This window comes from Rattus norvegicus, chromosome 2 (assembly GCF_021556685.1).
Source record: "Rattus norvegicus strain SHRSP/BbbUtx chromosome 2, alternate assembly SHRSP_T2T, whole genome shotgun sequence".
Lineage (NCBI taxonomy): Eukaryota > Metazoa > Chordata > Mammalia > Rodentia > Muridae > Rattus > Rattus norvegicus.
Genome location: NC_141535.1, coordinates 15,119,086 through 15,191,174, shown reverse-complemented (window position 1 = coordinate 15,191,174; position 72,089 = coordinate 15,119,086). Strand labels below are relative to the sequence as shown.

The 72,089-nt window shown below is 37.9% G+C and overlaps 2 long non-coding RNA genes across 2 annotated transcripts; one reads left to right on the top strand and one right to left on the bottom strand.

The window, feature by feature from the left end:
* Positions 1 to 12,941: 12,941 nt before the first annotated feature.
* On the bottom strand, positions 12,942 to 37,352 carry LOC147995963 (uncharacterized). Its single transcript, XR_015673610.1, has 4 exons — positions 37,195 to 37,352; positions 18,546 to 18,662; positions 18,379 to 18,475; positions 12,942 to 17,839 (listed from the first exon to the last, which is right to left on the bottom strand). It is a non-coding gene; the product is annotated as an uncharacterized LOC147995963 (long non-coding RNA).
* On the top strand, positions 37,227 to 41,687 carry LOC148006627 (uncharacterized). Its single transcript, XR_015673617.1, has 3 exons — positions 37,227 to 37,629; positions 37,759 to 37,812; positions 39,372 to 41,687. It is a non-coding gene; the product is annotated as an uncharacterized LOC148006627 (long non-coding RNA).
* Positions 41,688 to 72,089: the final 30,402 nt, after the last annotated feature.

The following is a 72,089-nucleotide window of genomic DNA, read 5'->3' as shown; positions in this document are numbered from 1 at the left end:
TAGAGCTCTCAGAGGACAGCCGTGCTAAGCTCCTGTCTGCCAGCACAACATGGCATCATTAATAGTGTCAAGGTTTGGTGCTTGTGCATGGACTGGATCCCAAGTTGGGCCATCTCTGGATGGCCTTTCCTTCAGTCTCTGCTTCATTTTTGTCCCTGCATTTCCTTTCGATAGGAACAATTCTGGGTAAAACAAAACAAAACAAAACAAAACAAAAACAAAAAAACCAAAAAAACAAAACACAAAACAAAAAAACAAAAAAACAAAAAAACAAAACACAAAACAAAAAAACACAAAAACCAAAAACTTGAAGATAGGTGAGTGGTCCCATGCCTCAAATGTGAGTCATGTCTATCTACAGAAGGTGATCTCGGTAGGTTCCATTTCCCCATTGTTGGGCTTTAGGCTAAGGTCATCCCCATTGGGTCCTGGAAGCCTCTTACATCCCTGGAGTCTGGGACTATCTAGAGGTTTCGCCCTCCTCCTACCCTGCACTGCTGCATGTTTCTATTCAATCTCACTGCCCTCTGAGCTTCTCTCTTGTCTCCACCCCCACCCCCTTTCTTTCCTCATCCCCTCTCCCACCCAAGTCCCTTCCTAACTCTGCCTCTCATCATTACTCCGTTCCACCTTCTAAGTGGGATTGAAATATCCACACGTCGGCCTTCCTTATTGTTGAACTTCATAGGTCTGTGAGTTGTATTGTGGGTATTCTGAACTTTTGGCTAATATTCACTTATAAGTGAGTATATACCATTCATGTCCTGTTGGATCTATGTTACCTTACTCAGAATGATAGTTTCTAGTTCCATCCATTTGCCTGCAAAATTCATGATGTCCTTGTTTTTAATAGCAGAGTAGTATTCCATTGTGTAAATGAACCACATTTTCTGTATGCAGTCTTCTGTTGAGTTGTTTCCAGCTTCTGGCTATTACGAATAAGGTTGCCATAAACATAGTGGAGCATATATCCTTGTGATACGGTGAAACATCTTTTGGGCATATGCCTAGGAGTGTTATAGCTAGGTTTTCAGGTAGAAGTATTTCCAATTTTCTGAGGAACTGCTAAATTGATTTCCAAAGTACCAGCTACAATCCACCAGCAGTCGTGGAATGTTCCTCTTTCACTGCATCCTCACCAGCATGTGCTGTTGCTTGAGTTTTGATCTTAGGCATTCTGATTGGTTTAAGGTTGAAACTCAGGTTCATTTTGGTTTGTATTTTCCTGATGAGGAAGGATGTCGAACATTTCTTTAAGTGCTTCTCAGCCATTTGAGATACCTCAGTTGCGAATTCTCTGTTTAGCTCTATACCCCATTTTTTAATTGGGTTATTTGGTTTTCTAGAGGCTAATTTCTTGAGTTCGCTGTATATTATGAATATTAGCCCTCTATCTGACAAAGGGTTAATGTATGCCTTTTCCCAATCTGTAAGTTGCCATTTTGCCCTATTATCACTGAGTTCATGGTTCTTTCCCATGTTCTCTTCTATTAGATTCAGTATATCTGGTTTTATGTGGTGGTCCTTGATCCACTTGGATTTAACTTTGTACCAGGTGATAATTACAGATGAATTTTCACTCTTCTACATGCATACTATCAGTTACACTAGGACCATTTGTTGAAGATGCTTTCTTTTCTCCACTGTACAGTTTTGACTTTACCTTAGGTCCCTGGGTTATGTAGTCTCAGATTCCCAGTCAACCGAAAAGTCTAGGGAATATCTCACAGATATACTTACAGGTTTGTCTCCTAGGCTTTCCTAGTTCTTGACGAAAGCCAGTATTTACCATCACACTGCTTATCCTGTTAGTGGGAATGACCAACATGCTGTGCTCCTCCACTGTGACCTTCTCTCATATAGTTACCACTGCAAAAAAAGACATTCATTGGCTGGTGTTTGAACACATCATATAGCATGTAAATTGCCTTCAATACAGGAAATTTAAAATTTGTCAAAGAACTCAAATCTAATTTTTTATTTCTTTGTTACACAGATCTACAATCTTGTTTTTTAATCATTAAATAATGTAAACACTTTAATATTATTGTTTGACTAAAATAAGACTGAAACATTTCAAGCACGCATGAGTTATTTTCTTGATGTTTATTGTAAGGACTGTTTCCTCTAGAACTCTTTTCCATGCCTTATAGATTATTATTCACTCTGAGGCTGACCTCTTTAAACAGCATGGCCCTCTTAAACTCTCACCTATGAATTTATAGCAAAATTCTTTAAAACTCAAACAAGAAGGAGAAAAGAAGATTAAAAAGGAACATTTTCTAAAAGCCACTGGAAACTTATGTAGCACCAAGGCATTCCTTGACCTCCAAAGGCACTCCATGGGATTTGAAGGGAGTGTAGGAAATTTATTTAGGATAATTCAGATAAGGGGACAAAAGTTGTGCAGCATCAATACAAAGCAAAGCAAAATGAAACTACAGCCAACCAAGCCTGGTCTGAGCTACCATGTCAGTGCTGCCGGAGTGAGCTAAGTCATGTCAATGTCATCTTCGGATAGACTCATTTGGCATGTCAGGAGACAAAACTACTTCCGGTTTCTTTCAATTCTGGACGATGGACTCAAGCAGACAGTCTGATTTTTTTCACACTGTTGGGGAAATACAACAATAACTAAAAGTCTCTATGGTTACTTCTATCTTTTTGAAAAGTGTTTACTCAATGTGTGAAATAATGAATTTCACTATATTTTCAGGTAAGCATGTATTATATATTAGTCATAACAACTCCTGTTTTAACTTGATTTCTATTGTTCTTATAAACACCACAACAAAAGAAACTTGAAGGAGAAATGATTTACTTAATTTATACATCCTGGTCACAGTTGGTCATTGAGGGCATTCAGGCAGGGACTCAAACAAGAGCAGAGGCAAGGAGCAGGGATGATATTAGTGGGTTGCTTCTTTTGGTTTGCTCAGATTGCTTTTCTATACAACCCAGACTCACCAGTCCAGAGTAGGCAGAGCCCTCTCATGTCAATCATTGAGAAAATGCCCTACAGATTTGCAACAAGACTATCTGCTGGAGGAATCTTCTCAGGAGATTCCGTCTTCCAGTGATATTTCAAGTTGACAAAAAACCAAGGGTCTTAGTTAGGGTTTTACTGCTTTGGACAGATACCATGACCAAGGCGACTCTTATGAGGACAACATTTAACTGGGAATGGCATATAGATTCAGGGTTTCAGTTCATTATCATCAAGACAGGAGTATAGCAGTGTTCAGGCAGGCATGGTACACGAGCTGAGTGTAATACATCTTCGTCTGAAGGACCCTAGGAGAAGACTAATTCTTTCACATAACTTCATAGCCTACACCCACAGTGACACACTTCCTCCAACAAGGCCACACTTCGTAATAGTACCACTTCCTGGGCCAAGCATACTCAACCCACCACAGTAAGCAAGCAAACAAATAAACAAAAATAAACTATATCAACAAATGATACTCACACCCTTATCAAATATCTTCTTTTCTTCTCCCTCTCCCTCTTCTCCTTTCTGTTGACTCTTTCCCTCTTTTCAAATATTTCCCCTCCAACATTCATGTATTTTTTTAATTTAAATATAGATGTTACAAATAAAAGGCAGTATGCTGCATTTGTCTCTCTAGATGATTTATTTTGGTTAACATCATTATCACTAGTTGCATTATTTTCCAGCAAGTTGCATAACTTAATTCTTATTTAAGAATGAATAAAATTTTGTATTGGTGTATCCTAACATCTTCCTAGTTTCTGGATCTAACTTTTGTTGTGCTAAGACTTAGAGAGTAAGCAACCAAATTCATTCTTGTTATCATTGAGGACAAATTCTCTTTCAGATGAAGTGAGGCAATAAAAGTGAATATCTTTAGAATAATAAGAACTAAGTATATTAAGGAACCTGTAAATCTGTGGTCTCAACCTTCCTACCATTACAACCACTTAACAGTTACTTATGTTATGCTGACTCCATCCATAGAATTATTCTTTGCCATGCTATAACTATAATTTTGCAATTGTTATGAATTTAAAATGGAAATAGTTATGTTTTCTTATGACCTGAGATGACATCTGTGAAAGGATTCTTCATCTCCCAAAGTAGTCACAAACGAAAGGTTGAGAGCTACTGCTGTAGTTGTAGAGGATGTTTTGGTTATGTGCCACAACTGAAAGACTACAGTACGTTCTTTGCAGCTGATTGTCTACTTATCTAACAAAGACACTGGAAATTTTATGATGGCATTATGATAGATGCTTACATTTCACCTGGAGAGCTCTTACCAACCTTGTCTCTGGAGACTAAGTAGTAGAGAGGGAAGGAATAATAGGAGATAATTAGACCAGAATAGATAGCCTGTTAAAGCAAGAGAGGGAAGAATTTTTTGATTTCTGTTAGCACAGACTTCAATTCAGACAGAAATCTTAATCCCTTTAGTTTAAAGAATCACCCACTCCCCTCTTCTCAGATTCCCAAACTGCTTTTTTTGGGGGGACTCTTCTCTAGTTTTAAAGCATTGCCTTATTTAAACATGTTTTATAATATATTTGTTCTCTGGGTCTCTCTCTCTGTCTCTGTATCTCTGTCTCTGTCTGTCTCTGTCTCTCTGTCTCTGTCTCTCTGTCTCTGTCTCTCTGCCTCTCTCTCTCTCTCTCTCTCTCTCTCTCTCTCTCTGTGCCTACCCCCTTATAACGTCCCCTCAGACACAACTTGCATTCCCAGTATTGCTGCAAGTTTTCTAAACTTTCTTTCAAGTGTTGATCTTTTGATTTTTAAAATAGCAATAGCAGCAACATTCATTCTTAATAGTTACTTAATGGGCAAGTTTAATTTTGCAGATCCTTCTAGTAAGTTCACATGTTTGTCTCTACCTAACAGGTGAGGCTTACTGCTCTCCAAAGAATCATTTCACAATGACATGTTTCTAAAACAGTAGACAGAAACAAACAAACAAAAGTCAATGCAGTTCTCTGAACTTGTTAATCTACAGCTTTATATAAAAATGTCCTCTTGTTTATACCACTGCAAACTCATTCTTACGTGTCTTTTTGCTCAAATGTCACATTTCCATAAAGTCTTTCCTGCAAAATCTCTCAGATGAGTTTATGTGGTCTCTACTTGGGTACGCAAATCACATGGCATACTCTCTTTATATAATAGCTCACATTTCACTAAACATAACACTGTCTTACAGTTTCAGGCATTAGAGGCCATTAACCTTGGTCCTATTTTTCTTGTCATCAGAAGCTGACACAGATCTTGTATTGCCATTGCCACGTATTATTAATGAATACATGAACATCTACCAACAGTTACTCCATTTTCCAATTAAAAAAATAAGCAAAAATAGTAAACATGAGTTTTAAGTGACCCAGTATTCCATAAAAGTTGTCTTCTTGGATACGAGAGAAGGTAGGAGGCTCAGTGAAAAAGGCACTGGGTTTCCAACACCTCCTCTTCTAAGTATCACCTGTCACTCAAATATTAGGAGTTGACAGAAAGCTTTATGCTAAGAAGTTTCTATTGCCAAAAATGTTCGAAAAATACCACAGATGATATGATTGTGTCCTCTCATTGAAAAGCAACAAATTAGGCATTTCTAGATGGATATAAAAATGCATTTAAAGAGTAAAAAAGTCGATGTCAAGGGCTGATTTGACTTTCACGTCAAGTTACAGCAAAGGGCTTATGATTTTTCACTAAATCCCCTTCTCTCTAAGGTGTTTCAGTGAGAACACTGAAACATCAGACTCAGATCTGAGGTTCTTTCTCTTCTCCAGCAGCTGGGTTTGTCGATTTCAGTACTTTCTGCACTACCTGTGGCTCTCACCTTCATCGTCAGTCCAATTAAAAAGGGTAGCTAGATATAACATGTATAAAAGCAGTGTCTAAGTTGTGAGGGACCAAGATGACAATTTCACCAATACTAATTCTTTTCATCCTGTACCATATTTCTTGGCTGCTGCTCAGTGAGCAGGCACCTGGAGTAGTAGTCACCAAAGACTATGAGCTGGAGTAGGATGCATCATCTCTTGGCCAAGATTCTGAAAGGTAGTTGTTATTTCTCTAAAAGGGAAATAAGTCTATATTTCTTTAATTTGTTTATTTAAAATAAAAACACAGTTGACTGTAGTGATGGAGTAATGAGATCAAAGAATCCCAGGCTCTCGAATCTATGTGAAAGCAAAACTGTTTACCCCCTAAGAACAATCTCTTTGGGTTATTCTGTGGGCAAGAAAAAAAATTATATGTCAGGCATTACATAGTTGCATAAAAATTCAGAGAAACTGTTTCATGCTTTGCTCTAATTAATTCAGTTACTTATATCCATGTGATACAGTTGTGTGCAAGTAATATCACATTCTCGTTAATAACCTCTCTCTCATCTGCTCCTTGTGGGCACAGGATACCATATAAAGCAAGCCACAGTCTGTAGCCTTGAGTGTTCTAACATCGTCTCATTTACATCGTTCAGTCATACTATGATAAAGTACCGATTCTTTTCATTAAGTTTAAAATTTATTAGAATTGAAGGTCATACTGTGGTAAGCAAAACTCTTACTTTGTAAGAATTAGAAAATAGACATGGCTTTCATAAATTATATAGAAGAAAGAGGCATTGCTCTTGGACGTCTCTAGTATATATATATATGATATAGATTTATAGATATACATATATGTATAGATATTTTATATACCCTGCTTTTGGTAGAAAAAAAGGAGAGAGTATACAAATATTCCAATTAGAAGTATGTGGGAAAATATTAATATAGAAACATGTAAGCTTGCTATTTATTTTATTTTGAATCCAAGGACACAGATGAGCACAGGTAGATGGGAATATTATGCGATATTTGAATTTTCAAATGGGGATCTAAATACTTTACATGAAGAAGATCCATAGTAGAGGTTAACTGATGGGTGCTATGAGCGGTGTAATTTTGATGGGCCGAGTCTGGACATTCATATCTATTATGAACATTGCTGCAATTATTTGGAAAACAAATGAAGAGATGTTGAATTAGGAAATTAACAACAGGAAGAGAATGAAAGTTTAGATGTGCAGAAGAACAAAAAATGAAGAAGAAAAAATTAGGACTGATACTTAGAGCGTGCTTACGTAGAAAAGAGTGAATGCTATGAGATTGAATGCCATGACTAGCTTATGCGATTGCTGTTGATTGAGGCAGGGCCTCTCCATGTAACTCATTGTCCTCTTACCTCAGAATCCTTAGTGTTGATGATGATGAGTTTGTTTAAACTCCTTGAGTTTCATTAGATTTATATCTAATAAAACTGACATGTTTCATGTCTTAAATCTATATTTAGGATGCAAGTAGAAGACACTTAAACAGGTCTTCCTATATGTCTGATAAGACTTTAGGACATTTGAAATATATTAGCTCAATAAATATTTAAGTAACAGTGAAGGAATTTCTAAATCATCTTTGCTTTCTTGGAGTTAATATGGTTTAAAAAGTCACACAACTATGAACATGGTAAAAACCAGAATTTAAATTCAGGTAGTCTGGCATTAAAATGTATATTTTTTAAAATTGGGATAGAACTTCTATTCTTCTAAACTCATAGTAGGGAGAAACTTTCAGAAAAAGAAAAATATGTACATTGTTGTGTTTAGGGACATTCATAACTATAATGACCCCATTCTTTAAGTGATTTTATCTCTTTTCAGTTGAGCTGCCCTCACCTTTGAAATATTCTTCACAAGTAAGCTTATACTCAGTGGGTAGCCATCGTCATGATCTGAATGGCTCCGGCCAGTGCCGTTGAAATGCAGTTGCCACTGCGATATTTCAGGGTGGTACCTTAAAGTTAATGTGTTGTACCATTATCACCTGAGTAGGTAAAGCTGTTACAAGAGTTAAGTTTTCGTGTATTCTGTCCCTCTGATCTTCTCTACCACATTTAAGTTCAAGAATGCCCCCATATTGTATTGATTCCTAGCTTCCACAATGTGATGAATGCATTCTTCTTTCTAAATTACACATTGTGTGACATTCTGTTATAGATGCACAAAATGAGCTAGATAGTAATTTTTCCATAAAGAAGTATTTTTAAAAATTTTTCAGAAACTTTTAAGAGACTGGAGAAAAGGGTGAGATCTGGTATGAGGGTATGTCACAGGAGAGGGGATTTCAAAGCATAACAACATGTTAGTGTTTCACAAAGAAAGCCAAAAGAGTTTGTCAGCTTGGGCTCTCACACACGGCCTTTTTCTTTATGGCTGGTCTGGAGCCAGAACAAATCCCCACAACTGACAGCTGTCAACTGTCACAGGTTACAGACTAAAGTGACAAAGTACTCAGAATAGTGGATAAAAATACTACAAAGTCAGGGAGACCAGGCAGATTCCTCATATCTAGATTCTGAGCATTTGGAGTAACTTCCACCTCAAACCAAATTTCAGAACAATTTTGGCTCCATAGTAATGCAAATAGCTTGACATAGCTCATTAGCCTTACTTTCTAGTTTAACTATACTGGTTGACCTTATCTCCCCTTTTGATGCTAATATAGAAGCATACTGTGGTTACATTTTAAATGTCAGTGTTTCTCCTAAATTTTTATGTTGAAATCTTAAGTCTGAATCTGTTGGTATTAAAAATTAAGGTCTGTTAATGATAGAAGGCTGTTTGCTGCTTTGCTTCCTAACGGGTGAGACAGCATCGAAGTTAACCCATACAAATGATGAACTTTTCCAGTCTGAGTCTGCTGGTGCCTTGATCTCAAATTCACCTTATCCAGAACAGTGAGAAATAAAAGTGTACTGGTTATAAATTACCCAGGCTATGGTAATTTGTCACTGAAGCATGAAGCATTAGAGGATCTAGACAAATGTATGTATGATTACAGTCCAAGTCTACCATCTTTTATTCATGCCCTAACACATTTACACTGAGAAATAATCAGCAAGTTACTTACATGTAACTGACATCCTGTATTTCAATATGAGGGTTGAACAGAGCGATGCCAATCTCCACTTTTCCTGATCAATCCTCATTTTTGATTATTTGATTCTATTACCAACAACTCATCCAAACATACATTCAAAAGATTTGTGGTTTATACCATGAACAATGTGATCAGTCTCTTATTAGAGAAACTATTAGGAATCTTGAGTCGCCAGTTTCCAGACTAGGATTCAACTTCATTTTTGTAATGAGGTATGGTTCATGACCTGAGGGGACTTAGAGATTTTCTGCTATATGGCAATAACTGCCTGGATACAAATAGCCTGTGACTTTTCATCTCACTTAATCATCATTTTCATATTGATTATTGGAAGAAAGAATATTTAACTAATTAAAGATACTTAGAAATATTTGAACAAATAATATGCTCTAATAAAATAAAATAGATTGTGGGCTTTTGCCCTAGGCTCTGATCTCCCCTCTCATTCTTCATGTAGAAAGTCTGAATTTATATAAGTGGTAATATATGAAGTTCAAGACTACATTTCTCAGAGTTATTTGCATCAAGATTTGCAGCACAACAAATTTCTGTTACAGAAATGTGATCAAATCAAGTGGGTCCTTCCAAAGAATCTTATCCTGAGGGGAAGAAGCATGCCTTTCATAGTTTGGAATGTACTAGAAAAAAAAATCAGAACAGGTGGAGGCATCATGATCCATAACATGACACAAGGAAGAGAAAAGGTTCCAAAGATTCCAGGTGACCCTGATACGCCCCCCACTTCATTCTGGAGTGTCTGGCTTTAGATAGCTTTTGCTAGTAAAGAAATATTTGCCCTATCTTGGTTGTATGACTGTTGTCTTGTTTTTGTTGACATGTAACAGTGTTTGCTTTTTGTTGATGCTGTTGTTGTTGTCTTTAATTCTGACACTCTTCATTCTTAACCAACTCAGAAAGAAAACATAAGGGTGAACATGACCCACAGTCTGCTTTGGATAACTAAGCCGTGTGCTGACCAAATCCCTAATTGTCTCAGTTAGGGTGAACAGACACCATGATCAAGGCAACGCTTATAAGGACAACATTTAATTGGAGCTGGCTCCCAGGTTCAGAGAATCAGTTATCAAGGTTCCCACACTGTTCAGGCAGGAGGACCTGAGAGTTCTACGTCTCATTCCAAAAGCAAACACAAGACTGACTTCCACGAAGCTAGGACAAAGTTCTTAAATCCAATGCCCAGAGTGACATACTTCCTACAACAAGAGCACACCTTGTATAGTGCCCTCCCTGGGTTAAACATATTCCAACCACCACACCGATATGTAAACGTGACTGAGCATATTCTTCACATCTAACCATCGTATCTAATATGATGTAAATACTATATAGATAGTTGCCTGTATTTTTCAGATAAAAAATCAATTTGTACAGATGCAGTCTTAAAAATACTTTAATCCATGGCTGGTTGACTACATATATATAGAGAGTAGACTGGAGAATTTAGAATGGAAAGCACTTAATGCTAGGAAATTAGGGACAGGAAGGGAAGGGGATAATTTCTTTCAAACTGTCTATAGAATTTTTCTATTAATAATTGGCCATTGAGAAAAATTCTGTTGTTCAAAATCTCAAATATAACTTCTATGTAGCAGGGGTGATACTCCATGTATGAACAGTGAAACACACAAAGTATGGTCAAATAATGCTTAGCTTTCTGAACTGACTCTGAAACAATAGGAACCCAAGTGCCAACACTCTAGCTTGGATGTCTGGACAACTTACTTTAAGGAAAGGCTTATTATAAAGTAGTGTGGTATCAATTGACTACAAAATGCTTTCACAACTTCCCAGAAGAGCTTTAGCTCGTTTCAGCACAATATGACCGGGTAAGACTACCCATTACAATATGCTAGCACATGCATTCATTATGTGCAGCGTCTAAGCCCATCAATGTTGATCTAAGCATTTTGAATTTTGATGAGTGGGGCTCCTAGATATATCTTAATCCAAAGTCTGAAGTTTGGGCTTTCAGGAATACATCATGGATACTTGGTTGTGTTACCTTTTGTAGAATCAGAGGGCTTACACTTGGGTATCTAAGGGCTTGCTAGGAGTGGGAGCAGATGGTAGTTTTTATATGTTCTTTTTATAAATGCATTTTGAGCAGGTTTTTTTGCATGAATATTTCATTTATGACAGGGTGCTGCTTAGTTATATAAAAAGTAAATACATAACGAGTGAGGTGTAAGTATAGCAGCAGTGTGTAGTGTTGAGGCTAATGGGTGGAAGGGTTTTAAAAATATGAAGGATTCCATTTTCAAAAGCATTTTGCAAAGTTTAAGAGATAAGGAGCTTGTTTTCTGCCTGCTTCTGTTTTCTACATCTCTCTCCTTGTTTTATTGCTTATCCAGGAAGAGAGAAGGGTTTGGATTCAAGAAGTCAAGCATCTGATTTCCAATTTTTATTATGAACAATATTTTTATTACTTGAGAAGGGAGAAGACGGTCCATGCAATGTAAAAATAGCAAGGATGAGTGCCACAAATAGCAACTTGAGCCTGGTAGACCTGGACGGAGGGACGCACAGCCACCAGCAGGAAAAACAGAGGCATGGAAAACAGCAGCTGTCATAAGCTAAAAGGAGGGTCCTTGATCTTCACAGGGGACAGGTGGCCAAGACATGCCACTCATCACTGTGTGACATGGTATAGTCACAATGTTCTAGGCTTTGGAAACTATTGCCAAACTTAATCAGCTTAGAAAAATGTTTAAGCTAACTTGAGAAAATGCATTAAATCCACTTCCCTATGGGACTGATTTATCCTAGGTCCATACTATATACTATCCAAGTAAAGGAGGTGCATTTTTTCAGATTCTTAACTGTATTTTAGTTCATTTAACAGTATACAAATAAACACATGAAGAAAGAAATGAATAATATATAGCTCGAGCTAGCATTTCAAATCTTGTATGATAGAAGTGCACATTCTGTAGTGATATTGTGTGTAGTGATAATTTAGTAAAACAAATGTCCCGATCATAAAAGGCAATTGAAATAATATTCACATCTGTGCTGATCTAGAGATAAGAGCTATAAGAAGCTAAGTATCACAAAGCAATGCTGTTCTCTAAATGTTTATGAAGATAAGATTTCCTCCCAATATTCACAAGTGACAACCCAGTCCAAAGTCTGTGACTATTTGATGATCAGCATGTACAGGTCTGGGCAAAGCATTTCCTTGACTGGACTTGTTGTTGTTGTTTCTTTGTTTGTTTTGCTCTCGTTTTTCCTTTTGTCTTGAGTTATTTTGTTGCTACTTCACTTTCATCACCAGCACTAGCAGCTAACCTTATTTGTAGGGATGTTTTTCCTTACAAAGAAAGTAGCTTTTATCATGTCATCAGAGTAACCATGTAGTAATTTGACCAGAAGCAAAAAATATAAACTTCTCTGAGAAGATATGTGGAGCAGCCATCTAGGCACACTCCAGCTAAGGGATCCTTGCAAAAGACTGGTTGCTGGCCACATGTAATTCAATTTCATGCCTCAGCAAAATTACAAATTGCTACATGTCATGAACCCCTGACTATTGCTTGAGAGTGGTCAAAGCAGCACATCCTCTTTCAGTGACATATTTCTTTGTATTTTCTAAAAGTGTCAAACTAGAACCACTTGCATAGAGTAGATTACTCTTTTAGGTTGGTTGGCGGTCTGATTGAGTGTTGGATTTGACCAGTGAGGAGGGGATAGCTGTTGGTTAGGCTGATGGAGCACCCCACATTGACTTGCACTTGGGCCCCCTCTAGTGCTTCTCTAAGAGGAAACTTCTCTAAGAGGGAAGTCTTAGTTGTGAATAGCATTAGACTAATCGGCGCTAAGTAGTGTTACAGCTGTTGTGAGGAGGGGAAAGGATTACACAGGACACAAATGTGGTCTGCATAGAAAGGATGGATGAAAATGTTAGAATTCCTTCTAAACTGTACTAACCTTCTGTTATTTTTTTTTTTGAGATTTCCAGGGAGTTGGCATAAGCAATGAGTGAGCCCACCAGCCAATTTCTCTGGAGGCTAGAGATTCATGTTGGTAAACCTTAGGGAAATACATGGGGATTATTTTGCTTTGGTCATAGATTTTGGGCTACATGTAGACCACTTTTGTTTTATTCGTGGAGTGATGGAAGATGTGTATACAATAGTTAAAATATGCCAATCCCATTATCTGAAAGAAAGACTTGTTTGTTGTTCTTGAATGAAACTGTAGGTTTAATTAACCATCTAATAATAACATTTTAAAATGTTTAAAAATTCTCGAATGTTTTAACAGAAGTCCTGACTTTTTCTTGATTTACTTGTAACATTTATAAAACAGAAACTGGATTAGATTGATATATATAATTTGTGTGGTCATTTAGCATTCTTTGAATTCTTAGCTGTGTAAGGATCAGTTTCAACAAAAGTCAAGGCAAAGTATCCCTCATCAGGAAGTCACAGATGTAAGAACAAGCACTGGGCACCTAGGGCTTTGGTGCCTTCTTTAGCTTCCTGACATAGACATTTCGTATTCAACTGTCTCTCCAATGCTTTAAACACAAATATGATTTGTTAGTGTAAATGAATAATCTAATCTAAAAGGAATGGCGACCTTCTTGGTGTCTAATCTTCCATAAAACTTTTCAAAACAATAATTGAATAAACAAAACAAATAATACAATGCTTTATTTTTAAGAGGTGATTTTTGCAACCTCAGAAGAAGAACAACAACAATATCAACCAACCAGAACCCCTGAAGCTCCCAGGGACTAAATCACCAACCAAAGAGCACACATGAGGGGACCCATGACTCTAGTTGGATATGTAGCATACAATGGCCTTATCAGTGGGAGGGGAGGCCCTTGGTTCTGTTGAGGCTCTATGACCAAGTGTAGGAGAATGTTATGGTAATGAGGCAGGAGTGACTGGTTGGGTGGAGAAGCACCCTCATAGAGGTAGGGGAAGGGGAAGGGAATAGGAGGTTTGTGGAGGGGAAACTGGGTAGGGGGATAACATTTGAAATGTCAATAAATAAAATAACCAGTAAAAAATAAAGACATATTCTAAATTTACATTTTTCCTGTAAAACTGGCCCATTCTCACATTTGTTTTGTTGTTTTACTAATCCATAAATTTGATGGACTACTGTAACTAGAAAAGTGAGGATTGAAGGAGCTGAAGGGGCTTGCAACCCCATAAGAACAACTATACCAACCAAACAGAACTCCCAGGGACTAAACCACTACCCAAAGACTACACATGGACAGACCCATGGCTCCAGCTGAATATGCAGCAGAGGATGGCCTTGTTGGGCACCAATGGAAGGAGAAGCCCTTGGTTCTGCCAAGGCTGGACTGCCAGTGCAGGGTAATGTTAGAGGGTGTGAAGAGAGAATAGTTCTGGAGGGGAAACACCCTCATAGACGAAGGGGAGGGGAATGGTATAGGGGGCTTATGGATAGGAAACTGGGAAAGGAAATAACATTTGAAATGTAAATGAAACATATCTAATGGAAAAAGAAAAGTATCATATTGAAATTTTCACTGATTCTCAGATTTGTGCCAAACCATGCAGACATTTGTTAATAAAATATATTAAAACTTTGTTATCATTTCCTGTCTTAATTCTCAACCAGCTCAGTGTTTGCTGCTTTCAAGCTTCCAACCTTAAGCCTTAAGACCTATTTTCATGGCTGATTTGCATGTTGCCTGAACTGCTTCATTATAAAGCACAAATAGAAAGTTTGAAGTTTCCTTACATTATGAAGATTATTAGAAATAACTAATATGACTAAATATCAATTACTGTGAATTTCAATAACTTGAGAGTTCAAAATCCGAGGTGACAGAATATTCTGGATGAGAGATTTAAGCGCAAGTGAGAATGGTGACCAGGACTCAGGCACAGGGCAGCAAGAACTGCAGGCTTGACTGAAAAGGGGCAGATGTGATGGTGGAGGAAAAAGGAAGTAAAATCAGGGTTAGGCAGTGAAGGAACTTGAAACTGAGGATGAAATGAGAGCTTTTGTGCTGTGGACTAACCAAAAGCTTAATGAAAACACTATGCTATACAATAGTAAACACACCATAATAGGTACATTTAAGTGTTTTTATGAGATAATCTCCTGGGGCACGTTTTTCTGATGGTGTTTGGACAGTGATTTCCAGTGCCACCTAAAACTACTGAACTCTCCTCATCAATTGTCACTATTTCAACATCGGCATGAATAATGCATGTGAGAAATAGCATAGGAAGAAGGATTCAGATTTGCAAAAGAGGAACAGCAGACGCTGGAAACCCTAATTGTGGTTATTGAGCAATGTTGTCTAGTCCATAGCTCAAGACTTTGACACTTACTGACTTTAACAGGGTTGTGCAATCCTTGGGCAGAGGCGTTTAGCTTGGCTGAAAAATGAATGCATTTTACCTGATAGTTTTCTCAAGAAAACGATGGCTCTCAATGTCTAAATTCATATTTTGACTGAAGTCCACCCTAGATGCCGCATCTTTCCCCTGGACAACTGAAGGCTTGTGGTTGGGGATAGTTAATAGGGGACTCAGGATTAGCCCAAAGTAGACTAAATTGTAAATGACTGAAAAGAAGCTCATTTGTGTCTATTTATTCATCCTTATTAATAGATTTGGGCACTTAGAAATGCCTCAAGGAAAGGCAGAGGTGCAGGTAAATAAGTCTGTGAATGATCCCATTAACCCTGGGGTATTCGAAAGACACAAAACTGTGGGAAATTAAGGCTGCTAAAATCGCAAGAAATCAGATTTTCTAAAATATATTTATAACTCTAACTTAAATTATTGCCTCTTGAACAGCAAATGTTTACTAGCAAGCATGAAGAGCATGTATAAGTACAATTAATTATTTGTTTTGATGTTGATTTAAAAAACTATCAAGAGAATTTTGTTTGCGTAGTTTTTAGTGAACTCCTACCTCATTTCAAACCACATAAATTGGAAGATCATCTTTCAACAAGGTTTATGTTATAATAACTGGTAAAGATCACCACAATCTGATCAATCTCATTCAATTATCTGAGCCTCACTTTTCATATCTATGAAATCAAAATGTTAGAATAAATAACACGAAAATGCTGTTCAGCGTCTTAAATGCTCTGATGTGATCACTCTGCCTTAAAAGTTAGATGCTTGAAGACTTTTAAAAAACAAAATAACAACAAAAAAACCCTTTCTTTTCTTGAGCCGTATTAGTGTGTTTCATGACTAAAATTAAAATACCTATAATTTACTAGAAGATTAGATAGTTATTTGTCTTCATCATTGTTTTCCTCAGTATTTTTCAAATGATGGTAGGTGCCATTACTTCTTTTTATAAAATAAAATACAAGTCATAGTTGCTGTAGCATAACACATTTGTTAAGTGTCTGTAGTTTAATTGTTATGGTGTCTCTATGACTTTTGTGTTTGAAAGTCATGCTCCATTACGGTCTCTCAGTCTCTATCTGAGCTCAGAAAATCTCAGAGCCTCCCAAGAACTCATGTTTCTGATCAATCAGTCCCACCTAACAACAGCACAGCAGCTCAACTACTAATGTGTACTTGGTGGGTCACTCGGCAATTAGAATTTGAATGCCGAGAAAGTGAAGAAGCCCCAAATCAATTGCTAGTGATTCTTCTAAATATCGGAAGAAACAGGGAAGATCTTGCAGTTCTTTTGAAAGCATATAAGTAAATTTGTGGATGATAATCTCTATATTCATTAAAGGAAATAACCCTAGCACTATATTGTATTTAATGTGCAGGAGGAGTAAGCTGCATGAACCAATAGCTAAGTCTTCTCTAACAAATAATCAAACATTTCAAGTTACATGTGTAGTTGAGAAAAAGGGATATTTTTGGCAATTTGCTGTACTAAGTTAAATTTCTTCTGATAATCATATGAGAATTAATTAATGAGAATTAATCTTACCTGATTGTTCAACTCAGGTAAAGTATTGCAAAATTTAGAGAATAAATACTGCCCTTATCATAACTGATTAAGTCCCCATGTTAATGCTAGTGTATAACTTTACAAGGAATCTCTGTACTGTAGAAGACAAAGCAAAAAGATTATGAACACATTCAATTTTTCCTTATGTAAACAACTCAGAACCATTTAAATGGCAATTGAAAGATTTTACTGACGACAGATTTATGCGTTTGCCATGTCGAGGAAGAAGAGAGGAAGCTTTCCAGAGGAAAGTGTGGCTTCAGAGATAAAAGTTAAGAGCTCACTCTACAGACAAGCCAAAGAGGAACTGACACAGGAGAAATGTGTTGAATGTTACCCGCGAACAGTGGAAGTTTTCTGAGTATTTTCAAATGCGTTAAAACAATGGAAGCCAATTTTTCAATGCCTAGGGGATATGCCATGACTAGGAAGTATCATTTTGAGATTGAGAGAAAGAAAAGCTCAATCAAATTGCAAAATATCATGGTTTCACTATTGCACAAAGTTTATTTCTATTTATAGAATGTCCACGTATCACGTATTTTCTTTTTCATTTAGGACACCGTCTTTCCTTATTGTTCACAGCTCTGAATGTCTCAGATGTCCAATGTGACTTACTTGAATTTGATAATGACCATCGTGGTGTCATGTGGCCTAGACTGTGCTGCCATACAAAGGCAGAAAAGTCAAGCCTATCTTTAACATCCTAGTTTTTCTTTGGTGTGGATAAACCGTAACCCAAAGTTACCATTGCAACTTTGAACATTGACAACTGCTGTCTTTTACATACACCACTGTAGGAGCAATGAGTTCATTCTTGCTTGGTTATCCCAATATTTTCATTCTTTTCTTGACAAAGACAAACTTTCCTCGAGCTGTCTATTGAGCTCATATTGGTCTTCTGATGGCAATTCTGTAAATGCAAAACAAATAACCTAGTGGCTATCATTGAGACTTGAGGGTACATTCTGCATATCAACTATGCTAAGCCTGAAGCCTCGTTCTTATCGGAGGTGGTATGCAGTGCTATAATTATTGAACCCCTTTCACCTTTAAGGATAAACCTTGCTTTCTACAGATAATGCTTTTGTGGAGATTCCTTGTAGATACCTAAAGTAATAGAGAGGTGTATTGCATGCTGTTCACAAAACAAGATTACTTTAAAACTCATCACACTATATTTCCTTTTATTTCTTTATAAAGAAGTATGCCATTTCTTTAACAACAATGTAAAAAGTGGTCATATTTTGTTTTGTGAAAAAGCCCTATGGGAACTTTCTTTTTATGATTTCTTTCAAGATTATGTTCTAAGCATACAGGCACATTCTGTATTTAATCTTGTTAAGCTTTTTTTCATGCTCATTCCATTTTCTCCCCTTGGGCTTTCTGTAGACTACACTTTTAGAGTCAATCCCTGCTATGGTTATCAGGTTGCTTGCTAGCTGTACTCACTTAAATCCAGGTGGAAACCAGCACACCAGTGGGTGACAATGTTTTGCTCCTGGTAATTGACTCAGCTCTTAGGCCTCTGACAACAGATGCCACTTTCCTGTAGGAAATGAACATGTAAGCACATGGATAAATGCTGCCATTTAAACATTTTAGGGCTATTTTCTTACCTAGTTGTTTGCTGCAGGTCCAGAATGGGAGTTCTGACCACTTACTAGCCAGAGAGCCCTTGCTCCTCCGCCTGTGTTAGTAGTTGTTTAACTCTGTGGTTCTGCTGTGTCTCTTTTCTATAACAAAAGGAGAGCTACTGTTTTTGTTGGTTTTTTGTTTGTTTTTGTCCAAATAATTTGTCAAGACAAAAGAAGGCAGATTCACTATTAAAATGGTTGGCCAGCACTTTTTCTGTATTTCAAGTTCTCGCTCTTGTATCAAGCTCAAATGTTGTAAAGTCATGACATTTAGTTAAGGCAGAAAATACAATTGAATCTTTTTTTTCCATCTTTATTAACTTGAGTATTTCTTATTTACATTTCGATTGTTATTCCCCTTCCCGGTTTCTGCGCCAACATCCCCCTAACCCCTCCTCCTCCCCTTCTTTATGGGCTTACCCTCCCCATCCTCCCCCCATTACCACCCTCCCCCCAACAATCCCGTTCACTGGGGGTTCAGTCTTGGCAGGACCCAGGGCTTCCCCTTCCACTGGTGCTCTTACTAGGATATTCATTGCTACATATGGGGTCAGAGTCCAGGGTCAGTCCATGCATAGTCTTTAGGTAGTGGCTTAGTCCCTGGAAGCTCTGGTTGCTTGGCATTGTTGTTCATATGGGGTCTTGAGCCCCTTCAAGCTCTTCCAGTCCTTTCTCTGATTCCTTCAACGGGGGTCCCGTTCTCAGATCAGTGGTTTGCTGCTGGCATTCGCCTATGTATTTGCTGTATTCTGGCTGTGTCTCTCATAAAGAGACGAGAGATTATTGAAAGAAGTGTGAAAGACTTAAGTGGAGAAATAAGGAAACAACTAAGTGGAGCTTCTACAGAATGAATTAGTGATATGCCCCACAGCGGGACATAACTGCTGTCCTAAATGAAGGGTAGAGCGGGGGATGGGGCGCATCAGCCAAGATGTCTTTGTTTTCCGGTAGTTCTCATCTTTCTCCAGTGTCCCCACCTGGTGAGCAGTCTTCACACAGGAGGACAAAGATATTCTTTGCTTATGGCTTTAGTTGGCTTTCCTTTAACCCCAGAGTTAACAGCAGCAACACAAATGAGAGAGTCGGTGTGCTTTAAAACAAAAACAAAGTAGTGTGCTCAAACTATTTTAAACGTAGGGTCTTTCCCTATCAGACAGCTCGATCAGATTTCTACACTAGTAAGCAACCTCAAATTACTACATTTATAACGCACGATTTTAATTATCCAAACTCCCACCCCTATTTTTTAAAGGAAAACATAAATCAGTTTTTAATAAAAAATAACCTATGAGAGACGAATACTTTAGAGATGGCTGGCAACAGCTTGTTGCTCCTCTACTCAAACTGCTAACTAACCCTTGCTCTTGTTTAGAATATTTAAAACCTATCTCAAATGTGTGGCAAGCCTCCCGCCTTCCTGCCCAAGGGTGGTAGGATCGCATGTATGGGACTCTTCCTGATACTTGAAGCCAGCATATTCGCACCTTAGCACAAGTTACCCAGATTTCCGGCTGTTTCTCTTCCCCTTCATCAACCATGTAAGAAATACTAGCTTGCAAAAACGCTTACTAGACACTAGCTATATGGGTGACAGGAATAAGTTGCCTTTTCTCATTGAGATTACAATTTAATACGGGTCAGTGTTAAACTATAACAAGCAGACGTGTAAACAAGATTTTAATATATTAAATATAAAGCAATTGGGTGTGTATTTGTAGCATCTATAGAGATGCCAGTGGCCATCTTTCATTTAATGTGCATTTAAAATTTTAAAATGAAAGGTAAATAGAGCTACACTCCAGCAGACTTGAGATGACTTTCCACAGACTATCTGACATGCCTTTTAAAAGTAACGACAATCTGCTTTCTCTGAAAATTTCTCCACTTACTCAAGTGGAATCTGTGTCCTTCACGGCACTTGTTCACATCCTGCATTTTCCTTTAGCACTGTGTGGTATTCATCTTCCTATCCCCTCCTCCTGCTACTTCCTCTTAGCACTTTCTGCTCAAAAATGCCCCATTTTGAGCCATTGCCTAATGGAAATCTATTAAGATCAGGCAGCACCATAGATCTCCATGGATCACTTGGCTAAGGGTTCACGCCTCCCTCCTCGGATTTTTGTACTTATTTCGTGTATCATATTCTGATTGATTTCATGTATTATAGATTCATTTAATATGAATGTAAACAGCTGCCTATTGTTTGCTACAAGCGAGAAATATATCCCAGCTTTAGCAAAGCTTTAATTTTAGCTTGTTCCTGAAACACAATTTCTTAAAGTGAATGTTTTCAAGTAATCATGTTAACTCTTGAATGTAGTCAAGATTTTGAGAGTCAGTGTGAAGTAGTATTACTGATTGAGGTGGAAAGGATGAGATGAAGGACAGAAGGAAGGAAGGGAGGGAGGGAGAGAGCGAACATAAATTTGGGTGAGTGGGTAGGTGGGGGAGAAGTTAAGGAAGGAGTAATAATATGATTGAAATCCATTGTATTAAATTCTCTAAAAATTAATAAAACTATTTTTAAATTGCTACGTTGTTCATCTATTCAAATGCCTATGTGCTTTCTGCTTTTAAATTTTATTGAAAAGAAAGGATTTTTTATACAATACATTCTGATCAGTTTCTTCTCCCTCATCTTTTCTCAAATCTTTCCCACTTCCCAGACCAATTCAAATCCATGCCTTCTTTCTCTCTTAGGTAAACAAACAAAAAAGACAAAAAACGAAAATCAAAACCAAAAGCCCAAGAATAAAACGAAAATGAACAAACAAAACAAGAATAAATAAAAAAAAGCCAAGGTGCTAGCTTATTTAACTTAAATATATGTTAAAACTATTGAAGACTTTATCTTCGAAAATATATGCAAAATCTGAACAAAAAGAATTGTGAGAAGAGTTACAGAATACTGATTTATATACAATATGTATTAAAAGGCCTTAACATTGGTATTGTTACTTTACTTTTTCATCTAATATTTTCAAAGGGCAAAGATTTGTGGGAAACCTTGAATATTTAATGATTTAACTTTTCACTTCATAGTATGTGTGAATACTGATGTTCCCCCCTCCCCAGTGCTGGTTCCCATGAACATTATATAGAAAAAAGAAAGACCAGAAAGGAGAAGTAAGCACATTACATTTTGATTAAGTCTGCTGGCAGATTTCCGTGATGTCAGCCCTATTTTGTTTTGCTCTAAAAGCAGGAGCTCATGGGCTTGTTTCTGTGTTTCTCTAAGCCTGTGTTCACTCCTAATCCTGAGTTACTCCAAAAGGTTCATTATCTTTATGAACTTGTAATTGTGACAATTCAAATATAGGATGTATTTTTCTTTGCAGTTGATTTGTGACCCTGGTTGCATTCTGACTGAGCTCATGGAAACAGTACTGAGAAGCTGTCTATAAATAAGTAGTTTTGTTTACAGGAACTTACTGTGCAACTGGACTTCGAACACCTGCCATTAGTTCAAGGCTGAGAAGTGAGAGGAGGGGTTTCAGTCCTCCAAGACAATCACAATTACAAAAAAGCCACCCACAAGCCGATGTGGGTCCAGTTCTCTTGTTAATGCACCTCAGGGATTATTATAATGTTTTTCTTGTTCCCTCCCAGTATACCTCTCCTTACTATAAACTTTCTAAAAATCCACTGGATCGGACTGTGTGTCAAGTACAACCAGGATGAAAAAAAGTATGTGAAAGCAAAATAGCTAGAATTATGAAAAAAGTATGTACAAAGTTTTATACCCCTGATGTGTAACTTAAGCCAACTAAGACACTTCAGTCCTGTGGGCTACTGGGAGACTAGAATCCATTTGGAGTTTCTCAAATGTTCCTGCAGATTGTTGGGGTATAATTATGTCACCTGTCCTTTCCATGCTCAGATACTCAGTCTTTTCTGTCCTTGGTGTATGGTGGGTCACAACAGAAATCCCTAGTGTATTTATTTGATATCATGATCATTCAGCTAATAAATAATAAAAGCCAGACACTTGTTTACCTAAGATATGTTTTGTGAGTTTAAAATGTCACTAGAACAGAAAGGCTTTGCTTCTAGTGTAAGGCCTACTGAAAGCTTGCTATGGAATGAGTAGGCAGACATTTCTGTATATCCTACAAGCGTGTTATACTGTGAAATGATAGTTCACAGGACAGTCTGGGAGTGAAGCCCCTTTTCCTCTTCCTGTGAGGCCTGTCAGGCCACACTTCGCAGTGGCACAGCCCACGCTGACTCTGATGGTTGGGAACACATCTCTAAGAAGAACTAGTACTGTATTCTGAGTCACATTTTCTATTTTTATGTAAAGTCCTATTTAGAGCTTGGCTACTATTAGACTTGTCCTGATTTCCCTTAGTTACTGTGATTTTGTCGGCTGATTATTTGCAACACGCACTTTAGGAGTTAGAGACAGTCCTTGATAGATGCCCAAGATGAGAGCAACACGCAGGTAGACTATAATACAAAAAGTTAATCACCTTTAGAACATCATTCATTCAAGTAGAAAACAGAATTATATTCTCTTACAGAAAGTAGGAAAGAATTATTTAGAAACTTTCGCCAGAAACCATCTGTCAATGGATATAAAAGAACTGAAGGAGAATTCACCTCTCCTCTCAGAGTTGTGTTTTCATTAGTAATTATAAGCATGTGGATCCAGAAATAGACATGGGGGATAGGAAGACACCACCGCAGTGGCCAGTACTTTCAGACATCACCACAAAAACATGCACTCAATATTTCACAATCATCTTCCCTGGCAATGTCACAACACTGCCTCAGGCAAGGTTCTCCTATCCTTTTAGAGTAGAATGTGCCCCTCCTCCTGTAAATCACTTTTCTTGAAGGGCAAACTAAACTTCCTCTCTTTCAAAGCCATGCTTGTCATGAGGTGGGAAACCCTGCTCATACCACTGGAAAGCCATTTAGTGTTCTCAGTTGGTTTCCAAGCACAATTCCTGGCAACCTCCTGTTTTCGAGCATGGAGCCCTACCTAGAAACAGAACTCTGGGTACTTTATTACTAACAAGTTGTTTTGTACAGTATCCTGTGTGTGTAAAAAGGAGTCATGTTTTACTTCTGTTGCTACTGCTGTTTTCTTGCTTTCCTGAGCTTCTGATAAAGCTAACGCTACTGAGGATAATAAACTTGGTCACACTGAATACCACATCTTGTCAACATATCTCTCTTATTCTTCTGAGGATTCTCTTGGGTTCCCCTTCTTCAGGGTTACCAAACAGTAAGGCAACTGCAGAATTTATATGTTTATCAGTTTGGTTAATGATAAAATATGAAAATAAACTCTAAACTTTCACTTTGTGTGTTCAGTGGGGGTTGATTTTTATACTTGAATAGAGAATAGCTTGGATGCAGCCCTTATGAGGCAAAAATTTTAAAATAGTGGCAGTTTTCACTCCTGGCTACTACTACAATTTATAAAAAAACCACACTATCTTTTAACCTTGTGAAATTAAAGACAATGCAGTCTACACAAAAGCTGGAATCAGGAGTCTCAACTCGATATTTTATAATGTTGAAGCTTGGTAAACCTTAGTGAGAGAAGGATCTAGTGTCTCCTCTATTCTAGAAACTCACTGCTGTAGAATCACAGAGAAGAGAATTCATGACCCAATGAGGACAGAAAGGAAATTATGGTAAAGTTTAAAGGCTTTTCCTCTTCACCTCACTAAGAGACAGGCTGAATCTCTGAAAGGAAATTTACACATTTGCTTATATTTTAGTTAAAATATTAATGATAATATAAATTTGCTGAAAATATAAAGTATGATGGCATAGATATTACATTTTGGTAGTAGAAGTATATTTCAAAATTCACTTAAAATGATAGCAATTGTATTAAAAATTAAGAGAGACAGGATTAAAATACCCATAATACCAAGTAGATTTTACAATTTCATTCTAATAGCTGTCTCTGTTTCGTAAGAAAATAAGTAAAATTATTGCTTCATTTGTTCAAATTTTAAAAAGTAGATGATTGATTTTATTAAATAAGTTTTAAAGGTTTTATTGCTCAATCCAGACAAGTGTGATAATTGATCATTTATTTCTAAAAGGAATTTAAAAAATGTTTAAATCTAGAACTGATTTTCTGGGACAGATCCTGTTTTCCCAACTTTTAAACTTCAGATAAAATTATTCTCAATTTACTTGGGACAAAATATTCAGAATACAAGGGGAAATACAAATACCTAAATTATTGGTAGATTCCTTCATGAAGAAAGGGTTTCATCTTTTGTAACATAGTAGAAATTATTATTAGTTATTCTGAAGTCAAGTCAAAATCACTATAGTTGTCACGATATAGTCAGCAGTCTCACAAGAAACAAGGTGAAATGTGTGGCTGAGACCTTTCTATCTTACCATCTCCTCTTCTTAGGGAGAGGTTCAGTCTCAAGCCTTATCCCTCTAGAATTAGTGCAGAACATAAATATTTAGCAGGAAGCAGCAACTGTTGCTCTAGTTAGCAAAAAAAGATTTATATAGATAGAAATAAATAACTGTCCTTAGCAGATTGTATGGTGAAGTAAACTCTGCACACCTATAAGTATGCATAACCAATATATGACCATTTTCCAAGGATTGGGTTTAGGGAAGATAGGATAAACTCACTCACTCATTCATTCCTTCTATGGAGAAGTATTTTTGAGCAGTAACTACTATGAGCCATGAGGCTGTAAACAGCATCAGTGAGCCTTGACACATTTCTGTGACTTGAGCTATAAAAGGTTAAAAATTAATATCTAATTTATTGAAAATGTTATCAGCAAAATCTTTGGAAAAGTTACTTGGCAGCTGATAATGTTAAGCTGAGTGTTTTCACTGCAATTACAGCAAACAATAGGTTGTCTGAAAATTTTGGAATCCCTATACTTTTCATATTTTCTAACTCTATGTAACAAGCAATACAGGCGTGTATTTATTTAGTTCTACTATTTAGAACTACAATTAATACATGAGGTTTGTTTTTGTTTTTGTGTGTTAATCTAAAATAATAGTTTGTCTTGTTGTTGAGGAAAGAGGGGTAAACTATCTAGCACAGAAACTGTACAAAGACAATGTTCAGTAAATCTCCTTTCAGCAGGAGGGTGAACTATAGTATATGTACATCTTTATAAGGGTTATTTGGCATAGTGGGGGCTTATGAAACAAGGGTGGAATCATTTTTAAGGATTCATCTGTGTCATCTAGAAATAATAATTGTTTGTGTCAGGGAACTTTATCCCAGGCATGAACCATCAATGAATTTTCATGTGAGAGTGATTTCTGCAGTTAAGAGTGATTAAATCTGTTAACTAGAGAAACAATTTCTTCTTCCTGTCCATCCCTTGTCTTCTGCTCTCATGTAGAATGAGGAGTGAGAACAAACCAGGAAGAACATAAGTCATTGTGTACCTTAGCTCCCATATTCAATATAACATGTTCGAGTCACTGACAAGGCCGGATTACTGGCAGAAGTTTCCTAAGGTTTCATGGGGCCTTTTGTAATTTGAAAAATGTTGTTCAAAATGTAGGATAGAAATTACACATAATACAGTAAGTTAAGGGTCCTTGTTAAGTTAGGCCCCTGACGTTTAAGCTCTATTTGCAAGAAATTTAGTTTTTTTGGCAAAAAAAAAAACAAAAAATAATTAACTTGTGTATGAAATACTTTTTATTTAGCAGATGCTACAATTTCAAAAACCAATAATTGTGTATATATGCATCTTTTATCATCACCACCATCATCATCACCACCACCACCACCATCATTATCATCATCATCAATCATCATCACAATACATATTTGAACCTGAAAGTAGCTGGAACTATAATATATGCCTATGCTCTGGTGAAGGAGTCCAGAATGCAAATCTTGCATACTTTATTAATAAGCAGTGGCAGGAGAACAGTGCAGTCACTTTCTAATTAGCCTAAAATAACTCAACAGTTGCAGCTATAATTCTCCAGGATCTGTATGTATGGACAAACATAAGTGAAAATGGACCCAGGGAACACATATAAGCAACCCACCAGGAGGAAGAAGGTCCAGATTTCATAGAAAGAGTAATGGCAAAAGAGTAAATTTTTGCCTGAGCTGACAAGTATATCACACAATTATATGAGTCTTTAGAGGAATTTTCTGCTTGAAGAAAGAGTGCTTGCATACTAAAGTAATCATAGAAGTTGTGGGCACCTTCTCAATTGATTGTATACTAGATATGAGTATCTGCCACAGCAAACGATAGGTGACTGGATAGCTTTAACTCTTAAGTGGATTGCAATATTTCTGTTCCGTATTTTTATGAGAGAATGGGAAAATATCAATTTTCTGATGACTTCTAAGAGTAAATAAATGAAACCTTACAAGTTTGGCTAGGACTGGGAAGGTAGTGTTGTGGTAGAGTTCTGTCCCAGAGTCTCCAATAAACATAGCTTGAGCTGAAAAACTGAAAAGGAAAAGGCTGACTGAAAGGTACCAAAATCATTCGAATATGTAATCTTTACAAAAACATTTTGTGACTTTATATTATAAGGATTCTACAGTGCTTCAGAGCTTCATTGACATCCAATAGATGAAATATCTTCCCAGAGTCATTAATTTTCAAAAAGACATATGTTTCGTACTGTACCCAATAAAGTACTGAAGTTAAAGCTGTCTTCATAATACCAGTAAGGTCTCGGGGCCTATCACACTGCTCATAGTGGCAAGTACTCGAGGATACATTCCCAAGAAACAAAACAGTGAAATCATCACCTCTGTTATTTAGAGGACATATTGGGAAATAGTAATTAGCTCCTACAGAGAGCCAGAGGGAAAATAAAAAGAATATAATTTTGCCTTTTGACAAATAGCTGTGTAAGTAGCCATTTTGGTAGCTGTCAAATATTCTGAGGCTGAGAGGGTATCTGTGGGTAAAGTATGAGAAACAAGAGTTTGAATCTTCAAAACCTATGTAACAGCTGAACCACTCAATTAACTGGCTGTCCAAAACAAAGACAGGATCCCTGAGGCACTCTAGAAAATTCTGTCTCAATAAATATAATGGAGAGGGGTCAATAAAGATACCATTAATTTTTGTACTCCACATTCATGAACACACATATATAAATAGAAGAGTAGCACACACATGAAAAACAAGACACACTTTTGAAGTCTGCATTTTAAATAAAATCATGCAGCCTTTAACTGGTTGTGGCTTATTTCACTTTATACAATTCTTCTATGTCCACTGTTTATATAAGTGACTATTTTCATAAAACAGCAAGTTTTAGGCAATTATCAAACTCTAGAATTGGAGGGGACTGGGAAAATGTTAGACACAGGACCTGAATCTTTCGTAAGACTTGAGAAAAAAGTTCAAGAGACAACGTTATACGTCTTTGTTGTGGTGATTATAGTTGGTACTAATATGCATGCGAAACTTCTGTGAGGTGAGCTTGTTTCTTTTGCGACATAAAATGTACATGAGCTATTTCTAGGTTACGTAGTCTGATTCAGCCAGTTTATGATGCATGCATATGTAAAATCATGATGTGCATCATAGTATAAAACACTTTTATATTCGTTAACAGGGCTGAAAATATAACTCAAAATTAGAGTACTTGCCTAGTATGCATGAGGCCTACAGTTGAGTTCCTAGTACTTTCAAAACCAAAAGCAAACAAGTAAACAAACAACTGAATTCCTGAAACCAATGATTCTAAAGGAAAAGTTATCTTACCTCCTATTAGTTGAATTTGTGAGTAATGTGACTAAAATGGAATTATTCACTCTGGAAAGAACCTCTGGAGTTTCTACCACCTCAGTGTGGAATCCAAGAACAAGACTGAGCAGCGTGACTGTCAGTCACTCAGAAGCCTCAACACTTAAAAGTCATAGTGGTGTTGGGCTTTGCTGGGGCCGTTGAAGAGAAGCACAGCACAGTGCTCCACTCTCTCTGTCTTCATCTTTGAGGCCCATAGGTCTTGTCCACCTTGACATTAAGGCCCTGTCCTTCAACCCATGTGAGGGCCATCAGAATGTGGTAATGTTATCAGTGGAACACTCGCACTGCAGGAAGTGTCACCTTCAGAAGAGCACATCTAAGCAAGAAGAGTAGCACCTTCATCTAGAAAGCTCCTGTTTACCCAAGTAGCACTTTGATCTGTAACCAGAACCCCGGAGAATTTATTTAGTAATAGTCCTGTCATATGCGGTGCATCTACTTTCCTGATGTCAGGCTACAAACACACACGCGTGAAGATGTTCTATTTAAAGGCAGTCAGAAGGTAGGCTCAAAAGTCTGATTTATACAGAAACGTCCGATGTTTAATATTAAGTCCCACCCCCTTTCTGTACCATTCATTTCCCCTCAGGATGTTCCTTTGATTCACTAAACATGTAAAGTTGTAAAAGACAATTTTATCACATATCTGAAATATAATGAGATGACATATTTATCAACAGTGACTCTCAAAACTTCTGCCTCCTGTTCTACTTGACATTATAACATCTGTAAGTCCATTCCTTATTTAAAAAATGCTTGTGCATACATTCACTGACAAGACTTTCTATTTTCCAGTGACACTTCTATATCACTCATCAACCTGATATGTTTGTATAAATGAACGGTTTTGATGACGGAAGTACCCTCTTCAAATGCTTTTTAAAATCTTATTAAGAAAATAATGTTAGCTTCTCATTTTTATGCTTGACTCACTTTTCTCCTCAGTTTTCAAGGCATGCTGCACTTCTTTGAGATCATCCTCACCATGACTTTCTCTACACTGCCATGTCTCGTTGTTGACCTTCTGGTTGTGTTCTCTGATGTACATGCCATGACCTCGTCTTCTCTTACCTGAAACTTACTTCTAGTTCTCCAGCTTCTATCTACCCATCACCTAATGTCGATCTTAGATGAATCTGTCCAGAAACTACTGTGTCTCAGAACATGTGCTGATTCCCTCTTTAGAATTCTTTCCATAAACAGTTGGAATTAACGCAGCTAAGAATCAGTTTATCTGATGCGTGAGTTACTCTTTATGAATTGTATTTTTCCTCCTAAGCTGTGACTTCGCTGAGATCTGTGCCCGTGGTTTTGCTATGCACTGCTCTGATAATTTCTTTGGGTATGGTAACTGCTCTGTATAGTGAAAATTCCATAATTGTGTCAAGCAAGTACACATTTACTCCTAGCACATTAAATGTACAATATAATTAGAATTACTTTTAAAAAACAAATGGACTGTGTCTTTTTTCATGATGGCGGTGGTGACTAGATTTTCACTTGTTTATTTTTCCTACTGCAAAAGGCATGGACCTATAAGTCTATTTTTTTTAAATCAAAGAAAGTTTGAGAGCTTGACTTACAAGTCCGACTAAATAATTAAGTCATTGCTACAGCGACACATTTTAGATAGAGTGCTTTTCTATCTGCTTCATCTACCTGGAGAAGAACATGGAAGACTTATCCGCCCACGACTTTGTCTCTTAATAAACTGTATCGGAAACTTTTGTATGCTCCTGGTCTAAAATAGCACACCAGCTCCAACATTTCCTTAGATGGCTGATTACTTAAGAGCATCGCTTAAACCTTGTTTGCAGTTATTTTTATAAGCTAGAGTTTCTGCTCTGGGAAATTACTTCAAATGTTTGGCCAACTTGGGCCTCTAACAAATAGTGCTTGTCAATAAATATTAAACAATCATATGAATATGGAGTTGGAAATCTGAATTCTCTCTATACCATGGGATTTAAAACCGTCCTCTCAAGGTTCCTGGGATATGGGGGCTAAAAGGTCTGTAGCAAATCCTGTATTATTCATTGAGAACACCCACAAAGGACCACACCAGGAAACCTTTGCAACTGTTTTGGAGTTTTACTGTAATGAGACTTTCTGCAGTGTGTCTTCTTTTTTTTTCCCCCCAGAAAAGAGATGCTGATAGAATGTTATCCTGCCTTTAAAGTTGTGGTTTACTCAAGACTAATGACCTGAGGTGTCAACTCAGGGAATTTGGACTGTGAGGTTTTAGTTTTATTTTTACTGGGTTGTTTTAGAACAAATGGTAAACTAGTTCAATGAAAGAGGAGCCATGTACAGAGGAATGTATTTTACCTTGTATCGCCTGAACAACAAGATTTCAGAAACACGGCAGTGTTCTCAGGGCTTCCTAAACCAAGACGGGGATTCAGATGTGGAGAGAGATCTTCTTGGTTTTGTCCAGATTGGGTTTTGACCTCAGTGGTGATCTAATCAACAGTGTTTCTCCTATGGTTTTTGATCACTGGAGGAGTGATCACAAATTGAAAGTGTCAACCTGGAGCCATGCAGCCTTGTTTGGATCACTGATCTACTACCTGTAGTTCAGAACAATTTTCCAGTCTCTCTGCAGCGGTTTGCTGACTTGTTAAAATTGATAGAAACATACTGCCTCCCTCTAGGTCATTGTAAAGATTAAAGTACTTGGTTTTCTCTTCTTTTTTTTCCTTTTTCTAAGACAGGATCTCCTGTGGTCCAAACCTGATTTATCATAAAATATTTCTTTAAACTCTTGATCCTGTATATTCTAAGTTCTGATATTTTAGACATATGCTACCACAGTTTTTAAAAACACTTAAAGTATTTCCTATCACAGATTACATTGTGTCTCATGTGTTAGCTATTACTTCTAATTCAACCTTCATACCCACAGTGGGGCTTAGTATATGTTAGTCACTTAAGAAATCCTAATTGGAATCTTAACGTTCTTTTGATTCACCCAGAAATTATTTGAAAAGCCATTTGTGATGGGGGAAAAATGATCTACTGATTACAACCCTCCTAAGTCTAGTTCATTTTGTCCAATTCTATAGTCTGAATAAACATCAGTATAGCTTAGACTTCCTCTAAAGTCCCCCTTGTGACCCTTTTCTGGTTGTGCTGAAACAAAAAGCAATGGACTTAACACTTCAATATCCTCTTCACAGAGGCCATGGTGCATTTCAGCATGTCTGAGCAAAGGGAAACATAATGACCACCTGCGAACTGGCAGGTTTCTCAAGAATGAGGATGGAGGCAGCCTGGGTTTTATTCTGGGGCTCTGTTCTTACTTCGACCATAAGTAGAACCCAGGGGGATTTCCATTTCTGTCTGACTCATCCCAACTCTAATACACTGGATATGGTCCTAATCCACCAGTCTGCAGTGTGACATACACACCAGACTGTCACATGCACACTTGCTTCACCGCTCTGGTCTCCCACTGAAAGCATCTATACTGCCCAATCTAACTTGGATCTCTCTTTGTTTTGTTGTTGTGCCTTTCCTCTCCCAGAATGGTGCTTGAGCCACAGACCAAAGCCTTAATTCAGCTTCTATTTCCCTGAAAAGACTGATGCTCTTAACTGAGGTTGGTTGTCTAAGTAACAGAATGTGATCTCCTAGGCACATTACTGAATAATAGTTTCTGAGAGAGCGTGGAAAGTATGCAATATTGGCATAATAGATCAAGACTTTCATCAACATAAAAGGAAAGGAATTACAAGGTACTTGCTGACAGGGAACTGTAGCCTGATAGGGCACTCAGGGGGCAGATACACTAAAAGCATTTGGCACAGGGAAGTGTATTTCCTGGACAGATGTGTTCCATTCATGAGAGAAGTACCTTGCACTTCTCCCGAGCTTGGACATGTAAGTTACAAGGAGGCCGAGGCCATGTTGTGTCAGCTACTGTTATCACAGGAAGTCCAGCATTGTCACCCTCTTAAAGTGACATTGCTTTAAGAAAAGCAGACCAGTGCTGTTTTAGAAGGAAAACACAGTGATTCCATTTTTTGTCTAGTGTTTTTGACTCTCAGTGGTAAAGAGATAAACATGCACACTTTTTATGTGATGTATGTGCTTGTAAAATCTAGGCTATGTTAGCACATGGATTTCTTTTCCTTTCTATAATTTAACTTCATCATTTGCAAATAGTATTAGGATTATGGACATTGGGAAATGTGAGCTTCCAAGGTGTTGCTCAAAAAGGATAAATATGTTGAGTATGTCTCTTCATCTCTTTTTTTTCTTTTTTTTTCTTTTTTTTTATTGTGTCAAGCCAGGAGAGGAAGAGAGGGAGAGAGAGAGAGAGAGAGAGAGAGAGAGAGAGAGAGAGAGAGAGAGAGAGATATCTTCATCTCTTGAATAGAGAAAAATACTCAGCAAAATTCTTCCTAATGTTTTAGTGGTGTCACAAAGTATGATTTCTCCACTATGAATCAGAAGCTGTTTTTTTTTTCTACTTTTTATGGTTACTGTAACATTTAAGCTCCTCCCAGTGTTGTACTTATTTTCTTTAGATCTGAATGTGTTGATTAAGTTTTCCTTCATCCAGAGAGCCCCCTTTTACCATAAATCTAATAAAAGGGCTCCAAACATAACTATGCTGTCCCAGGCTGCCCTTTTAAAGTGGATGGAAGGTAAAATGAGCTGATTAAGTAACAAACTACAAATGGATGCAGGCAGTAAGCACAGAAAACTGTTTTTTCTGCCCTGAAACATCTGCACAAATGTGGAGAATATGGTTAAAAACATTGGCGGCAGCCAGTTACTGGAATAGCTAGCACTTCCAGGAACAAATGCATTCCTAATGAATTTGTGGACACTGCATTTACCGCAACAACAGCAGGTTTTCTCACACAGGCGCTCCGTAGCACGGCTTCGGGGGCTTTATTGACCTTCTGCACACACTGATAGGAGAGTGGTCTGCCAGCGAATGAGAGGCAGAGAGCCATCCAAAACATCTGAGAGAAATTTTTTTAGTATTTAGAAGACATACTGTTCTCTGTGCCAAAATTCGGGTTATTTTGTTAAAGGATTCAAAGAGTTAAAAAAAATTGGGTTTTCTAATGACATAGTCACACAATCTCTTCCAAGAGCCACAATACACGGAGATTTTATTTCATTCTGAGGCAACTCTAGTTTCTCGATGGCAGTATCAACAAACCTTTAACTGCCTGTGAAGGGTTTTTCTCCCTTTCATTATTCCTGCATAGGATTCTGCTATCTGCATGTGTGTTACACGAGGTGCAGAACAGCATCCCCCACATGGCATACAATTTTAGCAACTTGGGTCTGGAAGGAGGAAGAGAGAGGTCACGGTTCTCTTCATATCTAGCTGAGTCCAGACAAACAATAATCATCAAAAGAAAATATATAATCCCTTTAAGTCACATTCTGTCTTATCACTGGGGGGTAATCGATGGAAGTGAACATGTTCCAAGTTTACAAACCCGCAAACTGCATTTTGGTTGAGCCACTGAATGAAAGTTCGTGTTCCTGAGAGGTATGTTGTGTTATTGTGTAAGACCAATTTCAGACCACGTTAGTAGATCATCTCTAGCTTGTTTTCACTCAGACAAACCTGGTCTTACCAGAAAGCACATTTTTAACAATAATACATTTGTTGTGTCAAAATATCATAAACGTCACATGGGGTTTTACTTTTCTTTTGGTTTTTGAAATTAAAGAAGTCAAGATTTTCAGTCAAGATCTTTGGTGCACATCAAAGGTGGGTGTAGTGAGGAAGTCCTACAGATATTACTCAAAGATGTCACTACTCTCAGCCAAACACAAAAAAAAGAAAATTACACCATAACAAAGGCAATTAAACATTGAATCCCCAAACATTTATTGCTAATATGATACTAGAGGCAAAAACATATACAAGCTCCACAGATGGGCATTTATCATTCCATATTACCAGTACTACCACTGCCTCCTCTAAGAGCAGCTCACCGCATCAACCTTAATGACCTTTTCTAAACTTTATGTTTAGGCTGTGTGGCTTGTTTGTATTGTCCTTGCCATTTGAAAATGGCTCCACCATACAGGGTTTGGTTGATTTGCTGAGTTGAATTTGTGCCTCAAGAGTTAGGAGCAATAGTCTTCCAAGTCAGGAGAAAGGAGAACAGACAGATCTTTATGAGAGGTACCTGTCAGACACTAAAGATCTGAAATTATTCCTAAAACTTATTTTAAATAGTAGAAGCCCTAGATCATGTCGCTTCACCTAGCCAACCCTTGTCCCTGTGTGAGGAATGCCACACTTGACTCTTCAGTGACTGATGCCATAGGAGGCCATTTCTGTGGCTATGTCACTCCCATCAAACTAAAAAAAACAACAGCTAAAACATTGCCCTTCTCAACAGAAAATCAAATTATTGAAAATTATGTAACTATGCTTGAGCTGACTTGTAAGTTCGGTGTATAATTGATATCTAAGAAGTTGATAATACTTTGGAAGTCACCAACTTTTAAGTATATTTTATTAATTCCAAAATATTCCCTTGTCTTTGTCTTGATTTTTTCCAACTTGCTTGGGAATTTCTTATCTGGGGATTGTGTTGGCAATATATAGACAGTAGGCCTACTTTGGGTATTTATTTCTACTTCTCCACATTTCTTTGTGTGTATTGTGTGAATCTGTATGTCTGTATGCTTGTGTACATTTATCTCTCTGTGTGTGCATAACTATGTGTCTGTTTATATGCCAATGCGTATGCATATGGGTGTGAAGGTACGTGGGCTAGTCTGCATATGTATGTATATATGTATGTCTGATGTATATATGAGTATATGTATGTGTGTATGTGTTTTTGTGGTTGGGCAGGTACATGTGTATGTGTGTGTGTGTTTAAGTGAGGATTTCTATTGCTTCAATGAAATGCTGTGGCCACAAACAAGGTGTGGAGGGAAGGGTTTATTCACCTTATACTTCCACACTGCTGTTCATCACCAAAGAAAGTCAGGACAGGAACTCACAAGGCAGGATCCTTGAGGCAAGAGCTGATGCAGAAGCCATGGAGGGGTGCTGCTTACTGGCTTGTTTCCCTTGGTTTGCTCAACCTGCTTTCTTATAGAACCCAGGACCACTAGCCCAAGGATGGCGCCAATCAAAATGCACTGGACGCTCCCCCACGAATTACTGACAAAGGCCTTATAGTTGGGTCTTAAGGAGGCATTTTCTCAACTAAACCTTCTTTTCTCTGTTGACTCTAGCTTGTTTCAACTTAACACATTAACCAGCCAGTACAGTGTTTATACTTGTGTTTGTATGGGTGGTCACATGCACATGAGTGGTGTGTGTGTGTATATGTGTGTGTGTGTATTTGCACGAGTGCACACACATGTGGGTAGCATGGAGGCCAGAATTAAACCTTTGGTATTGTACCTCAAGAGCTACTCACATTGTTTTTAGAGATAAATCTATCATTGGGACCCAAGGTTCACTGAATCTCAAAATGGCTGCTTAGTGAACTCTAGATATTCTCCTGGCTCTGTCTCACCAAGTTTTCCCACCAATACCCGTGGATGTTTACATGTGTGCCAGGGGCGGAACATGTGCACAGCTAGCTCTTTGATGCCTGAGCTGTCTCTAGCCCTGCTTTATGTGTCATCCAGTCCATTCAAAAAAGGATGTAATGAAAGTCTTTTAATTAAAGTACATGCATTTGAATGGGGTGTTCAGATGAGACCTTAACTCATATATCTCAATAAAATTTTGGAAGAAATTTCTACACTATCCAATTCACCAAAAAGAAAAAGAAAAAGAAAAGAGAGAAAAGGAAAATATTGTATCAGAGATATCCCATGTGTATAGAACACATAGCTTTGAGAGATAGTATAAAGTTCTTAGGATACCTAATTTACCGGGAGAGAAGAAATGTTTATGAATCATTTCTTTATTGATCCGGAGTAAGGTCCAAACGTACCTTTTAAATTGTTTTCATTTTATTTTTAATTATATTTTTGCCTGTCCCTTTCCCTTTCCCTCTCCCTCCCTCTTTCTGTCTCTGTCTCTCCTCTGTGGTGTGTGTTTGTGTGTGTGTGTGTTTGTGTGTGTGTGTGTGTGTTTCTGTGTGGTGTGTTTCTGTGTGTTTGTGCATGTTTATGTGTTTGTGTGTTGTGTTTGTGTATGGTGTGTTTGTGTATGTGTGTTTCTGTGTGGTGTGTTTGTGTGTGTTTGTGTGTTTGTGTGTTGTGTTTGTGTATGGTGTGTTTGTGTATGTGTGTTTCTGTGTGGTGTGTTTGTGTGTGTTTGTGTGTGTGTGTTTGTGTGTGTGTTTGTGTGTGTGTTTGTGTGTGTGTGTGTTTGTGTGTATGTGTGTTCCTGTGTGTGTGCTTGTGTGTGTGTTTGTGTGTGTGTCTGTGTGTGTGTTTGTGTGTGTGTCTGTGTGTGTGTTTGTGTGTATGTCTGTGTGTGTGTCTGTGTGTGTTTGTGTGTGTGTTTGTGTGTGTGTTCCTGTGTGTGTGTTTGTGTGTGTGTTTGTGTGTGTGTGTCTGTGTGTGTTTGTGTGTATGTCTGTGTGTGTGTCTGTGTGTGTTTGTGTGTGTGTTTGTGTGTGTGTGTTTGTGTGTGTGTGCACATGTGCATCAGAAAATAGCATTGGATTCCCTGGAGCTTTAGTTACAGGCAACTGTGAGTTGTCCACCTTCGGTCCTGTAAAACTAAACATGAATGCATGAACAAGTTATTCCACAAATGTAAGGAGAAGGTGGACAGATATTACTAACATCTGGAATCCATTAAGTCTCCTGGCAGGAGTTGTTGTCACAGAGGAAAACACTAATGCCAGAGGCAGAGGCACAGCCCACCCCTCCCCATCCCCAAATAAGGAAAGATTCAAGCAAAATACCTTGACCTCTGGTCACCTGCCTCCCATCGATCACTCTCACTTGTTGAAAACCAGTAGAAACCAATGGGTGAAACCAACAGGCAAGGAAGCCAGGACAGGGACTATGCAGAGGTCATTCTTCAGTGTAGAGCAAGATAGGAAGGCAAGAGGTTGGAGACAAATAGGAAGTGGCAGCATTCAAGCTAAACCAGTGTACCAGCAAGTATGAGAGTGATTGCTTGGCCAGTGGGCAACCTAGAAGCTCTTTGAATAGTACAGTCTGAGGAAGATACTATAGCATGGCCCTTGAGGCTGCCTAGTCCAGCACAGGCTTTTTCACATTTGAGGCCGAGACTAGAGCGCCGTTTACAGCCAGAGTCACACAGGGAGGCCTCCAAGACACAAGGTGTCTTCTTTCATCTAAGCCTAGTTCCTAACGTCTTGATAGAAGTCTCTGTAAGTAAAGCTGATCATTCCTCCACTCTTTGGCAAAGAGGTTGACATAAAAAATACAGTTTTTCCTTGTTTAGTCCCTCATTGTATTTTCTCCTTGGTAGGTTAATTCATGTTTGTTTCTCATTCCAGGCACTCAAAATCAGTGGACAGAAACTGTTTCTCAAAACCAGGAAGTGAGTGTAGGTGAGCAAAGATGTACTGACTACCAACTTTCATGGTTTTCTGTGTAACATCTCTCTTACAATTTCCTATGTTGACACTCTAATTGTGATATCTATTCTAAGTAGTTTTAAAAGGGGAACAGTCCCTTATATTTCTATTGCATCAAATCTTCTTACTAATATTGTAAACATTTTGAAAAATTCAAAACTTTTGGTTTTAGTAAGGATATGGACTTTTCAGAAATATACCTATTAGAAAATTTAGTTTGAAAACAACCATTTCAAGACAGAGTGATTTAAAAAGAAAGCATGTAGTGTATGAAAAATTTGTTTTAGGTAAATCTGGCGAAATAATGCTAAAAAGGTCTATGTGAGGAGCTAAATGGGAAATGATATTTATAAGATGGAGACGCAGGGCAAACCAGCATAGTAGGGAGGAGAAAGGGCATATGTTTTCTTGTGTACGTTGAATATATGTAAAATGAAAGCAGAAGGGGAAACACTGGGGTGGAGTTACACTGAGAGGATGAGGGATGCTGAGAACTGGAGGGTAGTGAAGCACAGGCGTGAGCAAAACACATGAAATATATGTGTGAGAAGATCTTGTTGAAACACGTTCTTTTGAGTCACAACTAAAAATATAGTTAACTAGAAACCTTCTAGTTAACTTAAACTTTGCTTAGTATATCTCATTTCAAAATTAGAGCTAGGTCTCATAACTAAATCTGTGAAGGAGTTATCAATTGTTTCTTTCTTACTATAATGAAATTGAAAGGTTATATTCTTTGTAAGACTATTTAATTCCAATGAATCAAGTAATACTTACTGAAGACAGGCAGTTTACTCTGAGGCTAGAGTCGAGAGTTTCTCCTCTAATGTCAATGTTAATATCTTCTTTACACACACAGGAACACACACACACACACACACACACGTATATTTGTACAAAAATCAAATTTAAAACTTGATAGTGGTTTTCATTATGTTAACATCTTTGATCTTTTTCCTTAAATAACAAATACTGAAATAGATTAATTACCATTTTACCTAAAATAAATCATGGATTAAGAACTCAGTAATATCTGAACTGTATTGTTTTTAATTGCTGTATACACATCCACATCCACACCCACACCCAGCCACCACCAAATACATATTTACTAAAAATGCTACTGTGGCAGGGGAAAGGGGAGAAGAAAGAAAGAAGAAAAGTAAGAAGACTTCTTTGTATAGCTCTGTACCCCATTTTTTAATAGGGTTATTTGAGCTAAACAAAGACTTCTCAGCTGAGGAATATAGAATGTCTGATAAGTACCTAAAGAAATATTCAACATCCTTAGTCATCGGGGAAATGCAAATCAAAACAACCCCGTGATTCTACCTCACACCAATCAGAATGGCTAAGACTGAAAACTCAGGTGAAACAGATGCTGGCTAGGATGTGGGGAAAGAGGAACATTCCTCTATTTGGTGGGATTTCAAGCTGGTACAACAACTTTGGAAATCAGTCTAGAGGTTCCTCAGTGTTGTTGTAAAAATATAAAAAATAAAAAATAAATGCTGTCTTTTATCCCCCACTAGGTCCGGCACCTCAGTGCCCCAAGATATCTGCCAGCCTCCTCTCACTCAATTACACTTAAATCTACAAATGAAAGAACACTCAACACAATAACCTTTTACTCAATTGACAAGATATAATTGCCTACCTAAACATACAAAGTCCAGTACCTTCCATCACTTAAGAACATTAATAACAACTTGTAAATACACAGAGCTGAATCTTAACTTCAGCTTCCATGTTGTCTACTGGCTACTCTCTCTCTCTCTCTCTCCCTTCTCTTCCATTCCTGTCTCCTCTTCCTCCAAACTCTTCTCCAGCCATCATTCCTTCTCATCCAATGACAGGCTTCCTTCTATCCTGGTCCTGCCCTCAACTGCATTTTACAATTTAAATGGAGAGAAGGTTCTGGTGAAGTCACTGGAGTCCTGAGTATATGACTAGGCATTAGTCCTTGGGGCAGTGGAATTAGCATCAAAATACAGATAACTCCAGGGCAAACCACAACACCTCAGAAAATTAAACTTAGTACTACCTGAGGACCCAGCTATACCACTCTTGGGCATATACCCAAAAGATGTTCCAACATATAACAAGGACACATGCTCCACTATGTTCATAGCAGCCTTATTTATAATAGCCAGAAGCTGGAAAGAACCCAGATGTCCTTCAACAGCAGATTGAGAAGGAAAAATGTGGTACATTTACACAATGGAGCACTACTCAGCCTTTGAAGATAATGACTTCATGAAATTCTTAGGCAAATGGATGGAACTAGAAAATACCATCCTGAGTGAGGTAACTCAATCACAAAAAAACACACATGGTATGTATTCACTGATAAGTCGATATTAGCCCAAAAGCTCAGACTACCCAAGATACAGTCCACAGACCACATGAAGCTCAAGAAGAAGGATGACCAAAGTGTGGATGCTTCAGTCCTTCTTAGAAGGGGGAACAAAAATATTCATAGGAGATATGGAGACAAAGTTTGGAGCAGAGACTGAAAAAATGGTGATTTAGAGACTGCCCCACCTGGGGTTCCAGCACATATACATTCAGCCACCAAACCCAGACAATATGGCTGATGCCAAGAAGTGCATGCTGACAGGAGTCTGATTTAGCTGTCTCCTGAGAGGCTCTTCCAGAGCATGACAAATACAGAAGTGAATGCTCACAGCCAACCATTGAATTGAGAACAGAGTCCCCATTGGAGGAATTAGAGAAAGGATTCAAGGAGCTGAAGCAGTTTGCAACTCCATAAGAAGAAAAATACCAACCAACCAGATCTTCCAGGGACTAAACCACCATCAAAGACTACACATGGACATACTCATTGCTCCAGCTGCATATAGCAGAGGATTTACTTGCTGGGCACCAATGGGAGGAGAACCCCTTAGTCCTGCCAAGGCTGGATCCTTCCCTCCCCCAGTGTAGGGGAGTGTCAGGGGAGGGAGGTGGGAAGGGATAGGTGGTTGGATGGGGGAACACCCTCATAGAAGAAGCAGGAGAGGATAGGGGATTTATGGATGGGAAACCAGGAAAGGGGATAACATTTCAAATGTAAATAAAAAAATCCAATAAAAAAAAGTTAGAAGATCTTTATAGGAAAGGAAATTCAGTGTTGACTGAAAACAGTCTACCCAGTGTTTCCTCATGAGTTCTTTATAAACTTCCCCTCTAGCTCACTTACAATTAGAAATAAACACTTAAGACATATATTGAAATGGTTCTTTAATATCTTGAAAACACCACCCACATACTTTCCTCTTCCTCTTTCCTTCTACTTCCTCCTTTATCAGGTCTTGTTTTCAGATGACAGTTCAAGGAAACCTGATCAAGAAGCTTTGTTGGACTAAACAAATTAGAATTAACTCTATTAATGTGTAAAATTCCAGTATTGCACTTTGAAGGACTTTGCTTATATTCTTAAAAGATAGTTTTGATGCAGACTTATGAGTCATTCAAAGATTTTAAAAATAACTTTAAATTTTTACAAGAAAATTTGTGTCATGTATTTTGGAACGTGCTAGGGCCATACTTCTGCCAGCAAATGTACATACTAATTAATTTCTTTTTAAATATTAGCATAGGATGAAAGATTTTTCCTCAAAATTAACTGATAATGTAGGCTTCAGTTAACTATAAAATTAAATTATATATGTATATATGTGTGTATGTATGTATGTATATATATATTCCACTCTATTCATTTTAACTCATAAATGATGATATGTTGTTATCAAACTGAAATGAATATTTAATTTGTTCTATATGAAATACTGTATATGAAAATATTTTATAAGTTCAAGTGCCATTTATTAACAAGAGTCTAAGCCAATGAACATTCTTTGAATTAATGTTACTTCAAAGCTCTCTTTGAAAATTTTTGTTCTGCTAGTTGGTATCAAATACCTAAATGAAACAAATCTAAGAATGAAATGATAATTCATACTTCTCACAATTCCTACCATGCACAACGACACATGTAAGCAGCCCTCTACTGTGCATATGCACTACACTTGGCAAGCTCCACCTTCCAAAGATGTCTATGATCTTCCTCAAAACAATGTGGTCAAGTTTGTCAAAGGAGTACCTCACTCCTGGTACCAGTTTTTCATAGTTTTCTTTCTATTACTGTGATAAACAGAAGGCAGAAAGAACTCAGAGGAAAGGGTTTATTTCATCTTAAAGGTTCAGATCATAGTCCTTCGTGAATCACGTCAAAGTAGGAATTCAAGGCTTGTTTTTTCATGGCATTCTCTGCTTCCTTCCATAAACACCTCAAGAGTAGCACTGCACACAATAGTTGGGGACCTCTCACATCAAGTATTAATCAAAAGAATGACACACAGACTTGCCTACAAGCCAACATGATGAGTGCATTTTCTAAATTGAGATTCCTTCTTCCCAAATAACCCTAGTTAAGGTTAAGTTAACCAAACAAATTACACACGAATATTTATATTTTTATGCCTGATATTTTTAGTATTATAAAACATGATTTATTGATGATTGCTGTTCCATACTTAATTGGGTACAAATAAAATAAAGGGAATTCTGCAAGTGAGATAATGAGAAGATACCAGCCACTTAAGTTCTGATACGTGTCACTTCGTTTCCTAAACAATGTCAATAGTAGGTTTCTGTATCCTAGCCAATTCAAACTCTTTTAATCTAATCACTGTATCTAATTGTATATCACCACTTTCATAGCTTATATACCTATAAGCTATGTGTCTGCATAATCTATGTATTACTCTCTATGACTACCTTTTAAATGATTTCCCTTTCTATTGTTTAAAATGAATGAAACAACTGTACTTGTTGTCCCTTCAAAAATGGTTTTCTGCAGAGAGAAATATGGTCATTCATTTTGAAAATACTACAATATTTGGCCCATCATTTGGCAAAGATTTAACCATATTCTCATTTACCTAAATCAACATGTTCACTTCTGTGCTCCCTCAAACTGCAGAGAATAAAGTATGTTTTCTGTTTGGTCACTAATTCTTAAGTAATTAGTCCTCTAAGGTAGAGGTGAATGTAGGTTAGTAGAAATTTCCTTCATGTATCTCTATTTGTCATTGGCACAAGCTAAATTCCTATTATCGAGAGAACGTGAATAATTGCATCCTGAACTAGGGTTGCTATAAATTTTTCAGTACAAAGGTTATAGTAACAGCCAAATAAATGGGCTTGTGGTTTTTTCATCATTCATAATGCTTTTGAAAACTTACACAATCCTCTCTTTCAAAAGATGAACATCCTAATTACAGCGTGCCATTTGACCTGACCCTCAGCTTTAGAATCCAAAAACATATGCACACTGTAAATGGAACTGGCCAGGTATAAAATACTTACTCTACACTGGAATCCTGCTGTATATAAGAAAAGATGAGATCCTTACTTCTACTGCACTTGGGCCTTCATGGTCTTGATTCACGTACACTGACTCTACTGTAGACTTTGCACAAGGGGTGTAAACGAGTTTATGCCTCATCTCCTCATGAAATACATTATCATTTTTCCTACTGTTCACTGACTATGTGGCATAAGGGACACTGATGCATACCAGGAGGTACACAAATATCTGTTCATGAAGTACACAGAGTACTGAGGGTCCAATGCTCAGGGTAGATTCAATTCTCTACTTCAGGTGTTGACATAGAAGGAATTTATTCTGGCTTCTTCTTTATTCTGTTTTACTCACTCTATTCTTTATTCTATCTTAATCGCTGCACAGCACTTCAGTTTCTCCAGAGCTGCACTTGACTCCAGACATTTGTCTACTAAACTAAGGATGTTTGCCTTACAAAATAATCAAAGCACCAATTACCCAGCTCTTCTTCATATATCGAGTTGTCTTATTGTACGTAAGCCTTTTTTAATGTTTATGAGAAATTGTATATACCTATTCTGAGCTGAGTGAAAAACTAGAATTGGTGAAATAAATAGCAGAACAATTTTTCCTAGGTTCAAATTGTCATAGTTCTTTCTTATCTGTGGAGAATATGTGATTCAACATTTTGTATATTGAAATAGCAAGAACCAGTTTTTGCCTCCCCTAAGAATTCAACCTGTGCTATTCCTCTGAGACAGCAGTTGTGAAGTTTGGGCTTGCTTTAACTATTTCCATCATCAGTACAGTAGGAATGCATTTCTTTATTGGCCCACTTTTAAAATAGAGAGGTTCAAAAATGAGTGTTTTCAGGGGAGGGATTTCATATCCTAAAAGCCCCCACTTTTCTGTTTAAAAGCATAAAATGGTGGTGAGATAGATGTTCAGAGTATGTACTGTTCCCTCAGGGGCTCTGAGTGTGGTTCTGAGCATGTCTGTCAGGAGGTGAAAAACGTGTGAAACTCTGACTCCAGGACATCTAATACTTTCTTCTAGTTTCATTAGGTATTGAATTCACTTCACATATTTACACACTACACACACACACACACACACACACACACACACACAGACACACACAAACACACACAGACACAAACACACACACACACACACACAAGCAACCACACATAATTAAAAGTAAAAATTAACCCCATAAACTATAGAAAAATCATTCTATTATATTGTGAGTTAATATATAAACTATGTTGCTAGAAATAAAAATATGCTCTTTATCAAAAAATAGTAAAAATAAATAAATGTAAACTTCAAAAGTGTATTAATAAAAATAAATGCTTACACAACAAAATAGTTGTAACTAGATACTATTGTTTTTCGAATGTTCTGGGATTCAGTTTATTTTCCCTTATTTTTCTTGAAGAAGGAAAATATGTAAAAAGTTAATGTTAAAATGTTGAAATTTTAATGGTTTAACTTTATTGTATTACACTACAATATGGTGTATTACACTACACCATAATGGTTTACTAGAACAAATTATTTTTTTGTCTTAAAGTAATGCTCGCCCTAAATTAAGACACATAGTATTTCATTAGTGTTGTAAAAAATTATTACAACTTAAGTATTTGCTACAAACCACAGTGATAAGACTGTTTCTATGAGACTTTGTACTCTGACCCATGAGTTTATCTTCTCTAAAGAAGTCTGTAATTGGTCAATGTAATTTAAATTGGAAATGTGTTATATAAATGAAATAGTCACCAGAGGTAAGAAGAATGTAAAAATTTATCATTCCTAACTTTCTACATAGACAATTTCTTACATACATTTTTATGTCATACCATCTCTATACACAAGTATTGACTGAAGAAAGGAAACTCCTTGGTATGGAGAGAATCTGTAGGGAACCATATCAGGTTGTCTGCATATATTATAGCTATTACCTTAGCATTTGATCGGACTCTTGAGTTTGAGAACAAGAGAGTCTCTGGCTTTTATTCCAGCTCTTGCAACTCTTTTCCTCCTGTTGAGTTTCCATGTCTAACTTTGATATTCAAGTTTTTGATTCATCTTATTATACATTATTTTGTCATGTTGGTTGTTATCTCTTAGAAGTCTGCTCTTTATTGCCAAAAGACAGAAGAGGTGTAGACACAGAGGGTATTGGGAGGAGTTGGTGAAAGGAAAATGATAATTAGGATATATTATCAAAGATAAGAATTTGTTTTCAATAAAAACAATAAGGAACAGTTGATGGGATGAAAAGTAAGACATGTTGCAATAAAGCTTTCTATTGACCAAAATAAATGGAAGAGAAGGAGGAGGAGGAGGAGGAGGAGGAGGAGGAATAGGAGGAAGAAGATGAGGAGGAGGAGGAATAGGAGGAAGAAGATGAGGAGGAGGAGGAGGAATAGGAGGAAGTAAAGAGGAAGTTGGTATGAAAACAATCTTATTTTGCATTCCCAGTGCAGCCCCCACTGTTGTTTTGTTCTAAAACATGAGCATACACGGGTATTTAAAAGTCAAACATGAAAGAAGTAAATATGCCACTGTTTTTGCATCTGTAACTTATTATCTAATAATGACATAATAGCTTGAACAAAGGAAGTTTTCTCTCTTGATTTAACAACAAGAAAAGCCCCATGTATTTTGAATCACATTGAGAAAGTTATACATTAGGTTATATGTGTAAGTTCAATGGAGTTGCCATTTGTAAAATGGAAAACCCCTAAAAATTAATATTTGTATTTTAATAGTCTTTTTAACTAATCAAACTCTTTCTCCTTCCAACTGTCCACTCATTTTTATAAGAGTGAAACGTGTAAATTTTGAAATTCCTGGCAAGTGAAACTACAGAATAACTAATATCCACATAAGAGTAAGCCCAAACTACATTCATCAAAGTGATTGACAAGAGATGACAGATATCTTAACTGCTCTTAGGTTTAGTTATGCTAAGAGCAAAGATAACTGTGACAGTTATTTTTGATTGTCAGTTTGACAGAATTTAAAAATCAACATGGAAACACATCCATTGTCATGCCTATGAGGGGCTTTCTGGGATAGATTATTTGATAGGTGGGAAGCCCATCTATACATGTGGGTGGTGCCAATCCACAGGTCATGAGCTGCTGTCCAAATCAGAATTTTCAAGGGGGAAAAGAAACTAAGCAGTAATACTGTTTCCTCTGCTTTCTGAATGGGAATGAAAGATGGCCAACTTCTCTAACTACTGCCAACATGATTGACCCACCATGATGGATAGTATCCCACTGAACTGTTAATGCATAATAAACCCTTTCTTCATTAACCTTTTGTTTTCCATCAAGTATTTTCACACAGCAACAAGAAAAATAGTTAATGCATATGATATATAATGAGAAACTTACTTTTCTTCATCATAACTTTGCTTCATTTAGTCATAACATCCCATCAGAACCTTTGAGTTGATTACTTCCACAAGTTGTCCTATGAATGTCATATGAGAGCTAGATATGTGGATATCCATATCCCTTCCACAAGTCAGTAAATGACTTTTAAAAACATGAATAAGTCCTGCAAAGACACTTCTGCACCTATGTTCATAACAACAAAATTCATAATAGCCAGAAACTGGAAACAACCTAGAAGTCCCTCAAGCAAAGAATGGATAAAGAAACTGTGGTATATCAATAGAATACTATTTACTATACAATGGAATACTATCCACTGCACAATGGAACAATATTCAGTTATTAAAAACAAAGACATAATGAATTTTGCAGGCAAATAGATCGATCTTGATAGATCGATCATCCTGATAGAGGTGACCTAGTCCCAAAGGGACGTGTATGGTATATACTCACTTTTAAGTGACTATTAGCCATAAAATATAGGATATCCATGGTATACTACACTGCCCCCAAAGAAACTAAGGAAGAAGGAAGGAGTATGTGATGATGCTTGACTCTCATTTAGAAGGGCAAATTAAATAATCATCAGAGGCAGGTGGGGGGAGGAAACTATGTAGGAGAAAGAATGGTGAGGAGAATGGGGTTTCAGGATCAGGTGTGGGGAGGGACATCAGGGATGGCCAAATGGCCCTGAGAATGGATGGAAATCTGCAACTGACAAGAGCGGGGAGGTAGGGAGCCTCTCCAGGAAGAGAGAGAGACCTGAGATAAGGGAGGTGCCCAAGAATCAATGGGAATGTCCATAAACTGGACCACTGGGGCTCTCAAGAGACTGCGCTACAAGGTAAAGAGCATCCATCGGCTGGACCTACTTCCCACCACCCCTTGGCACATTGCTAGCAGACACGGAGCTTGGTCTTCATGTGTATCCCAAGCAAAAGGAGCGGGGCCTATCCCAAATGCTGTTAGCTTTCTGTGTGGTATGTTCTCCTAGCTGGCCTCAGCGGCACACTCACATCATTGGGGATATGTAACCTGAAGAGGCCACCTCCTATAGCTAGGCAGGCACCCCAGTGGAGTGATAGGGACACCAATGTACCCACAAAATTGTCAACCCAAAATTTATCCTGTCTACAAGAAATACAGGGGCAGCTGAATTGAGCAGAGGCTGAGGGAGTTGCCAACCAATAATCGGCCCAACTTAAGACCTATCCCATGGGTCAGCACCAATCCCTGACACTGTTAATTATACTCTGTCATGCTTGCAGCAAAGAGTCTAGCATGGCCTTTCTCTGAAGTGCTCTACCTAGAGGCTAACTTAGACAAATGCAGACACTCACAGCCGAACAGTGGCTGAAGCTTATGGAAAGAAAAGTCAGAAGAATTACAGTCCCGAAGAAGATGGAAACTCCACAGGAAAACCAACATGGTTAGCTAACCTAGACCCTTGGGGCTCTCAAGAGACTGCACTACTAGCCAAAGTGCATACATTGGCTATCTGTCTATAATGGGTATGCAATCTATTGCCCCCCATTCCTAGGCACATATGTAGCAGATATGCAGCTTGGTCTTCATGTAGATCCCAAACAACTGGAGCGGGGGCTACCCCAAAAGCTGTTGTCTGTGTGTGGCATATGTTCTAGCTGGCCTCAGTGGGAGAACATGTACTTAGTCCATTACAGATGTTGTAAACCAGGTTGGGGGAGGATACACAGGGAGCCTCTTACCTGCTCAAAGGAGAAGGGGATGGAGTGTGGGGGAAGGATGGTGGGAAGGGTTGACAGGAAGTGGGGGAGTAAGTGGGATATAAAGTGGAAAAAAAATAACATAAATAAGGGCCAGCAATAGGGTTCACTGAGTAAAAGCAATTTGCACCAAGCCTGACACCTGTGTCTGGTTTCCAGCATTCAAATAGAGGTTAAAGAATGTATCTGTAATTGTTTCTCCTATCTCCAGATGGCATGAACATTTGTGTACTCAGAAAGTAAAAATAAAAAAATTAAAATTAAATAAAATAATAAAAAATAAAAAACCGTATTATAATCCACAAATAGTCAAAATAAGTTAGAACAGAAGACAATGAAAATATTCAGAAAAAATGTGTTATAAAATAATTTATCATTTGAAATTACAATATAGTAGAGAATTTCAAGAAGTGTTACTGTTAACAGCACACACATACACACCGCACACACACATACACACACACCACACACACACCACACACACACACACCACACACACACACCATACACACACACCACACACACACACCACACACACCACACACACACACACACACCACACACACACCACACACACACACCACACACACACACCACACACACACACATACCACACACACACCACATACACACACACCACACACACACACACACACCACACACACACACCACACACACACACACCACACACACACACCACATACACACACACCACACACACACCACACACACACACCACACACACACATACACACACACACCACACACACACACTTGGATTTGAGGCTGAACCCCACCATGTAGCTATTGTTTTACTAGAGAAAGTATAACATTAAAATTGAATTACTTCCTCAACCCTTGAGACTCCCAGGGATACTGGCACACTACATAAAGCTAAGTGTGTAAGTCACTTTGTACATGGATTCAGTGATGCTAGACAAAATACTCTAGCTGTTTGTTTGTCTTTTGTTATTTAGAGGCCCCTCTCTCAGATGTAGAGAGATTAGGAGGTGGTATGATTTGGTTGTTTTAGGCTAGTTGTTATGTAATTAGGAAGTGAGGATATACAGGGGCTAAAACTCAGTCTTGAGGAAATCAAGGAGGCTTTCTTGGAAAGCTCACATCTGAATCCCTAAACAATTCAATGGTTTTGACACTATGGAGGATACCATAAGGATGGCAGAAAAGAGACTAAGGCTAAGGAGAAGGAACGACCCTTGGGACATCAGTTATTTGCTTTTCTGTAGCTATGCTAACAGACACATCATAAAGCATGCTATGGAAGCCAAGTTTCTTTTAGCTGAAAATTGCAGAGCAAATGTCATGGTGTCATAGGAAGGGGTAAGCCTCCCAATCAGGAAGCAGGAGATTACATTTCATCCACACAAGACAGGAGAGAGAGAGGAAGGGAGGGAGGGAGGAGAAAGAGATAGACAGAGACAGAGAGACAGAGAGACAGAGAGACAGAGACAGAGATGGAGACACAGAGGCAGAGGCAGAGGCAAAAACAGAGAGACACAGAGAGACAGACAGACAGACAGACAGACAGACACACACACACACACACACACACACAGATCAACTATACAACCTCAAAGGCTGCCCCCAATAATGTCAATGACTTGCTTCTTTCAGTAAGGTTCTACCTCCTAAATAACCCTCCAAAACAATGTCACCTACTGGGACCAAGGCTATGATAGCAACTTTTTATTCAGATTATCAATTTCTATGTGTGGCTGCTGGAAACTCGTGGCACTCTTGTTACCAAATGCTTTGTTTAACTTCAAAAGTTCGTCTGATCACCGTTAAAGGTTTCCAATTTCCAGAGTTTCTTCTGTGAATCAAAGAGGTCATTTAACAGTGAAGCCATGTGAAATAAAAGTAAAAATCACGTACTTCCAACATACAATGGAAGAGAATATACAGTAGGAATCTATATAGTGAGGAAAGTTTGGCCCAAAGCAAGACCAAAACCCAGCAGGGAAAAACATCATGCTCTCTGTGTCTGGTATTTGGAGGTACTATTATAAGGTATGTATCTATCTATATATATATATATATATATATATATATATATATATATATAGAGAGAGAGAGAGAGAGAGAGAGAGAGAGAGGTGTTTCCATTCCTTTTGTGCAGGTGTTGGCAAATGTTTAATAGCATTGGAATCTTTAACAGGTTTTTGACCCTACCACAACTTAGATCCCTTTGTCATAGTTTCACAAAAGTGACTTCTCAGGCTGTATTGTAGGGACTTCAGCCCTGTGGCCTTTTTCCTGATTCAGGGAAAGAATTCATCACCCCTTCATTACTGTATTTTTCATGCTTCAAATACCAGTACTATATGGATGACATTGGCACTTTCAATGGTCACTCTAGGATGAACCCTTCCCCAGCTGGATCACTGTTGAAAACGTTTATATTCATGATGAGAATAAACTCTCGTAGGAAACTGCAGTACAAAAGCTGGAAACACCTTAGTCCCCTTTCTTTCACAAACTGGACTCTTAAGTGGGTGGAGTCTTCTCAAAATATCTTTACCTGTGTTCCTTGGTGCAGAACGGGAGACCTTTCTGTAAGGGCAGCAACCTCTTTAACCATTACAGCCTTTTTGTTCCAGCACATAACTTGGCTGCTATATTAATCATTGTACTTCTTTTTCTCTTCAAACTTTAGACTTTAAAATTTATTTCTGCCATCTTGTTCTATTTTCATTTCACACCTGTATGAGTAATCAATAATAACCATGTCATAGACCCAGTATTTTGCTGTCTTGAAATTTCTGTTTTAATGTCAGCTCCTTGTATATTTGCAGGACATTGGCAGAATACAGCTAGAATTTTAGCTGCTGTATTGCAGGACCAAACCCTGGCTTAAGTCCCCATGGATATTTTGCTTCATTTTACTGCCCCATGAACTGAGCCTCCTCTGTCCACAATCCTCTCTGAATTACTGACTTCTACGCTTTCGTAAAATTGCCTAATTAGGCACTGCCTACAGAATTAAATAACTCTTCTTGACCAGAGTTGTACGTTCTTCCATAAAACAGTGCAAAGCCGTAAAAGTCACAGTCAGGTTTATCACAGCAGCAACACCACTCTCAGTACCATGCCATGTCCTAGTTATGTTTTCTGTTACAGAAACAGTCTGATGAGAATATTTATCCAGCTTACACTTTCTTGTCAGACTATTATTGACAGATGTTAGAGCAACACCTCAATGCAGGGACATGGAGGGATGTTGACTTGTTTACTGGTTTACTCATTGACTCATGCCTAGCTAGCTTTCTGATATACTCCAGGACCAACTCCCTAAAAATTTCTAACGGACTGTGTACTATAATCGATTCCTCAATTATATTTTATCATGCCAGATTAATTTGTAACATGTTTACAAAGCTAAATATGACCTATGAAATGCAAATCACCAATACTGGGTGAGATCTGATGCAGAGATGGAGAAGAAATCAACAGGGGCTCAAGAGTAACTTATATAGTGAAGACGTTAACAAGTTTTACTCAAGATGGTGAAAGTTTAGAGGTCCAGACTGGGGGTTGGATTTCCCCTTAACAATTTATTCCTGCTGCAATTAAAAAAAATGCTATCTGAATAGAAACAAACAAGGAAAAACACACAAATACACACACACGTATGCACATGCACACACACTAAATCAAGAGATACTAAAGGTCAATAAAGAAGGGAGTGGTAAATGACTACATGGTTGTACATATAGATTTAACTTATTCTAAATGTTTTCTTGCTTTCTGTTATGAGAATAGTTTCCTGTACTTTAATACCTATTTTGAATGTTGTGAGATTCGTTTTTATTATTTCACTTATAGTTTACCTTTAATATGGTTGACATGTTCAACATGCCAATGGATTTAACTAACTTTTCTATAAAATATAAAAAGACTTAGACTATGATTGACATGAGCTCTCCCATCAGCCAATTTCATGTTATTGCTGAATCTGTTTGTTAGCTAATTTTATCTGGAGCTAGTTTTAAGTCCACACACTTTGTGCTCAGCATTGTTTCTATTATCTTATTCCCATCTTCTATATTCCTTCCTCATTAAAGTATTTTTTTAAATATTATTGTAAGTTTCAGCTTTTTATACCTTTACTATCTGTAATTGGTGTATCACAATTAGTGACATATCATGGTTTAATTATTAGTGTTTGTTTCTTCATTGTTAAGGCAAACAATTCATATTGTCTCTCAGCTATTTAGTAACATATGGTGGTTCATCTAGGGTCTGTAAGCAGAACTATATTCAAACTCTGTAAGTACAAAAGTATTCTTCTTTCCTCACCACTCACTAATTCTTAGCAGGCTTACTTTGACAAGCATTTTCCCCGAGCACTTTGGAAACACTGTTCGTTTGTTTCTGGTGTCTATTGATGCTGTCAGTCTAACTGTCATTCTCTTGCAAGTCATTTATCTGTTCTTTCTCATAGCTTTTAAGATTAAGATATACATGGTTTTGATTTCCCCCATAAGCTTGCTGTATTTTAGAATCTTGGGGACTGTCTTAGAAAGTAGCAGAGAAAAACTGAAAGTTTCAAGAGTCCAACAGTCCTGGAGATAGCCATGGCGAATGTGGCTCTAGTGATGGGAACAGAATTGGTAGACGATAAACAGATGAGCCAATATGAAGGATGGAGTTTTAGTGTGTCATCTATGATGGGTTTAGGAATCACTCTGGTAAGAGGACCTGATTTCCTAAGACTTAACTTCATAAATAGATTGGTGCATTTTCCCTCACTTCTTAGTGAACCTTACTCCCATACCAATATGAACCATGATTCCAGATGTAGCTTCTACTCACATTCCAAGGTCTTCCAGAGTTTCATCCAAAGCATTACTGGTGGCATGTTCACCAGGATGCAACTTTATGTCCTTGAACCCAGTCCTCTTTATTTCTAGAACTAATGTTAAACTAAAGATAGTTGAAACTATTTGGACTCACGAAAGGATTGTTTTATAGATCAATCTTCTTCTGTCTAGTCAGGTAACTCTAAATACAATGCCCAGCCCACTTTTATCTTATTTATTTATATCTTCTAAAAAAGAATAAGTCTCACACAATTTTCTTTTTTTCTTCCATTTTTATTAAACTGGGCATTTCTTATTTACATTTCAAATGTTATTTCCTTTTCCAGTTTCCAGGCAAACATCCCCCAAAGCCATCCCTCTCCCCTTCTATATGGGTTTCCTCTCCACATCCACCCCCTATTACTGCCCCCCCAACAATCCCGTACACTGGGGGTCCAGCCTTGGCAGGAACAAGGGCTTCCCCTTCCTCTGGTGCCCCTACTAGGTTATTCATTGCTCCCTATGAGGTTGGAGCCCAGCATCAGTCCATGTATAGTCTTTGGGTAGTGGCTTAGTCCCTGGAAGCTCTGGTTGCGTGGCATTGTTGTTCATATGGGGTCTCAAGCCCCTTCAGCTCTTTCAGTCCTTTCTCTGATTCCTTCAACGGGGGTCCTGTTCTCAGTTCAGTGGTTTGCTGATGGCATTCGCCTCTGTATATGCCATATTCCGGCTGTGTCTCTCAGGAGAGAGCTACATCCGGTTCCTGTCAGCCTGCACTTCTTAGCTTCATCGATCTTATCTAGTTTGGTGGCTGTATATGTATGGGCCACATGTGGGGCAGGCTCTGAATGGCCGTTCCTTCAGTCTCTGTTCTAAACTTTGCCTCCCTATCCCCTCCTATGGGTATTTTTGTTCCTCTTTTAAAGAAGGAGTGAAGCATCCGCATTTTGCTCATCCTTCGTGAGTTTCATGCTCACACAATATTCTGATTTACCTATTAGAAATCCAGAAGTTTTTGAAATCTTTCTTCTATATTTCCTTCAATATTCTATGTTGCCCTTTCTTAGAATGTTCAATATCATTCTCACACACTAAGAATGTAATGTAAATCACAAGTCAAAAGTAAACTTAAAAAGGTGAATAACAGTAAAGTTTAAAGAAAAACATATTGCAGGTCACATGACAACACAGGAAAGCCTTTGCCATATGTTAAAATTAAATACAGTTAAGCACATGCCTCTTGACCATGGTTCATAAGGTTAAAGATAGTTACTGTATTAGAAGGAAACTTCATCAAAAACTTAAAGACAGACACTTCTGCCTCTTAATTTAGGCTATTTGTATCTGTATTGCAATGAATTAAATTATGCAGGAATTAAGGTGGTTTAGTAGATAGCTATGTGTGTGCTTGGGTATGCGCATATGTGTATGTAATTTACTTGCAAGTGATTATCTTGAACGCTAGAAATTTCTAGATATTTTATTGTTTTTCAGGATTAAAAGACTAATAACTTTATCATACAGGACATTTTGCAAACACAAACCCCACTAAAATAGAGAAAAGTTATTAATACAAAAAAGGGTGCTAAATAGAAGTTAATAAACAAAAACAGCAGAGCCTTTCCAATTATTTTTATTCTCTTATTCCCCTAGCCAATAGTCTTAAACATGTAATACTGTCACTTTTTTCTTCTGAATCCCCTTTACAAACATAATGTATATATCTTGAATCATAGATCATGTTTCCTGCCCTCACCCTATAAAATATAATAGCAGCCAGGATATATTATGAAAAAAATTCATACCTACTGCTTTTTAGCTCATACCCAGAGTTCCAGTAACAATTGTCCTATATTATACTTTTTTGATTAAAGATGTTAAAGATATTATATCTGATAAAAGGATGAAATTACATCCTCAAATGAAATGAAGCCCAAACCTTTTATAGTCAATAGTATCACTCTCGTTGGATAACACTCGGAACTTTAAAGCTTATTTCTTTGAATAATCAAATTTTGTAAAAATTTTAGCACTTATTTTTGAAACTTTCATATATTTTCTTCTCCTTAATAGGTGAAATGTCTATAGGTTGCAAAATACTGTGAAAGATTAACAAGTAACCATGGAGTTGCACCCTGAATATGAAAGCCCCCTAAAGAGCTAATCTTCAGGTGCCTAACCACCTCCAGATGGCGTTCCTTAAACGCCATCACAATCTGCCTGGATCTGTCTTCTAGGTCAGTTTCCATTGGTCGAAGTACATCATTTTAGGAAAGCTACTGTCTATTCTCTCTTAGCCCATTCAGCTCCTACTAATGGCCAACAGTTCTTTGAAGTCCCTGCTATATGAGCTAAGAGTTCATGACCATGTATAATCTGAAAGCACTCCTTAATTCCACTTTCTTCTGGTTTGTACTGTCAAGCCTGCACGTCAGTGTTCGAGTCCTTCCTGCTTCCAGCTTGATCTTCCTTCCCTTCCCTTTCACATGCATTTACTCAATGAACCAGTTACACTTTCCATTTTGTCACGGTGTCTGATTATAGAAGATTCATACTGATGCAAGTTTTATGGGCATAGGTGGGTATCATGAATAATTTTAGCCTACTTGTTGAGGTCTAAGGTTGTATAGTCAAAAATGACATAGTTCTATCTTTATAAATATTTATCCTGTGTGTTTGTTTGTTGTGTGCATGTGTACATGTGTGACTGGTGGTCTGATACTTTTGGGGGTCAAGGCAGGTATAAGGTTTTATAGTTCTCTTTTCTATACATTCGAGTACAAATAGTCTCAGGCAACAACCTGTCACTTTGAGTCAGCCTGGCCTAGACACTGAGGTTCATAACTCCCAGTATCTAATAAGAGCTCATAATTAGCAATCTCCATCTCCCAGTTCTAAAGATGTGACCTCGATGTGTTACTGTCCATGACCCACCTGAGTGTAGTTTTACAAGGTTGTCAGCTGCCATGTTCCTGCTAAAAGGCAGATGCAGGTCCCCTGCCAAAGCAGTCAGTACTCTTAGCCAGAAGCCACTCTACAGCTTCATCAATGCTATTTGACACATTCTAGTTTCTGTTTTACACTCAGCACAACAGAACTGTCTCCCTCCAAGTGTATAAAGCAAACATTAAGAAGTAAGAATGATACATAAAGGGGTTGGGGATTTAGCTCAGTGGTAGCAAGCGCAAGGCCCTGGGTTCAGCCCTCAGCTCCGCAAAAAAAAAAAAAAAAAAAAAAAAGAAAGAAAGAAAAAAAGAAGAAGAATGATACATAGAGTTACAAAAATGAACTTTATCTCTTCAAATAAAGCCCACTGCAAATTTCGGTGAGAAATTACTTTCAAACGCTGAAGAAGTTCAAAACAGATGTTCCTTGCATTGTAACTTCAAAACAACTAATCAGACTGCAGGATGATGAGCAGGAAACATGTTCCAGACCTGAGGGCTCTGTATCAAGAATTCTCTGGTCACTATTCATTGCCAAACTCTTAGAAGAAAGTAAGGAGATCCCATGCACTATACTTCCAAACAACTACCAATTCTGAGAGTTTTGTGGTCAAGGAACTTCCACTTCCTGTTGACAAAACCAGGAGGCTACAAAGTTTTGGCAATATAAAATGAGTCTGTCTGTAGCCAAATTATAATCATTATAGTTCTTTGGGAGGGGAGGACCATACTTCAAATGTTTGCCCCCACTTAAGATACATTTTGAATTACAAAGACTAGGGATACTTTTATTCATAAATAAAATATATCCTTCATTCACCAGTATAAAAAGGACTAGGGGAGCTACGTACAATAAGCAGAGACACAATAAGAAGCAGAGTGTGAATTTTCAGAATAGCTCTTAGTTCAAAGCAAAGAATAGATGAAAAGATGCTGAGAAGACATAATGCCCAGGAATATGTTTTCAAATAGGTGGTAGAGCAGCAGCAAAACCGCTCCCTGAAAAACAACTTCAAGTTTGTTTACTCTAACATCCTTCTTTCTGTGCAATCCAAGTTCAAAGAGTCTCCTGCAACAACCTGCCATGTTGAGTAACCCCAGCCCTTATACTGAGGCTAAATCCTAGTAACAAACTAAGAACTCAGAATTAGTAATCTCCACCCCTCAGTTCCAAAGATATGATCTTGACTTGTTCCTTTTCATGCCCCCCATGACTGAACAGTCTCCCCAATCTTCAAAGATTCATAGTCTGTTTTAAGACAATCTCAAGTAGATAGATACTCCATGCTTTGGCTGCACAGTAGACACATTCTCTGTAAATATGTTATTAATATTTTTATTCACTTACCCTCAGATACAGGGAAATCTGTTTCCTATTCATTTGTTATTGGTTCTCCAATGCTGCAAGCTCCTTATCACTGGTAATTATTTATAGCAATTACCATCATCAATGAACCACTTTTGAACAAAATGGTCTAGATGGTGAGCTCATTCCAGAAGATTATTTTTTTTCCCACGGAATTAGTTCAGATTGTATTATAATCATGTTTGGAGATGTGGGCACATCAAAGCTGCTTGCACTTGACCTACCATATTAACTGAAGTTAAGAGTAGGAGGCTTGCTGCACTGCCTGTGTGGGTGCTCTGTGCAATCCTCATAGCAATTCAGTGGAAGAGCTGACTCCACATGAGCTCACAACCAAGTGAGTGGCACACGCCCACACTGAACAAATGCAGAGTCATTTATTTCAAAATTAGCTTTGAGAAATAGTTGTTCAATGTCTACTTTCACCATTCTTATAAGTTCAAGGCAAATTCACAGTCTTCATGTTTTTCCATTCTGAAATTTCTTGACAAAAATGTATCTAATAAAAAATGGACATTATTGTAGAAAAATTCTGCTTTTATTACTGTCTCCTCCCCCTCATACTTCTGGTCAATGTTTGAGAGTTCTACCTGTGGACACACAGAAGATTCAGATTTTGCAAAATTAACTTTCTGTCAAACATTTTGTCTTACAGTGCTTTTAATGTTTCAGGTTGAAAAAATCATGAAAAAGCTCCTTCTCTCATGATTATATTAAAATCTTATAGCTGTCAGCATGGAACAAAAGAACCTTTAAATAATATTTTTGATGAAGTCAGTACAAAAGTTTGATGTTCCCTTCCCTGCAAGAGTAACACCTTTTTCTTAGTTACAAATCATTTTCAGTAAAGAATGTGGTGTTCTAGAAATTCAAATTTAGTGAATATTATGTTATAATTTCTGGGCAAAATTATTACATGCAAATAACCATATTAATGATAACCATAATTGGAATTCTGTACAGGCCTTCTGTGCACAGCTACTTTGTAAAGTGGATATTTATACATTTACTTTTTGTAATGTTCATGACAATGCTCTCAGATAAATGTTGTTATCCCTATTTTAGTATCAGAAAAATGAATCTCAGTTATTTTCAATGTTGTTATCATCATAAGTACTAATGCTGGTCAGAAAAGTGTTTGAACTAAACTACTCTAGAGTACTTTTTTTAATAATAAAAAAATTGACAGATTTAAAACACTTTAGATAATGCCCAGAGCTAGTTGGGTCAGACTATGTCATTCCACAGCCCAGAAAACTGGATTTACCATCATAAGTTGGAATCTTAAGAACCATGATGAATGGTTTAAATGGAGACAAAACAATCCCTAGCACGATATATTTCAACAGAAAGAAAAGAAGAAAAGAAGGGAGGAAAAACGAAAGGAATAAAAAAGTAACCTATGTGTTGAAAATAGTTTTTGAATCATTGCAAAAACAGATACTAAGAGAAATTTTCTGTACAGCATACATGATCTAACTAAGAAGACAGATAGACCCTAGTCTGCAGTACAGAAACAGGTCCAGTTAGAATCCAGAGAAGGAGCACAGAGTACGTCCTTAGTGTCTCTAAAACTTTCCAATTTATGATCACAGTTTAAAGCACTTGGCAATAACTACAGGAGAAGGCTACATTGACTTGATAATTTCTCTCGCTCTGAAGTCTTATATTTACAGTTTGATGCTCCAAAATTCTAGGCAGTGTCTCCTTTGTCCTCTCACCAACCTGTTGTTTGTATACTATGAAAACCTGAAGACACACATGAGGCACTGGTGAACCATGCCTTTCTTACATGGGAGAACTTCACTCATGGTTTCTTTTACAAATTTCACCCCACGGTAAGAAATTTAGCTGGATGACTTCATAAGCGTAAGACACTATTTAAAGACCAAAATCAGCAAATATGAGGCTGACATTTTCATAACAAAGAAAAAGATAAAAGAAAGTAGTTACCCATTGTTTAGTCTCTGCTAGGGAACAAATACTCATAAGTAAACTGTAGCTGGAATCAAAATGTAGTTTGGGATAAACAATCAAATGGCTTCCAAGATGAAATTACAGTACTCATTTTCAATTGTTGGTCTGTCCTGAGGCGTCCTGGGAGGAGGCAAGACTGTGGGACTCTAGGAGTCAAGACTGTAGTATTGTATGATTCTCCACTCGTGTGGCACCACCATTGGCTAGTGTACTTGAGCAACTTCCTAGAGTCTAACCATTTGTTCGCTATCTGAAACTACATCACAGTCTAATTACCAGAAATACAGAAAGAAAAAACGAAGAGAAGAAAGAAGGAAGAAAAGGAAAGGAAAACATAAAACAAGAACTCTAGCCCATTTACTCCACATTAACAGTTTCCCTAATAACTTCAATTTATCTAGCATTGACTTCCATCACTGAGTTTACCCTTAGAAATATGGAGATTCTGATCCCATTTCACCACTACAGATTTCCAAGGGGAAGCTTTTTGCTGCTGTTGTTGTTGTTGTTCAACGTTTATCTCTTTTCTATTTATAATAAGTGGGAGGGAGTCCCTGGGTCTGGTGGAGGTTCAATGTCCCTGTGCAGGCGAATGCAAGAGCAGTGAGGTGCAGAGCAGGCGAGTGGTTGGAGGAGCGCCCTCATAGAGGGAAAGGGGAGGGGTGGAGGGTGGGAGGGGGGACTGGAAAGGGGAATACCATTTGAAATGTAAATGAATAAAATGATTAAAAATTTTGGGTTGTTTTGAAGTTTATGGAGACATGGTTAAACCTGTGATATATTTTGATCACGAAAATATTTTTTAACAAAGAAAACAACCTCCAAGGAACATGTTGGCCATGGGCTGGGGTGGAAAGGGAGGTTAGATGAGATAGTAGCATAGCAGGAAATGTGTCCACGAAGTGACTAAGTTCATTTCAATCAAGGATAGTATTGTCCCCCACACCTTTGTTCGTTATCCAGTAGGCATGCTTGTTCTTCATTCCTTAGGAGAAAACACAATGAAGTACACTAAAATCAAAAACGCAAACAGTCTCAGGCTGAAGCCTTATCTGTTTAGGATCTGTGGGAAAACATTCTCTCATGAATTTAGAGTGTTCAATAGTTTTCATTCACACCCACATTCTGATCTATAACACTGAATAATTTAATATGAAAGGCAAACAATGTGGATAACTCAGTGCTTAAGACACAAAGAAAGCTCCAGGCGTTATACTGTGAGCGAATGGACCTTAACTCTTCTGGCAGATTTCCCAATCATTTCATTCCCTCTAACTTCACAGGAAAGGAGAGAATTTCAGTGTTGACCTCTCTAAAACAGGGGTCAGTAATTAAGGCACGCACGTGCCAAACAGCCCGAGGACTTATTTTCATTGGCATGCATGCTTGTAGGGTTCTCTTGAGAGAATAATCACCAGCTGCATTTGGTGACATGTGACATGTGTGGGTGGGATAACCACTTCCCCACTTATCTTCTGCTTGTGTCAGTAGCACGGTCCCCCACCTGGCTCACCAGAGAACAGGTGCTGCCAGCAATGTTTGCTGCTTGCTTAGGGACATCAACCCCAACTACGCCCACAGTACAGTCCTCCCTTAGTCCATTCCCAGGAAGCTGCAAAGGATTATCACATGCAAACAACAACAACAAACAAATAAAAAAGTAGTGTCAGATGAGGACTTTGAACTTGTGAGGCATTTTTTTTAAATAATCTCCATGGAATGTAGACAATTTTTTAGAAGGGGAGAGTCAGAACTGGTTTGGGATTTAAACCTATAGTTTCTGGCTATGAAGTCTATATTGAATCCATGCTCACTGAGCCTAGATTTTCCTAGAAGTCAGCTGCTGTTCATCAAGAGAAATCTCTCATTTTTCCACTGGAAGCAGTGTTTCAAATTTGTCATCATAAAAGGGTTTTGTTATAAATTATCTGGAGATCTGTGAGTTCAAAGCCGCCAATCCCTCAGTGGAACTCACGGGAGGCTTTAGTACACTGTGGCTGCTGAGTCCTGGAGAGCATGGGCAGGAGAGCCCGTTCGCTAAGTCTGCATGGTCCCTCTGCTAACAGCTCCTTCAGTCACTTTCCACTGAGCAGCACGGACAAATTCCTCAGTCGGATTTCCTCTCTCACACACTCATGTGATAATTATAAATTATGTAAAGTGATACGTTGTCATATGAGAAACGAAGATTTGTCCATACTTTATAAGCCTTATTGATTGATTTTTAAATGACTTACATGTTTGGATGGCATGACTATTTTCTGTTCTCATGGCAACAAGACCCATCTTAATCACAAAGAAGGATTATTTAAGATCTAACGAAAATTAGTGTGCATACTGCTCTACCTATTGAATTTATATAGACAATTTTTATTTGTGTGAAAGCAGTATACACTAATACTAAGTTATGTGGAGGGTATGTAATAGTGTGGGGTCACTTGATCTAGATGAGGCTTAGTTTTAAAATTTGTTAACATTGTGTCCCTGGCTCCTTCGAATTCTGGTGTCTTTCAGGCTGTGTCCACTGCAATCCATGTCTATCTCGCAGTTCCTCCATAATCATGGTAATCAGGCTTCACAGTGATTTCACTGTGTATATACGCATAATTGTTTAACCAGTTCCTAAGAGGGAAAACTCTTCTTCTTTACTGGGACATCCTTCTTACTCATGGTTCCTTGCACTAGACATATTTCAACCACATGAATAGTTCAGAGTATATCTCTTTTTCTTCTACCTAGAGATGCCATCGCATCTCCCAATTGTATTGCAATCTAAAAAGGGATCAAAGGGTCAGTGCATAGCTATTTGTGGGGTTGTTTTCAACAGTGAACCAGATGTGTTTTCCATTGTATGATTTCCAAAATCAGTTGATACTTATTTTTGCTTAGATTGTCAAGTGTGTAAGTTCGATGGCTCCAACATTTCCTCATCTTTTATAGTGAGGAGCCTTGTTCTTTGGAACGTTTTTGGTAACTAGAATCATCATAACATATCAAGCATTGTTCTGATACCATACATGGTGACTTTATTTCCTTTTCCTTGAACATCCCTAGATTCTGAGGACTTAATGGAAATTCTTTGTACTTAAATCTTCTGGATCTAGGCATGTGTTTATTGAAACTATCTTTACATCATAGTAGATGTTCTTTCCATCAATGGACATATAGTAAATAATCTTGGTCCCCATATATATCTCTGAGTTCATTGGCATTCTCAGATCCCTTAGAGTAGAAACGGAACAAGTAAACAAATAGGCCAATAAAGGACAGAGTCAGACAAGGCTACTCTGAAATCTGGGTCATTTTCATGACTATGAAATCATTTGTTTTACTGTTTTTCACTTGCAAATACTTTGGGGCTTTCTCCTGGACAATCTGTATTCATGGTTGGTTTGGAGTCACAGCACATGCCTTAAGTTATGCATAACAGTGCACTCTACCAAATGACTGCACAGCTGGAGAGTTCACTGGGGGTAGCAGCTGGGTGAGGATCCTCAAAAGAAGGGTGGATACTGAAGGAGTTCCTTCTTGCTTTTGTACTCTGAAGGCTCACTATTAACATCTTGCAAGCACAAAGAAGAGATTAGAGTTTATTGTTCCTTTTCTCCCCAGTGGGAAAGCCTTGTATGTTTATGCCCTGGAGATTGCACATTTGAAAGGAACAGCCACTTTTGCTGGGAATTAACCAAATTGACTATCTTTCCAGTTTGAATTCACTGGATAACTATTAATCCACACTTCACATTGTGCTCCAAAGACTCAACCAGTGAGTTCTGAAGGCCTGAATTTTCAGGTTTTCTTATCTGTAACACAAACACCAGTTAAAGACATAATATCGTTTCCTGCTACTCTCAAAGGGCATCAAACAAGCTGGCTAGCATTACTGCAACATTTTAATTACTGGTGCTTACTACAATTTGCAATAATTACAGTTCATTTAGTGAGCCGGTTCATAATTGCAGACACTGCTAAAGTAACAATTGAATAAAAAATAAAGTGTAATTTCATATATGTGTGCATCTTTGTTTTGTGTGTATGTGTAGATGTGTGTGTGTGTATGTGTGTGCGCTTCTGCATGCTTATACATGATATGTATATATATATGTATATATATATATATATATATATATATATGATTTTAAGGGATGAGGGCAAATTAAGAAATGAAAGGAGCTAGGCTAGCACAATCTAATCTAATTTCTAAGCAGAGATGTTAAAATAAGTTTTCAAAACCTAGGGTCTGAAAATATATCTAATACTCCATCACTCACCATCACTCATCGAATTTTTGAAAATGGAAATGAAATTCCTATTTTCTTTGTACTATGGAAACCCAATTCGCCAAGTAAATTTACCAGTAAGTTCTAATTAACCAAGTATATGTCCAATAAATTCTATTCACTATCAGGAGGCAAATCTCAAAGTCAGAAGCAATGTCTAAAGATAATTTTAATCTAGAAAAGGAAATTTTGTACAACTCATTGAAAATTATACTCTTAGCCATTCTTTTCCTCACTGATGAGGAACACATCAACACTTGTGAAGGTGAGGTGGGAAAGAATGTCTAGCCTCTGAGGAAACAAAGTGGGTGAACTGAGGGGAATGAGCACTGAGAGTGACTGCTCTTGAAAAGGAAGAATTCAGTCTCCCAATTATACCACTTATCATTCATTTCTGCATAGTCTATAGACAATGTCTCAAGCTGTTTTTAATGTTTTTCGTTTGAAGAAGTATGTGGTATATGTCATCTGGCTGTGCCCCACATTCCAGGTGCCAGCTGTGGTATGCTGTAAGTGTGGTTCTGCTTTATAACTATCATGGTGTCCATATATCCTGTGACTGGGCTGGAAGGATGAAGCCGTCTCCAGTGTGGATGGGGTTCTACAAGATCCTGGTCTGGCTCAGAATGTGTGCCGTGGAGATGAACGGCTTGTCTCTGAGAATTTTAATGTTACAGCTCTTTTAGATGAAGGTCTTCTCCGATGAGGGAGCTTAAGTGAAAGAGTCTCCTAGACAATGATCTTGTGCACATACCTTTATTCATGGTGAAATTGTAGTCATACATTTTATTCTGAAAGAACCAGGGGTTTATATGGGCCTTGGAGAGTGGGAAGGAGCTTTCGGGGTAAATGAAAATCATTGGTTAGATTTAAAGTTCTGTAACTGCTCTCATCTGTGTGGAGAGGCATTCCAGGAATTCCATGTACTTACAGGCCAGGTTCTCATCAGAGAGAACAAATTTGTAGGTCTGCTAAGGACTACTCAAACCTCCCCAGATAGAGGGTGTGGGGAGTCTGGATCCACAGACAAGATCAGAGAAGGAGAAGCTCTGCTAGTAAAAAAAAGTCCCCCATTTTGCACAGAGCTCTGAGAAGATAGCTAGTACACTGTGACATCAATTTGCATGGCTCCTCCCCACCCCCTTAAATATACATATATATATATTTGTAAATATATGTTTGTATATATGTATATATATTTCATGTGACTGGGAGAATTAATATTCCTGGTCATTTAATCCCAAATCTGGAACATGGAGAAAAGACTCAGGAAACAGAACAGAAGTGATGGTGAAAATTGTTCTGCCCGGTAAGTTAGGATACTCTATTTTGAGCAATGTCTTCCCATGCAAAATGATTTTAAGAATATAAGCCATCAAAAGATAAAATAACAACAAACACCCTACCCTTTCTTTCAGAAATCTTCCCCGAAAGGAAGAGTAAATTATAAGACCTGAACCAATTTCATGAATGTTCTATATCAAACTATTCTCAGTTAATTGGTTATAATAGTCACAAGTCACATATCTAGTTAACGCAAAAAGATTTCATAAATTAATCTTCAAAAATTTTATATATCTTCAATATTAAAAAGAAAAATGTTAGTTATCTTCACTAATAAAATATGACATATATTGCCCATTGGACACATATTTAAATTTCTTTGCCAATGTGAGATTCTTTTTTTTTTTTTTTTTTTTCCCCACGGTGTCAAGTACTTTGGCTTTTTTTTTTTTTTTTTTTTTTTTAGGTTTTTTTTTTTAATTTATTTAATACGTAATAATAATTCTTTGGTTTCCGGGTAAACATCCCCCTCCCCCCTCCCCTTCCTTATGGGTGTTCCCCTCCCAACCATCCCCCCATTGCCGCCCTCCCCCCAACAGTCTAGTTCACTGGGGGTTCAGTCTTAGCAGGACCCAGGGCTTCCCCTTCCACTGGTGCTCTTACTAGGATATTCATTGCTACCTATGAGGTCAGAGTCCAGGATCAGTCCATGCATAGTCTTTAGGTAGTGGCTTAGTCCCTGGAAGCTCTGGTTGCTTGGCATTGTTGTACATATGGGGTCTCGAGCCCCTTCAAGCTCTTCCAGTTCTTTCTCTGATTCCTTCAACGGGGGTCCTATTCTCAGTTTAGTGGTTTGCTGCTGGCATTCGCCTCTGTATTTGCTGTATTCTGGCTGTGTCTCTCAGGAGAGATCTACATCCGGCTCCTGTCGGTCTGCACTTCTTTGCTTCATCCATCTTGTCTAATTGGGTGGCTGTATATGTATGGACCACATGTGGGGCAGGCTCTGAATGGGAGTTCCTTCAGTCTCTGTTTTAATCTTTGCCTCTCTCTTCCCTGCCAAGGGTATTCTTGTTCCCCTTTTAGAGAAGGAGTGAAGCATTCACATTTTGATCATACGTCTCGAGTTTCATTTGTTCTAGGCATCTAGGGTAATTCAAGCATTTGGGCTAATAGCCACTTATCAGTGAGTGCATACCATGTATGTCTTTCTGTGTTTGGGTTAGCTCACTCAGGATGATATTTTCCAGTTCCAACCATTTGCCTACGAATTTCATAAAGTCATTGTTTTTGATAGCTGAGTAATATTCCATTGTGTAGATGTACCATATTTTCTGTATCCATTCCTCTGTTGAAGGGCATCTGGGTTCTTTCCAGCTTCTGGCTATTATAAATAAGGCTGCGATGAACATAGTGGAGCACGTGCCTTTTGTATATGTTGGGGCATCTTTTGGGTATATGCCCAAGAGAGGTATAGCTGGATCCTCAGGCAGTTCAATGTCCAATTTTCTGAGGAACCTCCAGACTGATTTCCAGAATGGTTGTACCAGTCTGCAATCCCACCAACAATGGAGGAGTGTTCCTCTTTCTCCGCATCCTCGCCAGCATCTGCTGTCACCTGAGTTTTTGATCTTAGCCATTCTCACTGGTGTGAGGTGAAATCTCAGGGTTGTTTTGATTTGCATTTCCCTTATGACTAAAGATGTTGAACATTTCTTTAGGTGTTTCTCAGCCATTCGGCATTCCTCAGCTGTGAATTCTTTGTTTAGCTCTGAACCCCATTTTTTAATAGGGTTATTTGTTTCCCTGCGGTCTAACTTCTTGAGTTCTTTGTATATTTTGGATATAAGGCCTCTATCTGTTGTAGGATTGGTAAAGATCTTTTCCCAATCTGTTGGTTGCCGTTTTGTCCTAACCACAGTGTCCTTTGCCTTACAGAAGCGTTGCAGTTTTATGAGATCCCATTTGTCAATTCTTGATCTTAGAGCATAAGCCATTGGTGTTTTGTTCAGGAAACTTTTTCCAGTGACCATGTGTTCCAGATGCTTCTCTAGTTTTTCTTCTATAAGTTTGAGTGTATCAGGTTTGATGTGGAGGTCCTTGATCCACTTGGACTTAAGCTTTGTACAGGGTGATAAGCATGGATCGATCTGCATTCTTCTACATGTTGACCTCCAGTTGAACCAGCACCATTTGCTGAAAATGCTATCTTTTTTCCATTGGATGGTTTTGGCTCCTTTGTCAAAAATCAAGTGACCATAGGTGTGTGGGTTCATTTCTGGGTCTTCAATTCTATTCCATTGGTCTATCTGTCTGTCTCTGTACTAATACCATGCAGTTTTTATCACTATTGCTCTGTAATACTGCTTGACAATGTGAGATTCTTGATGGTAGAATTTTTTTAAAACATTCTAGTCTATGTTTGCTATTATATTCTAAAATTCTAAGTTTTAAAAAGCAACAAAACACACCAAGCAAGATTATATCTGCCCCTAAATGTTCTGCATTTTGATTCTTGCTGATAGTAAATTGAAAACTGTTGCATCCCTCAAAATAAGACAGAAATCTATCCAGAGTAGAACAACATCATGTTATTTATAAGAAACAAATTATCATGGTGATCATCAGAAAGAAATGAGTGTCCCATGTAAATAGTTTAGCTAGTCCAAAACAAAGAAACAAAATCCTAGTATTAACTCTAAGCCAGATTAGGCAGGTTTTAAGCTATTGTAATGTACATCCCAGTCAGAGATTCCTTGTTACTTGCTGTTTGAGGCTCAGCCAGGCTCAGCCTGTCCTTGGGGTCAACTTCTCCTGGCCATGTGCTCATGGTGCATCTCCACTCAGGGAAGCCTCCTCTTCTCTCTGGCTTCTTTCTTGTACTCTACCTGGTCATTTGTCAGATTCCTCAGTCAGTCCTCTAATTCTACCTTTCTCTCTTTACTGTACAATCACAGGCTCTAGCCTTTTATTAATCAGTTAATTTAAATTGGGGAGCAAGGTTCAGGCAAAAAGGCCTTAGTATGTGAGAATTCTTGCCCCTGAGGCAAACAGAGCTTGTGTTTCAGAATTTAGCATTTGTATACATGGCACAAGACCAACTCCCAACATCATGTTTAAAATTTGGTTATCATAATACTTCCCTATGGTACAAAATAAGTGTGTGAAATTTTAGTGCTTCTTCTACATTTTATACCATAGCTAAGTCAAGTTATTTTTGATTTATTTTAACTTAAGTTTTATACAGAGTTTTAGATAGGTCCCAAATTCAGTGGTAGCTAAGTTGGGCCTTCAGAGCCTTAACACGCCCATGTTAGCCTCCTGAGTGTTGAAATAAGTGAGAACCACTGTACATAAAGGACCTTGAAATTTTTATTTGTAAAAATGCATTATCAACATTAGTATCTTCTTCATAGTTGTTTAATCATTTTTTTACTGGATTTAAAGTATGTTAAGGAGTATGAACAAAAGTCAAACAATTTAATTTATAATACATAATAAATGTTAGTTTTGTCCTCGTTGCCCTTGCTGCCACTGTGCAGGAGACAAGACACTTTGTTGGGAATTTGATACCTGAGCTGGATTCCAAGTTTTCACCTGAATAACAATCAACTTTCAGAGCACTGTAGGCGTGGGCTGATGTCATTATAGAGTTTCCTTTCAGTTCTAACTTTATTATAACGTGGCTTGTTGAGTTTTGTGCAGTACTAACTCAAAGCAAAAATGCAATAAGTGTGTGTGTGTGTGTGTGTGTGTGTGTGTGTGTGTGTGTGTGTGTGTGTGTTCGTGTGTGTTGCTAGGGATCAAATCTATTACCTGATGCATATTAGGAGAGCATTATACCATTGAGCTATATCCAAGTCTTGCAATACGTTAATATATGTAGCATATTTCTAAAGTCTTTAGTGTTTAGTTTTTCTTACTTTTCTTATAACAAAAGTATTATACCAGATGTTAAAGATGTTACTGATGCCTGGTGATATCATATGGAATTTTACTCTTGTAGCATAGAACATATTTTATAAACACTTTTTGGTATACAAAGATTTGTTCTGCTTATAAAAGACTTTTTACAACAATGAATTTTTCAGAATTGGGCTCACTTGAGGGAAGAAATAAGGAGAAGGAATAAAACCCACCAAGAATGATTGAAAACTCCATAGAGAAATGTAATATTTTAAATTTACAGAAGCAACAAAGTGGAAATGGCTTGAGTCTGTTTTTCACCTCGCAAAGCCACATACAGTGACATCCTTCCTCCAACAAGGCCATTTCTTCTCCACTCCTATTTAATTGTACCACCAGCTAGAGATCAAATGATCAAATACATGAGCCAATGGGGGACATTTTCATTAAAACCACCACATTTAACTTCCTGATCCCCTTTTGATAAGAAGGATACTATAATGCAAATGCATTTAATCAATGTTTTAAAGTCACCATAGTCTTTCACAGTCTCAACACTGTAGAAGTCCGAAGTCTCTTCTGAGCATGAAAGGCACCTCAAGGCAATCTATTAATTGTAACGCCCTTTAAGTTCAGAAAACATGTTACATTTTCCAACATATAATAGCAAAAAATATATGCTTACAATTCCAAAATAAATAAGTGAAGGCATCATAAGGAAAAACTGGGCCAAAGCAAGACTGGAGGCCAGGACAACCATAACAGTCTTGTGTATAATATCAAAGGGCTCACTCAGATGGCTTCAGTCTTCAGCTTTGTTTGCTGCAACACATGTCTCTTCTGGTCTGGTTCCACTCCTTATATATGGAGCTCCCCTTTGCAGATATTTCCTAACTCTAGCATCTCCATTATCTTAGGGTCTCTAGCATAACCGAGGATTCACTTCTGTACCTTCACACAGGGATCCTCTTGCTATATGCTATCTGGCTTTGGAAACTCTCTGAAATCATGATGGAGGAGCACATTGTAGTGTGCAGTTCCTACTACCCTGCCTTCAGCTCTGGACAGAACTTGCTACCAAGTTCCCTAAGATCAAGAAATGAAAACACACACATACATACACATGGCCAAAATCAAAAACTCAGGGGACAATAGATACTGGCCAGGATGTGGAGAAAGAAGAATAATCCTCTACTGTTGGTGGAATTGCAAACTGGTACAACCACTCTGGAAATCAGTCTGGAGTTTCCTCAGAAAATGGGACAAAGTACTACCTGAGGACCCAGCTATACCACTCATGGGCATTTACCCAAAAGATGTTCCAACATATAACAAGGACACATGCTCCACTATTTTCATAGCAGCCTTACTTATAATAGCCAGAAGCTGGAAACAACCCAGATGTCCTTCAACACTGAAATGGATACAGAAAATGTGGTTCATCTACACAATGGAATACTACTCAGGTATCAAAACAACTTCATGAAATTCTTAGGCAAATGGATGGAGCCAGAAAATATAATCCTTAGTGAGGTAACACAATCCCAATAAAACACACATGGTATATACTCATTAATATGTGGATATTAGCTCAAAAGCTTGGATTACTCAAGATATAATTCACAGACCATATGAAGCTCAAGAAGAAGGATGACCAAAGTGCAGATGCTTCAGTTCTTCTTAAAATGGGGGACAAAAATATTCATATGACGAGATATGGAGACAAAGTTTGGAGCAGAGACTGAAGGAATGGCCCTTCAGAACCTGCCCTACCTGGGGATATACCCCATATACATACAGTCACCAAACTTAGACAATATTGCTGATGCCAAGAAGTGCATGCTGAAAGGAGCCTGATATAGTTGTCACCTGAGAGGTTCTGCCAGAGCATGACCAATACAGACGCAAATGCTTGCAGCCAACTATTGTACTGAGAACATGGTCCCAATTGGAGGCGTTAGAGAACGAATTGAAGGAGCTGAAGGGGTTTGCAACCCCATAAGAACAACAATACCACCATCCAAAGAGTATACATGGACAGACCCATGGCTCCAGCTGCATATGTAGCAGAGGATATCCTTGTTGGGCACCAAAGGGAGGAGAAGCCCTTGGTCCTGCGAAGGCTGGACCCCCCAGTGTCAGGGAATGTCAGGGCAGGGAAGCAGGAAGTGGTGCGTGGTTGGGTGTGGAAATGGGGGTGGCTTTTTAAATGTAATAAAAAAAATCCAATAAAATTATTTTTGAGAAATATAGAAAAAGACACACACACTAGCTTATTTTTCATATGCTTTAGCTCAATGATTGGACTCCTCTAAGCACTGCTCAGACATTGTACTCTTCCCTTTACATACACCTCAGAACCCTAAATCTGCCCTCTGCTACCCCAGGCTCAGTAGGGGAAGTGGCAGATGGCTGATGGCTGATGGCGCTTTCTCTCTCCGAAGCATTTTGGAATCTTTTCATCTCCCCTGTGTCTGCTAGCCTGACTGCAGGAAAACTCGAAGTTCTGCCTATTCTGCCCAGCTCATTGTCCCCTAGTAGCTAGCATATTTATTGATCAAGAACGAACTGGGAAGAGGATCTTCAATCTTCTCATTTGTATTCCTGATTAAAATATCAGAACCATTCTCTAGAGCCCATAACTCCTTCACTCATGCGTTGTTAATTCTTGTAAAACTAAAATCATGTTGATGATATTGCAAAGTTTGTCTGCCGTCTTAAAATGCACCCTTGACTTAATGAATAATATAGGCCACAATCTTTCCCTTTTGTTTCGCTTGTCTTCTTTTCTATCTCATTTTTATGTCTAAGTTTAATTTTGCTTTTTAATAGCAGAAAATGATTTAGGATCTCTTTAACAAGTTGGAAACTTAGTTGGGCGAAATTTTGTCATAAAGACACCCTTCCCTTAATTTTACTGCAGAACAGGTAGGTAGTTTCTTCTTAGTGCCATTAATGTCCTTAACTCTTTTAACACAAGCATTACATTACTTGGTTCTCTTTTTTCACTTCAAACTGTAAACTGTGTATTTTGGTGTCTGCCTTTCTGCCTTGCTGTTTCTCATTGTAGACCTGCACAACAATCCTTAGTAGTAACAATGTTACAACTTCAATATTGTGCTTGTTGAGATTTTCTCTGTCAAAAAAATTTAGTCTATTAC